Here is a 72,089-nt window from a genome sequence, read left to right on the forward strand (position 1 = left end):
AATATGCCAAAAATGAGGAAAACGTGTTAAACGTGCCAAAAACGTGGAATATGTGTCAAAACGTGTTAAACGTGCCAAAAACGTGAAAAACGTGTGGAATATGTTAAACATGTCACAAACGTGTTAATAATATGAAAACGTGAAAAACATGTTAAACATGTCAAAACGTGTTAAACGTGCCAAAAACGTGAAAAATGTGTCAAATTGTGTTAAATGTGCCGTAATCGTGAAAATATGTCAAACGTGTTAAAAACGTGTTAAACATGTCAAAACATGAAAATAGTGTCCAACGTGTCAAATGTGTTAAACGTGTTGAATGTGTGAAAAACGTATTAAACGTGTCGAAAACATATTAAACGTGTCGAAAACGTATTAAACGTGTCGAAAATGTGAAAAACGTGTTAAACGTCTCAAAACGTGGAAAACGTGTTAAACGTGTCAAAACGTGTTAAACGTGCCAAAAATGTAAAAAATGTGTGAAACGTGTCAATAATGTGAAAAACGTATTAAACGTGTTGAAAACGTGTTAAACGTGTCAAAACATGTCAAAAACGTGGAAAACGTGTTAAACGTGCCAAAAATGTGAACGTGTGAAACGTGTTAAAAATGTGAAAAATATGTTAAACGTGTCAAAACGTATTAAACGTGTTAAAACGTGTTAAACGTGCCAAAAATGTGTCAAAATGTGTTAAACGTGTCGAAAACGTGAAAAAACGTGTCAAACGTGTCAAAAATGTGTTAAACGTGTTAAACATGTCAAAAACATGAAAAACGTGTTCAGCGTGTCAAAATGTGTTAAACGTGCCAAAAACGTGTTAAACGTGTCAAAAACGTGTTAAACATGTGAAAAACGTATTAAAAATGTCAAAAACGTGTTAAACGAATAAAAATGTGTTCAATGAGTCAAATACATGTTAAATAAAAAAATAAAAATAAAATAGTTTGGGTTACCCAACCCATACTCAACCCAACTCATACCCAACCCATATTAATAAATAATATGGGTTGAATTATGGGTTGGATAAATTTAATTTGGGTTGAATATGGGTTGGGTAATATGGGTTGGGTTTACCCGTTTGCTCACCCCTAGACAGTATTAATAAAAAAAGATGCGTCATTTTTGCTTTTAAATAGGTTGTTAGGTGTTATTACGATTCAATAATGATTATTGATCATTCATTTATTTAATTATTTAATTATAGTAATTATATAGCCTATAAATAATATTGTTATCATCCATTTTTTTATAATTTAAAATTAACAATACAAAAATTTAATATCATATTTTGTTAATATAAAAATTGATTGAATAATAAAAATATATACAATTAATAATTTAATAAACAACAAAACTAAAATATAATAACATAATATTTTGTTGATACATAATCATGAATAATCATGGTACAAATCTTTAGATAATTTAAATATATTTTCTCTTTTACTATTCAGTTCCGAGTTTAGAATCCTATGAATGTATTTTATCCGTAGAGTACTTAGTGCTTCTGAGGCCTTCAAAATAACAATAAAAATATATAAGAACATTAATAAAGAAGTGACAATAAACAATATGTTTTACACTTACATTTTCGAGAGTGATGTCACATTCCCATTTTGTGGCATCACCTGTATATGTTTCCAGATGCCTCATACAATAAACTCCACAACATGTGTTGTTTGAAGCATCTTGCCACGGCATTTTCACGACCTTTATTTTGAATTTCTTGACTAGAACAGCTAAGGGAGAACCTATTTCAGTTAAAAATCTAACAAATAGATCTATATGTTGACTTATATTAGTATACTTATCAATGTACTTAATACCACGTGGAAGTGGCCTATTGTCAATTATTTCTATTTTCTGTTTAATCATATTAATACAAATAATATAAAAATGTTCGTTGCGGATTACCGGAAGGAATATCTGAAAAAAACAGAGTTATTGATTATCAGTGCATAAAACATAAACTAAGTTATAATGCCTTGTTTGATTTACAAATCATTTATATTAAAATAGAAAATTATATTCTAAAATTATTTATCCCGCTAATCTATTTGTATTAAAATAGAAAATATATTCAAAAATTATATATCCCGTTAATTTATTTGTATTAAAAAAGAAAAATATTTTTAAAACTTATTTATCCCGCTAAATTACTTTATATTAAAATAGAAAATTATATTCTAAATTTATTTATCTCCCTAATTTATTTGTATTAAAATAGAATAATATTTTCAAAACTTATTTATCCCGCTAATTTATTTATATTAAAATACAAAAATATTTAGAAATTATTTATCCCGCTAATTACTTTGTATTAAATTAAAAAATTATATTGAAATATTATATATCTGCTAATTTATTTGTATTAAAATTGAAAAATATATTCAAAATATATTTATTTTCGTTAATTTATTTATATTAAAATAAAAAATATATATTCAAAAATTATTTATACAGCTAATTTATTTATATTAAAATAGAAAATATATTCAAATATATTTATCAGCTAATTTAATTCTATTAAAATAGAAAAATATATTCAAAAAATTATTTATCCCGTTAATTTATTTGTATTAAAATAAAAAAATATATTCAAAATTATTTATCCCGCTATTTTTTTTGTATTAAAATAGAAATATATATTCAAAATTATTTATCCAGCTAGTTTATTTGTATTAAAATAGAAAAATATATTCAAAAATCATTTATCTAAAATAGAAAAAATGTATTCAAAAGATATTTATCTGCTAATTTATTTATATTAAAATAGAAATATATATTCAAAATTATTTATCCCGTTAATTTATTTATATTAAAATCGAAAAATATATTAAAAATTTATTTATCCCCAGCTAATTTATTTATAATAACATACAAAAATATTCAAAAAATTATTTTAAATTTTGTTTTTACGCTATTAAAAGATAAATATCTTATTAATATATTTGAATTAATTACTTTAACTTTTAATTTATTTTTTCATTCATGTTCATTAATTTTTTTAATGAACTAATTTTATATTATATCTCTTAATAATAATTTTATAATATTAATTTGATTAAATATATAAATAAATATAATTTAAAATAAATTATATATTCATATATATATTTATTATAGATTTGTTGAGAAGTTATGGATTGAAAAATTAATTTTGGATAAGTTTTTTAAAAATTTAAAGTGAACCAGGACTATTCCTATATGAATGAAGCTGAATGAATTTATTGTTGATATCTATAATTTAGTGCAAATCTTTAATCATTCTCAATAAATGATTTGAGAAACATGGTTGGATTGTAATGATTAAAAATAAAATGAAATATACAGAATTTGGGAGAAAATTTAGGAAAGAATGAAAAAGTAACAATATGGCGTAATCTATTTAATGATAAAATAAAATAATTTATTTCTTCCCTCTTTTCATATTTTTCTTTTTTTACATACTTAAGAAATGATTGAGAAGGAAAGTTGGGTGACTAATTTTTTTTTGCATCTTTTATTTTTTCCACTCTTTTCCGAAATTCCTCTATATCCTTCCTCATATTTTAAAAGAAATGTCTTTTTAATAATAGACAGTTAAAAAAAACACTTGTGAATAAAAAAATGTTATAATACTATCTTGGTTTAGTTTTAAAAAAAAATTATAATAATAGGCTTGGTTTAGTTATATTTTTAATCAAATCACAATTAAATATCATTTTATAAATTCATCCATTCAACATTTCATTAATTAAAATATATTTTATTTAAATACAATTAATTATTTTAAAAAATAAAATTCAAATCCTTAAAATCATTCGTCAACACTCTTTAAATAAAATTTATAAGAAAAAATAAAAGTGTCTGAATGATTATCTATTAGTGTTTAATTGCATAACTAAAATACATTTTAAAGCTGATCGACAACCATTCAAGGATGATGTTGATGTCGGTGTTGACATATTTTTGCAACTTTGAAAAAATAATCATTATCAAGTTGAGATGAAAAAATAATCATTATCAAGTTGAGATCATAACTAAAATATGCACCCAACTAAACATCATTATTATTTTCATATTTATAATTTAAACTCTAAAATTTCCACCTAGCCTTGTTTGAAAACTTTTATAATGGCATTTTAATCACCATTCTTTCATTCTCAAATTTCTCCCCTCATTCCATCTATAATTCAAATTCACATATTCCTTCATATTTTATCTTTTATGAATTTCCATCATAGAATTCGAATCACTATTTCTTAAATCCCCTCTAATTTGAATTCACGCATTCCATCATATATTATCTTTCAAAGATTCATTTAAGGAGTACATTATTAACGAAATTCAATCCATCAAAACTTTTATAATGGCATTTGAATCATCATTCTTTCATCCTCAAATTTCCCTATTAGTTCATCTATAATTCAAATTCACATATGTCTTCATATTTTATCCTTCAATAATTTCTATTATAAAATTAGAATCACAGTTCATTCAAATTTGAATTCACATATTTCACTATAATTTCAAAGATTCATTATTAACATCATTCTTCTTTTAGTGAAACTCGAAACTTGTATTGAGTTTGGTATGTTAAACATTGGTTTTGGTTGAGTTTCATTTAAAATTTAAAATTTTATATATATATATATATATATATATATATATATATATATATATATATATATATATATATATAATCATTTATTTGAATAATAAATAATTAATAAAAATAATTATATAATAATTGATAGATAGTGAATATATAATTAATTTTTAATAAATTATTTAAAAATTTAGAATAAATATTTTTAATATTTAATATATAATTATATATATAAATTATTATTGTACTATTAATGTCAAGTTTAAAATATATTACGACTTTTACTATGTAAATATATATATGATATTTGTTTTTTTAAATATTAATAATACGTATTATTTTAATATATTATAATTAAATTTTTATTTTTAAAATTTATTAATGCTGGAGGGTATTATATATATATATATATATAATGAATTAATTATTATTTTAATATTAATGCCGATATTTTAATATTATTTTAAATAAATTTTGAAATATTAATTAATTAAATAATTTATATTTATTATTAAAATAAAAATATATATATTTGTAATTTTATAATATATAATAAATATTTATTATTTTAATATAATTAAATTAAAATTTTATTTTTAAAATTTATTAACTCTTATCTTATATATTTCATTTATTAATTAAATGTGAGAAAATAATAAAATATTTTATTAATTTTATTAATTTTATTTATTAATATTTATAATAAAAATAAAAATAAGTTAATATAAAAAAAATGTTTAATTCTTTACCTAATTATTTAAACTCTCTTTTTATTAATATAAGTTATAGAAAAAAGTTCAATTTTTTATATTATTAATTATTTAAATATATAAATCTGTATTTTTAAAATATATAATAAACACTTATTATTTAATATAATTATTTTTTTTATTTTTAAAATTTATTAATTATTAAATTGTTACTATTGATTATGTATTTTATTTAAGTTTTAGATATTTAACTTTTTATATTATTAATTATTTATATATATATCTATATATTTGTATTTTTTTAATATATAATAAATTTTATTATTTTAGTATAATTAAATTTTTATTTATAAAATTTATTAATTCTTACATTGTTAAAATTATTATATATTTTATTTGTTGTTAGTTATAAAAATAAATTAGAGAAGAAAAAATATCTATATTATTCGTTTTTTTTTTCAAATCAAGAAACGATTTAACCCATACTGGTCATACCTATTTTAACTCACACCAAGATCCAAATTAATCCCCTATCACAAACTAGATTTAAGCATTATTATTATTATTATTATTATTATTATTATTATATATATATATATATATATTATATTTGTTTTATTTAAATAATCATTTGTTTCATTTTTGAAATAAGTGTGTTTTCATTACCAATAATGATACACAAATGTTGTATTTTCATTAACAATTGTAATACAATTTTTTTTTTTGGAATATTTAATAAAAATAGAATTAAAATCAATAAAATTAAATCATAACTAACTTGAGTTACCATAAATTAGTTTCTCAACATAAAAAAAATTATAAACTTGTGATGGCCAAAAGTCTAATGGTTTTAAGTGAAAGTTAACAAATTAAAGTGTGATATCCAAAAATTTAAATTGTTTTACATGTAAGTTAACAAAAGTGTGATATCGAAAAATCGAATTATATGTGAAAGTTGATAAAAGTGTGATATCCAAAAATTTAATTGCTCCACGTAAAAGTTAACATATGTATAATGTCCAAAAATCTCGCTATTCCACGTTAAAGTTAACGTGGAAGTATGATGTCCAAAAATCTATCTAATTGTTCAACGTGAAAGTTATCGAAAGTGTGACGTCTAAAAATTTAATTATTCCGCATGAAAGTTAATGAAAGTGTGATATCTCCACGTAATTAACAAAAGTGTTATATCCAAAGAATTAATTATTCCACTTGAAAATTAATGAAAGTGCGATGTCTAAAATTCTAAGTGTTCCACGTAAAAGTTAACAAAAGTGCATCATATGCACTTAAACGAATTTCCTTTTATTTTCTTCGATTTCTCTAGAATAAATTATTATATTTCATTTTTTTAATCATAACTTTGTTAGTTGTGGAGATTTCTCTAATATTTTGATTCAATTATTTTCAATTATTTTCAATTATTGTTCGGTAGCCTCATTTTGCCTGTTTTAGCTGTATCATCATCATTTTTTGTAAAAATTTTTATATAAGTTCTCTTATCAGTGAAATTTTATTTCTTTATACACAAACGTCATGTCTACTATTTTGTGATTTTTTTCAGAGTATTTCTCCCAAATCCCAATTCATGGATTTCTCATTTTTGGTTAGAGTGTTAACAACCCTAAATGTGTTTCACCCTCATGAGAACATATAAGTTTTAGAGACCGGAACATTTCTCGATTAAATGTTCTCCATTCTTTATGAAAATGATTGTTGAATGACTGATGACGAAAGAGAATTCAATGTTTAGAATTCATCAACATACATGAGTGTTCTCAATTATTAATGACAAAGGCAAAGTGTCAAAATATTTAAGTAAAATGTGAACAATTGAATCTGCCGCCCAAAACAAGATCTTATTCCATATAAATTTTCTCAATTTCTTATACATTTAAATTAAATTAAAATATTGAAAAATGTGTAATAGATTAACGGTAAAATATCAGAATAGGAAGAAAATAAGAAGAAGAAAGGAAAAGGAAATAGTTTTATGATAATGTATTAGGGTTTAATATCTGTCTATTAATCTGGGGTTATAAATAAGCTGTCATCTGTGAGAGTAAAAAATATTGAGATATGGCTGCGAAAGTATCGATGAAGAATCCGGTCGAAGAAGAAGAAGAAGTTAATAATAGTCCTCCCATAAGTGAATATTGTTGTTTTAACCTTAATATCAACAAATGCGAATCTCCCAACGGATCTCTCCAATTCCGCACACCTGAGCCCGACATCTTCACCTGCGCCGCCTGCGACCAGACAACCAACCCTAGCACCACCACCACCACGAGCCGCCGCCCACTCCTAGACTGTTTACTGCCTCCCAAGAAAAGAAAATCCATGAGAGAGTCAACAAATTAAGTCAACCTAGGAAGAGATATATAGAAAGACCTTTCTATGTTCTATTTTACCGTTGTGGAATCTATCTTAATGTTCTAATGTCTCTTTTTATTTTTATCGATCAAATTTGTATGAGTTGACGACTTTACTTGATTTTCACCCGATAAAATTTGTTTAAGTTGTGTTTGCGGTAAAATAGATGAATTTATATAATAAGTAAACATCTAATCAATCTAAAACATTAAAAAAATAAGCTATGAATATGTTTGATTAGTGAGAAATCATTCATTCTAATACTAATCTTTATTTTAATTCAAATTAGATTTAGTTTATTTGTATAATCTCATGCGCCAAATTTTATAGTATCAATAAACGGTAAATGCCGCGTATAATTTTTGTTTCGGATATTTATAGCTCTTAAAGTTATATATAGTTTATAAAAAAATGTATTTGCGCTGGTGAACATTTTTTTTTATGTTTTCATTATTATTCCCAAATGGTTAATCTCGTTATATTTTGTGACATTGTAGACCATCGTATTTTTTAATGCTTTATGATTATTTATAAATTATCATTTATTATATCATATTACACTAATCTTTTTTAACAATTTATATATATATATATATAAATTATGAGTAATGATAGGGGAGCCAAAGATTTGCAGCGAACCTATGTGGAAGATTTTGTGACATGGTAGACAATTGTGTTTTTTTAATGCTTTATGATTATTTATAAATTACCATTTATTATATCATATTACACTAATCTTTTTTAACAATTTTTATATATATATAGAGAGATTATGAGTAATGATAGGGGAGTCAAAAATTTGCAGCGAACCTATGTGGAAGACTAACTAGGCATGATAACTCAACATTTCAAATTTTATTTACTTCTCTTTGAGTCATTAATAATTTCTCTCTCTTTTCTTTATTAATCATTTATTTTTTATCTCTTCTTCAATATTTATTAATAATTTATTTTTATAATTAATTTGTAAATATATATTCATATATTTTATTATTTAATTTATTTATTTATAAGAAATTTAAAATAATAATAATAGAGAGTAATAAATTAAATATACTATTTATAATGAAAAATAAAAATTTGTCAAGATTAACTAACTCAAATATACTAATATTCAAAATAAATATAACTCAAACTATGATATATTAATATTCAATTATAAATAAAAAAAAATGTTTGATAAAAATTAACCCATAGGATAAGAAAAGAGAATATCTAACATTTTGAGTTAATTAATTATGGCCTTGTTCTGTTGTGGGTTTTTTAAAAAACCAAGAGAGAAAAAGATTGGATGATGGATGATGATTTTGAGAAATTAATGATTAGTTTTGGTAAAAAGACTTAAAGGGTATTGATATATATAAATAAAATAAAAAATAATAATTTAAAATATAGGGTATTTTTGTATTTTGGTTAATGATATGAGTGATGTGATTGGTGAGAAGTGATTGATTTAAAAATGGATTTTTTATGGATTTTTTAAATAACCCAAAGAGAACAAGGCCTATGTTTATAATAGAATTTACAAGAAAATAATATATAAAAAAAATTAAAGAGAGAAAAAAGAAAAAACATCTACTAAAGAGTTTAAGTAAAAAAATATATATAATTTTAAAAATTATATATTTAATTTATTTATTTTCCATATTATAAATCGTTTTAAAAATAAATAAATATATAAATTATATATAGGGAGAGGAGAGATAATTAATTTAAAAAAATTAAGAATTTTTATATTTAATTTTTTATTATCTTAATTTATCAAATATAATATATATATTTATTTAATTTGTTATTGTCCCTATTATTATTATTCTAAATTTCTTATAAATAAATAAGTTAAATAATAAAATATATAAATATATATTTACAAATTAACTATAAAAATAAATTATTAATAAAGATTGAAGAAGAGATAAAAAATAAATAATTAATAAAAAAAAAAGAGAAATTATTAATGACCAGAAGAGAGGTAAATAAAATTTGAAATGTTGAGTCATCATGACTAGTCAGCCTTGCACATAGGTTCGCTGCACATTCGCTGCAAATCTTTAGCTCCCCTATCATTACTCTTTTTTAAATGAGAATTCCTACAAATTTACAATATTAATGTAATCTAGAAAAAAAAGGTAAGTTTTTACTCTCCACCTCTTGTTTTAACAAAATATTAAATGTTGTTTTATCAATTTACTTCCAAAAATATTAAGGCCATTAATATTTAATGGTTTGTTCAAACTATTAAATTATTTTTCTTCTTAAGTAAATACTAATTTTTATGGGTATTTTAATTGGTAAACTAACTTTGATTTTTATAATCTTATCTTAAATATGTTTTTTTTTATAAAAACAAATTATTTCTCTAAATTAGAAGATTTGCAAAGAAGGTGATAACATGAAGAATGTACCCCAGGAAAAAAAATAAAGATGTATAAAAGAAGTTCCATGCCAAAAGACACAAAATATATATATATATATATATAAATAAATAAATAAATAAATAAAATCATGGCTAGCAAGAAATTCAAAGAAAAATTATAAATCTTGATTTGTTCAAGTACCCTTATAATTATTATATATATATATATATAACGATGCTCAAAATGTCTGAATTGTCGGTTCCAAATTGTGGTTAATTTAAATATGTACGTGAGAGTAAATTGTGGGTTGACTCGTTCATAAACTTAAAATGGTTAAAAATAAAATTTTAAATGTTATGGGTATGTTTCGAACTTACACCAAGTAAAACCTTTTAACCAACTAGGCTAATAAGACTTTATATTTTAAATTCAACACAAAATACAAAATTTAATGAACGCGAGACGTTTTAATCATTGCTTAATTTTCAAAATGTCAAGATTATCGGGTCAAGAGCGGTGATTAATTTGAATATATATATTAAATTAAAAAATTTATCAAATTTTCACTGTAATGTAATTTTTTTTATTGGTTTTTATATCATTACGGAATACATACTCCTTTATTTAAGGAATCTATTAGGTAAAATAAAAGTCCAATTAATTATTAGGTTTTATCCTATTTCAATTTATTTGAATAATTCATTATCTTTTCATATATATTCTTATCGATCACTTAATAACATATAAATACTCAAATTAAACCATTTTAATTTACAGTTTTCATTTTTTATTTATTTTCAATTACAGGTTTGGCCCTTAAGTGAGCACACATCTTTCCTTTAGAAAGAGTGTAGCTTTTATGATATTTTGTTTGTTTTTATTTTGTAATAGGTTTTTTTTTCATCCTCTCAAATCTGGTTATCATTCACAAAGTTGCAATCTTCACAATGTTAGAGTGAATAATGACATACTAGCAGGTGGAAATCTGAAGCCATCCCAATCTTGATTGGGAAAGCAATAAAGATAGATTTCAACACAGAATCAGGGAAGAGATCCCAATCTTGATTGGGAAAGCAATAAAGATAGATTTCAACACAAAATCAGGGAAGAGAGGTAGGTTTGCTAGAATTGCAGTGGAGTTGGATATTTCCATGCCTCTTATAGCTAATGTCAACACTCAACATCATCGATGGAAAGCGGAAAGCGGTTAAGTATAAAGGCTTAAGACTTGGAGTTCGAAGTGGCATGGATCTAATGAGCTATTCCTCTCCTCCTTTATAAAAAATAAGGCAATTGCCCATTAATCCTTATGTCCTGAGCCTGATTTTAAACTCAGCAAGCACCTTTCAACGTAAGGTTACTTCTTTCCACCCATTGAAGATTCTATCTACAAAAGAAGGTGGGGATAGACAAATTGCTCTCACTGACACCAACCAGAGAATGTGAGGTCGTCTTTCTTTCCAGCCGCCATAATGTTTGCCGCCTTAAAAACGGAGAAGGGGAGGAGCCATTTTCTATGTAATTACGGTCTTTGTTGGTCGTTGTGGAGGTCGAGCACTCTCTTTTCTTTGTCCAATTCCGTCTTACCAAACAAGACTGACTTCTTACCAACCGGATGGAGCTCGCGGAAAGCCTAAAGCCGCATACCAGAGATTGCTGGGAAAGAGGCTGGACCAGATACGAAGAATGAATCTATATCTGTGCACGGAAGGACCGGCGACCACTCAACTCTTCAAGCGCAAAGTAGTGGTGGTTGGTTCTGATTTGACAAAAGTCGAATGCCTTGCTGAAGGCGATTCACGAGAGAATCACGCTCGCTTATGAATTCTCTGTCGCGATGCTTTGAGATGAAGGTCACCACACCAAGGTCCTTCATTATATCCTGGGTATGGAGGTCTCGCGTTCGCCTGATCGCTTAGTTCTGACTCAAACCAAGTAAATACTTTAGATCTACTCCAGCGTGCCAACATGCTTACGGCCAAGCCCATTTCTACTCCAGTTTGATATGGCTCCAAGCTCTCTACTTTGAAGGGTTATTTTCTTGTTGATGTCTCCTTATATCGCAGCCTGGTGGGAGCTCTACAGTACTTAACTATTACTCGCCTTGCTATTACCTATACTGTGAATTAGGTCTGCCAATTTATGTATGCTCCTATCACAACTCATATGGTTGCTGTCAAACGCATTCTTTAGTATCTCAAAGGTACCCTTGGGTTCGGTCTCACTTTTGCTTGACTCATCTAACTGCATTTTCAAATGCCGACTAGGCTGGTAACCCTGAATACCTGTCCGATTTTGCCTTTTATTCACCGATCGGTGGGGTAGCCTGCCTTTCCTTTCACGCTAGTGCTCCTTCATTGACTGTGTAGGCTTAAGCTTTAACTTTTACTGCTTTACTGCACCTTAATAGAATGTCAATGAGGCAGGATGCATAAGACATTTAATTGTAAGTCGAAGAAGAGAAAGCCCTACTTATTTGCAAAAAGTGCCCTATCCGCTTTGTTATGATAGGGTTTATTTGTTTTCAAGTCAAGCTCTGTATCCCTATTTTATTTTAGGTTGGCATAATAAAGAAAGAGAATGTCAAGAAAGAACACCCTGCTTCTTACTAAAATATTTTTCTCTGGAACTAGTATAAAAAAAGATAAATTGAGAATCCTACGCCTCTGAACTAAAAGACGAGTGAACGGCTACCTCCCCACACTAAATGCCTATTGAGTTGCCTACCCACTGCCCCCGTTTGAGCTAACCTATTACTTAAAAAAAATATTTAAAAAATATACAAGTCTATGCTAAGATTAAGAATCTTATCATGCATAAAGTAGAAAATTACGATAATGTTGAGTTTTCTAGCATTTTTATTCGAATCTATCTGAATCAAATTCAGTCTAATGAAGTGACATTAACCCCCGATGACGAGATTGCTAGCATGCTTTGGGAATACATCACCAGCGAAGAGGTGGTGCTCTCACATAAGGGCGGTAAGCTTCATAGCTCCAATCTAGGTTAGGGGTCCTTAGACCTTAGCTTACTAAGCGTCGGTTCTATCCCGACCAAGCAACCAAAGTCGGGGACCTAGGATCGAATAGTTCAAGAAAGATCAGGGGAAGAAGCGGGCTTTCCTTACTCCTCAATATAGTCTAGGATAACGTTTTTCTGACCAAGCTTTAGGAATGGGCCCCTAAGCCCATAACTTGTTCTTGAGATGGTATGAAGTCTGGGATAGCAAAAGAGTCGTTGTTTTCTGGCATGCGTAGGGAACCACTAGCATCGAAGCCATCAAAGAGGATTCCTCTGACTAGAAGGTGTCTTGGGACATTTCTAGATCTTCTGAAGTTATATATTTTATCTCTTAAAAAAATAATGTACACCACTCTTATAATTGCTGAATAATGTACACCACTCTTATAATTGCTGAATAATGTACACCACTCTTAAAAAAATATTGTACATCAAATAATTATATATATCATTGGTCATCTTATCAAAAAATCATTTCATAATAACCACATTGTCGACATTTTGACAAGGCAATTTTTATGGCCAAATTGCAAGTTTGCATTGAGTTGACGGGTGATTAAGGATTTGAATATTTCTAGTTAACACGCAATATAAATGAAAGAGTAAGAAAATAAAGACTAATGGAAGACACTTATAAATTTAGGTGGAGACATCATGAGAGAAACTCTCAAACGAACCAAGAAGAAATGATTGCATTATCTTTCAATGTGAGAAAATGAATAAGACTTTGAGTGAGTTACTAGTAATGAAAAAGGGGCTAGATGGGAGGCTCGATCAATTCAAAGGTGATGATTTGGGTATTTATTTTGTTCTATCTTAATTTTCCATACATTGTGGATCATAGTTAAGATTAATGAGACGATTGAGTTGTCATTTTATTGAGAATATAATTGACACATTGAATGAGATTTTTAGTCATGAAAAAGGAGCTAAATGGCGAATGAGATCATTGAATTGTCATATAATGTGAGAAGATGAATGGGAACTTGAATGTGATTCCTAATAATGAAAAATGGGCTAGATGAGATACTCGGTCAATTTAAAAGGAATGACATTCACGATTTCGAAGAAACTATTAAACATGGTGAAAAGAATTGAAGATAATTAAAAAAATTAATTTGTTCAAGGAGAAGTATGCGGTTCAAAAGAATTGAAGAATTGAATGAGATTTCTTGAAAATATATTCTTGAATTTCCAGTTGTTGGACATTATTTAAAAACTAGTATATTAAAAGTTAATTTGTTCAAGGAGAAGTATGCGGTTCAAGTGGGCTGAGTGTGCAAAGTTTAAGGCAGGATGAGTGTCAAATGTTTTTCTAGATCTTGAGCTTGAGTAAAGAGATATCACTAGTTATCTAATTACTTTATAGGATATCTGATTTTGAAATAGTATTAAGTAACTAGTTACCTGCTTTTGAAACATCGGTTCAACTTGAACGAATAAACATTTGTTTGTTCGTCTTGGGTGTCCTCGGTTTCGATAGATATCTGATTTTGAAAAAGTATATGATGAAAGTTCGTCTTGGGTCTTTCAAATTTCGATTAATATCTTATTTTGAGTAAATAGGCAATGAAAGTTTATTTTGGGTGTCCTCAGTTTTCGATAAATATCTAATTTTGAAAAGAATGAAGACAGAGAGAGGGAGGCGAATCAAGACGAAGGTATGTGTTAAAAAGAAAATCTATGTTTCTTAAACTACTTTCTCTTCACTCCTTAGATACATAGGTTTATGTATTTCCACAATATGTAAAGATGCATTATATATGTATTTGCCATCTTTCCTGATGTTGTTCTTCAGGATTTATATAATCTCTAAGATTATAAATTCCAAGAGACAAGAACAAGACAAAGACAAGGAGACGAATAAAAAAAAAGGCAGTTGTTTAGAAGAAAAAATCATTTATTCAACTACTTTCTCTTATCTCCATAGATATCTAGGTTTAGGTATTTCCACCATTGCTAAATTGTATATGTATGTACCATCTTTGATTATGATGATGTTTTTGAAAGTTTATGTGATCCGTTAGATTGTAATCTTAATTTGTAAAAACATTATGTAACTCATTATATGTGATATAGTTGATGATTTAAGCGGTCTAAGGGATCCGTGATTTAAGAGAACGTGTGAATTGTTTCACACAATAGCATTAGCATTGTACATCAATTATCTTGTAAAGCACGCTTTACACGATATTTGTTGTACAATGCTCTCTTGTAAAACGTGATTTACACTAGACCTAACGTACAAAAAAAACTTGGTCTTTTGACAAAAACTAACTACAAACTAACGCTTCACACGAATGTGTGAATCGATTCACATGCGAGCGTTGTATAGTAGGTCTTCTATAAAACGTGTTTTACATGATATTTGTTGTACAACGCTCTCCTGTAAATCAAACTTTACACGATAATTGATGTACATTGCCCTCTTGTAAAGCTATACAAAAACTTGTAAATAATTTTATACAAAATAACTTAATGTTATAAATTAATAAAAAAAAAAGAATTCTTTTTATTTTTATGATATTGATATTGATTTAAATAAAAGAAAATTAATTAAAATAACTTAATTTATATATATATATATATATATATATATATAAATTTATTTATATTTTACCCTCACTAAAACCAAATAATAACAATCAATCTTTAAAATTATTTATTTTTAAATGAGTCCAAATTAATTTTGTTCACATATTAGTACCTAGCTTATATTCCACTTAATATCATCAAAATAAAGTGCGTTTTATACTATATTTGTTGTACAACGCTCTCTTGTGAACCGCGCTTCACACGAGATCTGATGTACAAAAAGACTTGGTCTTTTGACAAAAACTAATTTCGAACTAACACTCCACACGAAGGTGTGATTCGATTCAAATGAAATTGATGTACAATAGCACTGGTAAAGCGCGTTTTTACACTAGATATTTGATGAAGATATATTGGTCTGGGTGGAAATAATAATTATCTAGAAAACTAAACTTAATTCATTATTCTTGTTTTGAACTTTTCAAATTGAAAAGCGTGTTTTAAAATTCAACTAGAAGAAGGTAAAATGATTGAATTAAAGATTAATTTTAGCTATTGAGTTGGGTAAACATCAATGACAATTGAAAATTCAAATAGAATCCAAAGTCCAAGTAGCTAGTCTTAGTCAAACTCATGATATATGCAATAACTCATTCTATACAAATATTTTATTTAAAAAAAGTCCATCTGGATCCCTGACCTGGTCACACATGCTCTAGCTATATATATCACATGATCATGATCATCATATTCATATCTTCTTGAATTAATACACCCAAATTAATTACAATATATATTTACAAGTACTAAGGAGACATGATCATGAATATTAATAAGTTGTCTGATGATCATCACATGATGAAGATGAAGATGGTCATGAAATATGTTTCAGCCACGGCCTTGGCTTTGGTTGTGCTGTTGGCGATGGTGTCTCTTCTTGATCACGAACCAACAAAGCCCCAATTACTAATTCAGTACAGTAATATAATTGGTAAGCTCATCAAATAACTATATATATAAATATATGTATATTTTTTTTTTTGGAAAAGGGATTAATATTTGAATATTGTAAGTGCAGGTCGCAAGACCCTGCAGAGTGTGAGCAGCAATGGAGATTACGACCTACCACCAGCATATCCCTCAGGCTTCGATACTATCCCTAGCCCACCATACTAATTATTATTATTGTTTTTATATTAAGCTCCATTACATTTATAAAATTCAACTACTTATTCCATGTGTACAATAATAATTTGGAGAACTATATATATATATATATATATATATATATATATATATATATTATGTTTTGTGTTAATTTGTATAATAATAATTGGGTTGATATCACCAATATTCTAGTTTTTCATTGTTTTCCTTTATAAAGTCAGACTTAAGTACTTTAATTAAGGTTGATCAAGGACTTGGGTTACTAATTAATTAATTAATTAATTAATTAATATGCTAACAATTCGCCTTAATTAATCATAACTATATTTAAAGTTGTGATTGTAATGGTAAATTTCAATATTTTCAAAGGATGAAACACGCAAAGTGATAATCCAACCATCTAACAGTTTTTCTATTGTTAAAAACAATCTCATTACATATATATTTCTAAATTCATTTGAATGGATCAAAGTGACTTGTCGAAATAAGGATTATTATTGTTTTTATACCTAGGATTGATTCTCCATTTTCTATGCAATAAAGACACCTCAATACACATCCATCTTATTGTGCATCACCAAGCAAGGTCGATTGTTTAGGTATATTAGAATTAATTCGTATATTGATTATTATCATAATAAAAATTAAATTAATTAAAGTGATCTATTGAATATTAAAAATTTATAACTTATATTTAGATATCTATAAGTATATTAAATATTTGTGTAAGAATAGAGTATAGAGACAATATATTTATTAATTTGATGATGAATATATGAATATATATATATATATATATATCACCTTATACAACATTTTCGTATAGTATCTACCTCATTTTGAAAGAAAGAGAAAATATTTTTCTCTCTCTTGTATTTTTTTTTAAGATATATTTTTTCTTTCTTTTTAAATGAAGTAAATGATGTGTGAAGGTGCGTGCTGTATGTATCATTACTCTATATATATATATATATATATTTTTTGATAATTCATAAAGATCATTTGTCCAAAACTAAAAGATTAAAAAATATTTTTATATATATATATATATATATATTCTCGCAATTATGATTATCTCAATTTATCTACCTATAATAAAAAATTTAACTTGTCAAAATTGTTATGGCTGATGGTAAATTTAAGAGTTGTTTGATACTAGAATATCTTTTAAAATCTAAACTTTTACTTTCATTTTTTTTTACCATCTCAAACACTATCAGGGATGATAAATTGATTCCCTTATAACATAAAATTAACACGTAACAATATTTTATTTATGAAAAAGTATTCATGAAATCTCGAATTCATGGCCTTTTAATCATTAACTTTGTAATATATCATTGAGTTAAATGACACATATATATAGAAAATGATTGAAGATAGTATATTTTATTATAATGTAAATAGTCTAATTAATAAAACTATTAACATGGTAGAAGAATTATGTACTCTATTTTAATGTACAAATTAAACCTGAATATGACAATTAAATGAAGATATTTTAATTCAATTTGTTTTAAAAGTTCATAGTATTTTTTTTAATAGAAGTCAACTACGATTAAGAGGGTTAAACATATACTAATTATAATTGAATCACATGAGGTCACACTAAGTTCAGATATTGGATTAAAAGAGGTTAGTTATTAATATATATTAGATATTATTAATAATAAATAATATTATTTATTTATGAAATAAAATAAAAAATAACATATAATTAAAGAGGTTTAATTAAAGAATTAAGATTTAAAAAATATTATCTATCTATGAAATAAGTAATATATGATTAAATCTATTAATCATGCAGTTTATATTAAAAAAATATATATATTATTTATAAAATAAAATAATTTATAATCAAAAGTTATTTAAGGAATGTTTCACGCAATTTTAAATTCTTGTCTTAAAAATTTTAGAGCCTATTTATATGATAGATAGTTCAAATATGTAGAGGGAGACGACACATAAAGATGTACAAAGAAATAAAAAAAAATTAAACCTGTAATTGATCAATTATTTTCTTATAGTAAAAGACGGACAGTTCCACAATTATTTTTGAAGTAATTATGATATACTCAAACAATTATTTATTTGAAAGTATTTTTAGATACATGAGACCATATATTCCAACTAATCAATATTTGACTGTTGTATCTTGTTTTTTCGTTTAGCAGCCAAAGACACATGAGGACAGTGTTGGACCTGAGATTTCGAGTCTTGAGGCGAGCACAAAATTTGGTGCCTTCAAAACTTAATATTCATACATATATTTTTTTTATCGATTTAAATATAATAGTATTTGTAAAAATATCATCAAGTAAATACTAAAAAAACCAATATGTCAACAAAAAAAATAATCAAGTAAATCGAACCAAAATCTCACCGAAATCGGAAGAAGAACTCTAGTGGGCAGTGGCACAGTGCCGAGAAACAAGGTTGGAACGAGCGAAAAAAGCCCAAGTGCTCGGGGAAGGAGACGGCCGAATTTTCTGCTCTGATTCCGGCAAGCTGGAGGATCGACGACGGGCTTGGGGTTTTGGGGAAGTGTTTCCTTTTCTTTTTCCAAAATTCTTGTTCTTATTTTTTTTTCTTTTCCTGAATTTTGTTGATAAGTGAGAATCGTGCGATTTTTTTCTCCCAGTAAGATAGTGTTTTTTATTTTTATTTTTTTGATACAAATTAAGTTAGGGTTTATCATTGATAGGTTATCATTTATTATTTATGGATTTTTTAAAAATAAACCCATGAACATATCATTATAATTTATTTTTTTTAAGATTTTGGTGTCTCAAAAATATTTGAGCCTGAAACAATTGTCTCACTTATTACACAGCAGGTTCGGGCCTGCATAAGGCTCATATCTCCTTCTAACTCGATTCACGCATCAATAGGTATTATTCTATACGCTTTTTTATCCTATCAATTATGCATAGAGATCTTAAGATTAAGTGCGCAGATTCCTTTAGGGTATAGGGGATTTTTGGTTATTATTTTCTCTATAAATATATAGGTGTAGAAAGACCTTTTTAATCATACAGCGCAACTTCCTATTCTTGCGTTTAATATTTTGACTGAATTTGTAGCCATATTGGCAATTAAAAGATCTCATGATGATCATAAAATTCATTCTCATAATCCTACACAAACTGGTATTTGTAACGTTTCAATTACAAATATTAATATGAAAGTCACATCCCTGTTAAAGTTGAAGTGAGAAGTCAAAATTTATGAAAGTAGAGATCATGTTATTTTTTTTTATTATAAAATATTATGAACATTATTATTATTATTATTATCCCAAAAGTAATATCAATTATAATTAAAAAAATTTCAAATTAAAGTTAACCATCCCACGTGCTTATAGGATTTGAGTTATAGATGTTAGTTAGTATTGAAAATATAAATAGAAAATAATAGTCCATATATTACTAATCAAAGTCATCATTCACATGTTAGCATTATTCAAGATTTTAGCTAACAGTAAACATCAATTACAATTGAAAATTCAAATAAATGATTTTAGCTAGCAGTAAACATCAGTTACAATTGAAAATTCAATACATACAATAGTCTATTAATACAAATAAAAAAAATATTTTAGTTAACAATCAACATTGATGGGAATTGAAATTTAAATAAAATGAAAGGTTATAATTCATTCTATTTGATTTATAAACATCATTTACAATTGATAATTAATTCAAATTCAAAATAGTTGATTTTAAGTAAACATCAATTACAAATGAAAATTCAAATACATGCAATAGTCTATTACATATCAAATGAAGATTTTTGTTCACAATCAACATTGTTGATGCAATTGAAATTCAAATAGAATGATAGATTATAATTCATTCCAGTTAAATTATAAACATTAATTATAATTGAAAATTCAAATTCAAATAGATGATTTTAGCTAGCAGTAAACATCAATTACGATTGAAAATTCAAATACATGCAATGATCTTTTACAAATCAAATGAAAATTTTAGTTAGAGTCGTAAACATCAATTACATTTGAAAAAAAATCTAATAGTTGATTTTAGCTAGTAGTAAATATTAATTAAAATTGAAAATCAAATACATGCAATAGTCTATTACAAATCAAATGAAAATTTTAGTTAACAATCAATATTGATGGCAATTGAATGGTTGTAAGATTTATAACATGACTTTCAATGGATAAAAAATAATTAGATAACACTACAAATTAACCACATTTGAATTATCCGTTAATAAATGAAATAGTAATGTAAAAAGGAAAATAGTGATATGTTATATATTTTATTTTATTCTCATTTCTCACTAAATATGTTCATATAAACCCACCCACTAGGATATTTTAAATGGTAAAAATTGGAAATTAATTAGAAATTTCTCAGGAACATAATTAGAAATTAATAACTTAAACTGTATTTATAAGAATGGTACTTCTTCCACAAACAAAATAAATTTTGTGTTTTCTTCACTATCCGACGCAATTCTATGTATATTAACATAAAAACACTGCTCCAAATCATCATCAATCGTGGCAAGACAAAATGACCAAAATGCTTCATCTTCATCGTTCTGATTTAGATCCTACTCCAGAAAAGTAAAAAATAATATAAAAAGTACTGTCATGCCTATAACAATTAAATTAATGCAACTTCTATCAATGTTGGAATCTCAGAAACAATACTAAAGGAACAACTTACTTCTCTTGCGTCTAATATTTCGACAATACTTGCTGCCGCATTCGCACTTAAAGGCCTTGATTGTTGGATCTTCGTGATCATCAAAATCAATCCCATAATCCTGCACAAAATGGCACTTGCATGTAAGGTTTCAAAGTCAATCTCAGTAAGAAAGTAGCGAGATCCGACTACACATATCACACATTATGAACATTAATGTTATCCCGAGAATTAACATCCATAATAATACTAATGAGATTAGATAATATTCAAAAATTAAAGTCAACTAATCTCACAAGGAATGTGTCTAATCGGAAATTCATTGAAAATCAAGATATATGGATTTAAAATACATATCGGGTCAAAGATTAAAAATCTTCCAAAATATCTACAAATTAAGAGATATGTTACTAATTTAGAAGATATGTTACTTATTTGACTTTATTTTAATTGCCCATAACAGTACAATGGTAGTGACAATTATCAATAACAACTTACCCAGGTCAATTCCTCGAATGCTTTCACTTCTCTTGTCGTGAAGAAAGCAAGCTGCGGATAAAGGGGAACCGGGCATTAACAAATTAAGGAAATCAGATAAGTGATATGTATATATTTTATTTTATTTTTATTTCTGTAAATGGTCCGAGTTTGAAGACTCAAACTCATGACCATGAGAACATGAATTCTTGTGCTCTATGACTGAACTACGAGTCTCCACATATAAGTGATATATATTGATGTGAAAAAAGGAAGAAGAAGATACCATACATGATAATAAGTATGATTCGGTGTCTCCACTTCCACTGGTATCCCAACCAGACTGGGATCGAAACATCTAACACAATATAACAGCGTACATAATTTTAAATGGAAACAAAATAAGGCAGTCACAGTTCATATGGAACTTACCTATGATTGATAAACCTTGAAATGTTCCCATAACGACTAGAATCCAAGCATAGAGCTTTTTCATCTTTTAAGATACGTTTTGCTGCACATGACCAATCTGCATCAAGCAAAACATGGTATGCATGTGCTTCTTCACTATTTGCTCTGGCTGACACTCGCTTATAAAACTCTTCATTTGTCAATATTTCGCCCACATATTCACATACAAAAGCCCCCTTTGGAAGGTCCTGCAATGTTCGAAGGCCCCATCCTCTGCTTTCCGGGGTCATAAAAACCTAAAAGTAAGAATGCAAACAAATAATGAGAGGGAAATCAAAATCATATTATGTATTATGTATTGATGCCCTTAATGTATATTGTTCTAACCTGCAAATTGATTGTTATGCCACGCTGCACAACCTGATTTCCACATTTTTTGCTACAACCGCATTTCCTCCAGCATTCTTTTATGAATTCCCTTATCGAGTGACCCTTACAAGGTTCCAAGATTTTCTCATTTTTAAATCTTTCTAGTGGGCACTCCTTACAGTAGCATTGTGGGCAGTTCTTTTGTGGATCGCGATTCATAGAGATACACTCATTTAAAAAGTCTTCTTTAACAAGACCCTCTATGGTGTATGCACAATGGCCACCGGGGCCACATGCACAAGGTACCGACGCTGATAGACAATTTCCTGAACAAGCTGTCTTATCATCACCATGTCGGGGCAGTGAGAAGCTCACATTCGCACGTTTAAAGACAATGTTCTGGGGAATATAACTAAACGATGGTGGACATTCATTATTCACCTCATTCACCAGTGTAATTACTGCTCTTTCATGCCCCTTGGCAATGTCATAGTCGTGAGGGGAGCTCATATTATCTTTTTGATGGTTCGATTTGTAGTTTTCAGAGCCATTTTCTTTATTCTCACCTACTGTATCAGAATGCTTTGATAAACCAAAAGCTTCTACAACATAATTATCAGATTCTGTTCCTTGTTCAAGAAAGCAGTCGCACATATCACTCATAATATTTTTCAAAGAGAAACTTGGGTCCACGATATTGTAGGATCTGAGGAGTTTATCCTCCACCATTTTCAGAACAGCATCAAAACTAGGCATATGAAAATCAGATCTTCCCATAGCAGAATTACAACTCAAATAAATTTTCACCTCTCCAGAGGATGAGGCAGCTATCTCTAAATCAGTACAAGGATCATCCACAAGATTTGCAGCCTTCTCATTTAGCACTTTATCTTCATGATTTTTAACGTCTCCAACATTGACAGGTTCTGGACACACAGCCCCTCCTCTAACTGTATTTTCCTCACGTGAAGGAGCTTCTCTGTCTGAAAGATCTGAGATTAGAAAATAAACTGAAAAATCAATAAATTATAACTGCATCCCCAAAAGGGCAAATAAGTGTGAGCATTCTAAACAATGAGATCTCATTAAATGCACCTGGATAAATCACAGAAACTGGAAGAATCATTTGGACCATGTCATCAGTGATTTCTTCATATTCTGCCAGCCCAGTTTCAACTGTAAGAGTTGTCTTGCCCTTTCTCTTGCCCTTGACATTGCTCCTGTAGCCTGCTGTAGTACAAACTTAATCAGATCATGTTACCCTTATGAAAACTAGCTTACTTCTGTTAGACGCACCTTTTTGACATTCCTTGGACGGTTCCTGTATTTGTAAAGCTTGTTTTCCTTTGCTTCTTGTCCAATGAGTATGGTTTTCACCCGGTGAGAGGCTATAGTTATCTTTATACTCTATACATAATCTTTTCAAGGGACTTTCAGGCTCATCAGCTTCATATTCCTTCACCTTCAAAATAATAACATGTTAACCATAAAAAAAAATAGAAGAGAAAAAGGCACAAGCTTTCAGTAACTTATGCAGATAAAGATCTTAACGAAAGATAAGAAACATAAACATATATCATTATTTTCAGGAGTGACCTGTGCTTCATCTTCGTCAAATATAAGATCAACGAGGGCTCTGTAATTTTCTCCCTCAATAAATTCCCATTTTCTTTTATACAGTTTTAAGAGTCTCTGTAAAACTGGTTTTGTTTTTTCCTCAGGGATACCCAGATCCCTCATTGCCCCAAGTGCTTTTGCAGTCCTTGTATTTGGTGCCATTACTTTTTTAAGACCTCATTTTTTCTGCAGAAAAATAATGTGGGTCATTATTGATATATGTGAGGGTGCAATAAAAATCCTGTCTTAAATCACTTCAGATGATGACATGCAAGAGCATAAACAATTAATAGGTGGCAAAATGTAATATTCATTGTGTTATTAGAGATGGAATTATTTCATGATGTTCAAAATACTTGGGTGATATTTGAACTGCACTACTAAATTGACTCCTAATATTAAGGACCCATCAAAGCATATCATGTAAGATCTAAATGCACAGATAACCGACATTAGAAAACAGTGGCAATATCTTCCACAAAATCAAGATAATAACCGAGATTAATGTTAAGGTCTAATCGGAAGAAAATGAGTATATATCTATCTATCTATCTATCTGCAAATCAACAAGATCCAAAACAGCCTAAAAAAATATATCTGCAATTCCCTTAATCCTTGAGAAAAGAAACCTGTATTGTAAATTTACTTCCCTAAATCCATTGAGACTAAAATGATACAAAATCATTATATCCAACACAAAATTCAAGGAAATTAATTATTTTCATCAACTCTCTAACAATGTTACAACAGAAGAGACCAACAAAAAACGTATATACACAAGGATCAAAAGACAAGGTGATCTGAAGTAAAAGCAAAAGCAAAAGAAAAAGGAAAACTATAAACCCTAAACATGGTGAAAAATCAAATAACAACAAAATAAACACAAAATCCAACAAACCCAGATGCTGGACACACCTGAGTAAAATCTGAAAGTTAGTGATAGCTCAAGTGAGTACTAGAGATTCATTAGTTCCTACAAACTATTTCATTTTCGTATGAACTTTTTTGAGACAACATGCAGTTAATCAACTCAACGTGACTAGTCTAACATGCAAATTGAAACTGATCAGTAAACAGATGAAAAAAACAAGGTGATTTAGAGAATACAATATAAGATTATGATTAAAAAAAAATATTGAAGAACGGAGCGTACCCGTTGGGGGAGAAAGACAGAAATTTTCGTAAAAGACGCATAGAGGATAGAGAGGGAAGATTCAGGTGCCTTATTTTTTTTTTCTGATTTCGTACTAGTTGTTTTAGGAAATATAATTCCTTATTTGATTTTTTATTATATATTTCAAATAAATATATAATAATAAATACACAATTTATGCAATTAAATCATAATTCATTCAAACTTACTTACATTTTAGTTATAAAATTATTTTCAAATATATTTGTATCTTTCTATCCCGCTAATTTATTTATATTAAAATAAAAAAAAATTAATTCAACCCCCGCTAATTTATTTGTATTAAAAAAATTTCCCATTAATTTATTTATATTAAAATAGAAAGATATATTTAATAATAGGAATGCATGATATGATAAACTTGGGAAAGAAATGTGAGAGACTGAAAAGAACAAATATAAGAATAGAGAAATTGTTTTATTATGCATATATTATAATTTTTTATTGATTTATATTATAAAAAAAATAATTATTTTTCTATTATAAATATTCTTTCTCTAATTAAAATATTTACTAAATGATTTATTTATATAATTTTTTATTAAGAAAAATAGAATTATTGATTAAACTATTTTTATTAAATTAGAAATACTTTGGTGATAGTGACATGGGTTGCCCCATGCTAGTACACTTGTGTCAAAATGTGTCGATTTTGTAATGTAACTACTAGAGATAAAGAATGTCATGTTTTATTATCACTTGTCTTATCGAATATAGATGCCATGAGTTTGATTACATTTAAAAAACTTTAACATAGATGTCATGAGTTTGATTACATTTAAAACGCTTTGTATTAAAGCTGAAAATCATAGCGATAAGGATTATTCTAGTTCTTCTTAATTAAAAAAATTAATTTTTATCTTGATAATTTGAAAAATAATTAAGATATAGTTTAACATTTGGTAGAATTTTTTTTTTTAAATTTTACAAAATAAACTTTTATTGAGATATATGATAAACTTTATGAATGAATTTATTGTTGATATGCATTTTTTAGTGCAAATTTTTAATCATTCTGAAACAAATTTGGTCAGATTTGAGAAAGATTTCCTTATGTCTAATTTGTATTGGTTAAAAATGTTCATTTATAATAATATATATAATTTGATTGACTCACGGTATCTGACATTCTTATGTAAATATTTTAAAAGATGTTTTTGATTATGTCAAAATCGAGAGTTTACGTAAAATCATTGTCCAGTTGTAAACTCGTAAAATCTAGAGTTATTTGAAATCGTAAGAGTTTAATTTTAAAAAATAATAGATATATATTATTATTATTTATATATATTTAAGTATTTTGTACCTAACTAATTTTAAAATTTTATATATTTAAATATAAAATTAATTAAAAAATAATAATGAGTAAATAATACTATTAAAAAATTACTTATATTAATTAATTTATTTGAATAAAAAATAATTTTATTTTTTAATTTTTAAATATAAATTTATTTTTTTAAACGTAAAATCGTATAAAATTGTAAAATCGAAATTATTTATAAACTCGTAAAATCGTAAAATCTTATTATCGTAAATTTAAAATCGTAAGAGTTTATTTAAAATTAAACTCGTTAACCTAATGTGAAATCGTAAAATTGTAAAATTTTAAGAATTCACTCGAAATTTTAACAACTTTGAATATCACATCCAAAAAAACATTTCTTTCTTTGTGAATAAAAAGTTATTATAATGCTAGGCTTGGTTTAGTTTTTTTATTATTAATAACATGACAACTAAAATTCATTTAATTCATTATATATATCAATATCAATATCAATATCAATATCAATATCAATATCCGTTCATAATAATTTAAATATTAAAATACATTTTATTAAAAAATATTTTTAACATTATATATTAATACGAATAAATTTCTTTAACAAAAAAAATTTAACTCCTTAAAATCATTAGTCAAGATTATTTAAATAAAATAAAGTTTATTTAGTTTATTTAAATATACAAAGAAAACTCTCAAGAAAAAATAGAAATGTCTTGATAATTATCTATTAGGGCTTAATTGCATTACTAAAATACATATTAAAGCTTACAAGAAAAAATGTATATTAGAAGCTTTGGAAAAAGAATAATAATCAAGCTGAGATGAAATGAGAGAGTTTCAATTTCTTTTAGAACTAATATATGTATTTTGTAATAACAATGCAAATAATCAATTTCTCCTTTTTCCTAATTGTATTCTTTTTTTTATTTGGATCATAGTAAGTTTTTTTTATTCAATTTCATAAATCAATTATCTCTTCTGATTTGTAAGAATCCAATGAACACATGCACATTCTTTTCTATGAAATCGGATTTTGATTTAATATTTGAACATTTGTAATGTAACACAAACATCCAACCAAATGTTTTAGTATGAGAATAAATTATTAATGAAGATTGAGTATGAAAAAATTGTGTTCTTCCATTATGGACTTAGAATGGATTCTATAATAAGATGTTAAGTTCAAAAACAAATTTATGTTGGAGCAGTACATAAAAAATTCGAAACATATAATATGCTAGCTATTTTTATTTTGAATTTTTTTCTTACAAGTTCAAATTCCTATATTTTTTTACATTATGTCCTAGCTCAGTAACTCTAATTTACGCCCCCTATGGTAAATGATATGAAAATTTTTTGATTAAAAATTGTGGAGTATAAGGCATATATCTATATATATATCTAATTGATTTTTTTGGAAATTTTACAACCCAATCCAAAATGAGTAATGATAATCTTGGTTAATTGATATCTGGCCTTCAAAATATTAACTTCTCATTAAATCTCACAATTAAAGTACAAAAAAAACATTTGTATTATTCTAACTACTCCAATGATCTACTAAAAAATATTGTGGATAGAAAATCGAGTAACCAAAACATATAATTTGATCCAATTAATACAACGTCTTCTTGTGATCATACACTTTCATTATTAATTTGAAGAAGAAAGATTCTCAGTAGTATTTTGAATGGGTTATGAATGATAGATATATTATATGACCATTTTCTTATTTCTTATGTAATGTTTTATGTCTTCAATTTAAGAGATGGAATGAAATTGTCACAAATTAATTCTCTCTAACCCTTCCTTATAATTGGAATGCTAGAGCTTATCATTGAATTTGGTTAGGGACTTGGAAACTTCCTTAGTTATATTCTTTAAAGGATTCTTAATGAGATATTTGGTGAGTTAATTTATTCATTATCAAGTTAAGTTTTCAATATGGAATTGTATCATCTCTAACAATTCTTAACATCATTATTTAAATTATATTTCTTTTTCTTTAAATGATCATTTGTTTCATTTTAAAAATAAATGTGTTTTCATGATGGATAATGATACACAAGTATGGTATATTTTCATTAACAATTGTAATACACCAATGTTGCTTTCATTAACACCAGTTATGCAATAATGTTTTATATATAATAAAGAAGAAGTTAAAATAAATATAATTAAATAATAACTTGAGTTAGTACCATAATTTAGTTTCACAACATAAAAAATAAGAAAATCGGTGATTCAAAAAATCTAATTGTCTCAGGTGAAAGTTAACAAAACTGTGATGTTCAAAAATCTAATTATTTTATGTAAATATTAACAAAAGTGTGATATCTAAAAAATTTCAAGTGAAAATTAACAAAATTATGATTTTTGGATGAAATAAAAAAATGTGATGTCCAACCATTTAATTGTTTCACGTGAAAGTTAACAAAAATATAATGTCTAAAAATCTAAATGTTTCACCTAAAAATTAACAAAAGTATGATGTCAAAAATTCTAATTATTTCACGTGAAACTTAACAAAGATGTGATTTTCAAATATCTAATTATTCTACAGGAAAATTAATAAAAGTGCACCAAATTCACTTAAGTAAGAAGGATTTTCTTTTATTTTCTTCGATTCTTCTAAAATAAATCATTATATTTCACTTTTTCTATATATCATAATTTTGAAATCTTTAATTATTTTTTTCTCGGCTTCAGTAGCCTCATTTGACCTCTTTTGTAAAAGTTTTTATACAACTACTCTTATAAGTGAATTTTTCTTTCTTTATACACAAATTTTCTTTCTTTATACCAGCTCAGCTCAGAATACTACCATTTTGTGATTTTTTTCAGTGTTTCTCCCCAATTCATTGGAGGGTTTCTCATTTTTTGTGAGAGTGTTAACGAGCCTAAATGTGTATCACCCTCACGACAACATCCAAGTCTTGGATGCGGGAACATTTCTCGATTAAATGTTCTTCATTCTTTATGCGAATGATTGTTGAATTACGGATGATAAAGGAGAATTCGATGTTTAGAATTTATCAACATACATTTGAGTTCTCAATTATTAGTGGCATTGGTAAACTCTCAAAGTTGTTAGGTAAAATGTGAAAATTGAATTTGTCCCAAAAACAAGATCTTATTACATATATATTTTCTCAAATTTCTTATACATTTAATTAAAATTAAAAAAATGATTGAACATGTTAATATATTTTAATATATATATATATATATATATATATATATATATATATATTAAAAAATGTGTAATAGATTTAACGGTAAAATAACAGAAATAGGAAGAAAATAAAAAGGAAAAAGAAAAAGGAAATAGTTTTATGATAATGTATTAGGGTTTAATATCTGTCGGGGTTATAAATAAGCTGTCATCTGTGAGAGTAAAAAATATTGAGATATGGCTGCGAAAGTATCGATGAAGAATCCGGTCGAAGAAGAAGAAGAAGACGAAGAAGTTAATAATAGTCCTCCCAACGGATCCCTCCAATTCCGTACACCTGAGCCGGACGTCTTCACCTGCGCCGCCTGCGACCACCACCAGCCGGAGACAACCAACAGCAGCACCAGCCGCCGCCCACTCCTAGACTGTTTACTGCCGCCCAAGAAAAGGAAATCCATGAGAGAGCTGCCAACAAATTAAGTCAATTACCTAGCTAGGATCTAGGAGACATAGAAAGACCTTTCTATGTTCTATTTTACCGTTGTGGAGTCTATCTTAATGTTCTACTGTCTCCTTTTATTTGTATCGAATCAATTTTATATTACTTGACGGCTTTAACGTGATATTCATACGATAAAATTGGTTAAAGTTGTGTTTGTGGTAAAATAGATGAATTTATTTAATAAGTAAACATCTAATCAATCTAAAACATTAAAAAATAAGCTATGAATATGTTTGATTAGTAAGAAATTGTTCATTCTAATACTTATCTTATTTGAATTCAAATTAGATTTAGTTTATTTGTATTATCTCATCAATGTGATATATATATATATATATATATATATATATATATATATATATATATATATATATAAAAGATGAAATTATGCGCCAAAATTTTATAGGTTCAATAAACGTAAATGGATATATATATATATATATAGTTTTTTTTTATAGTTTTATACTATACCAAACAGATAAGTATTACATATTTTTTTAAATAATGATTCTTACAAATTTACAATATTACTGTAATCTTGAAATAAAAGAGTAAGTTTTTACTCTCCACAGTTTGTTTTAACAAAATATTAAATGTTGTTCTATCAATTTACTTCCAAAAATATTAAGGCCATTAATATTTAATAGTTTGTTCAAACTTTTAAATTATTTTTCTTATAAATTATTTTGGGTATTTTAATTGGTAGACTAACTTTAATTTTTATAATCTTATCTTAAATATGTTTTTTTTATTAAAACAAATTATTTCTCTAAAGTACAAGATTTGCAAAAAACGTGATAATATGAAGAATGTACCCAAGGGAAAAAAAATAAAAATGTATAAAAGAAGTTACATGTCGAAAGACACACAAAAAAAAAACTAAATAAATAAAACCATGGCAAGAAATTCCAAGAAAAATTATAAATCTTGATTTGTTCAAATGTCCATATAATTGTTATAGTTAACTTTTTATTAGCTATAAGCATCCTAATTTGTTTAAGGAATCTATTAATAAATTAGGTAGAATAAAAGTCCAATTATTAGGTTTTATCCTACTTAAATTTATTTGAATAATTTTTAAATAATTCATTATCTTTTCAAATATTCTTATCAATCACTTGATAAAATTATTAACCAAAATATTTATACATTCTGATATATTAGTTTTATTATATAATAATATTTATTACGTGTTTTCATTAAATAATTTAACCTTTTATATTATGATCATAATCAAAACAATATTATTTAAATATTCAACTAAGCCAATCCCAATAAGTAAGGCCTTAATTATATATAAATCTTGGTTTGTTCAAGTACCCTTATAATTGTTATAGTTAACTTTTTCTTTTTCTTTTTATTTATTTATAGCTATAGGCATCCTAATTTATTTAAGGACTATTAATACCTATTGATTAAATTAGGGTTTTCTACCTATTGAGAGATAAAGATTTTTCTACATATCGAAAGATATGGTTTTGATGGATCATGTACGAATGATCGTTTAATACATATTAACAAAATATGGTACTTTTCTATCTATTGAGAGATAGAGTTTTGATGGATCATGTAGAAATGATCGTGGTACTTATCAACAAATAAGGTTTTTGGACCTATCGACATGTAGAGTTTCAGCGGATCATTTACGAATGATCGCGATACTTATCGACATATAGTGTTTTGCCGGATCATGTACGAATGATCAAAGTACTTATCGATATATAAAGTTTTTGTACATATTGACAGATATGGTTTTGGCGAATCATGTACGAATGATCGCGGTACTTATCGACATATAAGGTTTTGGACCTATCGACATATAGTGTTTTGACTGATTATGTACGAATGATCGCGATACTTACCGATAGATAAAGTTTTTGGACCTATCGACAGATAAAGTTTGGACCCATCGACTGATAGAGTTTTGGTAGATAATATACTTATTAACATACAATGTTTTAGGACCTATTGGTAGATAGAGTTTTGACGAATAATGTACGAATGATCGCGGTACTTATTGACATATAAAGTTTTTAGACTTATCAACATATAAGGTTTTGGAGGATCATGTACGAATGATCGTAGTACTTATCAACATTTAAGGATTTTGGACCTATCGACAAATAAAGTTTTGATGGATTATGTACGAATGAGCGCGATAATTATCGACAGACAAGGTTTATGGACCTATCGACAAATAGGGTTTTGGAAGATCATGTACAAATGATCGAAGTACTTATCGACATATAAGGTTTTTGGACCTATCGAGAGATACAGTTTTGGCAGATCATGTACGAATGATCATGTTACTTATCGATAGGTAAGGTTATTGAACCCATCGAGAGATAAGTTTTGGAGAATCATGTATGAATGATCGTGTTATTTATCGATTGACAAGGTTTTTGGACCTATCCAGAGATAGGGTTTTTGCGAATCATGTACGAATGATCGCGGTACTTATCGACATATAAGGTTTTGAACCTATCGATATATATGGTTTTGGCGGATCATGTATGAATGATTGTGATACTTATCAACATATAAGGTTTTTGAACCTATCGATGTATAGGGTTTTCAAGGATCATGTACAAATAAGCGCGATATTTTTCGATAGATAAGGTTCTTGGACCTATCGACAAATAGAGTTTTGTACTTATTGAGAGATATGGATTTGTACATATTGAGAGATAGGTTTTGTGGACTCGATTTTCTTATTTAGCTTTTTGTAGTATTAGGCTTCTTTTTCCTTTAAAGGAATATTCAAAATTATCTTTTTCATTTGTTTTAAAATGGATTTCACAACTAGTTGAAACCCGTTAAACGATAATTTCAAACTTTATTTATGAACATGTGACTCATGTTTTTTTGATAAATGAACATTTTTCTATTTCTTAGATCCTATCTTTTTTCTTTTTTTTAGACCGGTATGAACCTTGATTCTTTTAAAAAATCATGATGTTTTAGATTGGAAACGTGTTATGGGCTAGACTCTAAACATCATTTCCTGTACTTTTGTGCTTTTTTTGTAAGGAAATTAGATTTTTTTTCCGGTTTTCGAGATATCGGCTATAAATTTGATCACGTGTATAAACAATTATCCATAATCACAACTCTCGAAGAAAATGGTCAAAACTCCAATGTTTTGATGGTGGAAACTATTTTGTGATTGTTTGGCTTTGAACCACATATTTTTGAAAGTTTACTCATCCTGAAACATCTTTTAAAGAGGTTTATCAACTTTCTACTTTGAGTTTTTATTTTCCATATCTGTTTTTTTTTATTTTGTTGACTTTGGGTATATCTAGTAGAATTGATACATTCTTGCTCTTGTCGTAGCAATAAAAACTAGAGTTTGAATAAGCAACCAATGGTGATTTTAATACATCAACCTCTTTGAGTCGTTTTATGGTTTCTGGAGTATATCTGGTAGAATTGATGCATTCTGCTTTTATCGTAGCAATCAATACTAGAGTCTGAGTGAACAATGAATGAAGATTTCAATACCTCAACCAACATAGAAATATTTTTCTTCTTTTTGCTGAGATTTTTAGGGTTTATTCTGTTTTCTCTTTTTGGCATTTATATTTGTTTTTTTTCTTTGAGTTCCAAACATTTCTTTTCTCTTTGCGTGAGAGTGATGAAATGTTTTTTCTCGATTTGTGGCCCTCATCCCTACTTTTATGTGGGTTTATTCCTGTTTTTTTCTTTTCAAAAACCTTCTTTAGAGGGTCACTCTTTGGATAATCGTTCACGACGAAAATGAGTTTATGACTGATATCCTTTAAATTGGAGTCATTATGAAATCCTTATGTTTTCTTTTTAAGAATATAACATTTTGGCAGTGTTAGAATATAAGATAAAATATATGTAAGATATTATCACAATATTATATAAATTGTGATAATATTATTATTATATTATATTATATATACACTAACAGGTAGGAAGCGACGCTATTTGTTTTGCCCTTACTTATTTCCTAAAATCCGCTGTATTTGCTCATAACATGGATATATTTTCCTCATTTCTTAAAGACATTCTTTTTCTTTTTTGTGTGGAAAGGACTGAGAATCTTTATTTATTTAAAACTGGGCCTACCAAAATGTAGGTTTCATGTATATCTTCTCTCTTAATTTTTTTATACTAAGAAAAATCAAGTCTATCGTAGTTTGGACATGAGACCTTTGGTCCAGGATGGAAGTTTTACAGAACTCGGGGTTGGATTATGTTAAATAAATGTTTTTCAAAGTTGAGCTCAAAACTGTTCTACACGTAGCTTGATATTTTATAAAATATATTTTAAGCGCGTCGAGATTGTTCGAGACAATGAATTATTCGCCTTCTATGGTAGATAAGCGAACGACTCTTGACATTTGTTATGGTAGATTTGAGTTTTGTATAGAGCGTTTAACCTCATAAACTTTCTAAGAGTATTCTTAAAGTTGGGATCTCGATTTCAATTGGTTCTTACTCTGGTTATCATCCACAAAGTTGTCATCTTCAATTTGTACCTCTTCTTCACTATTCAGAAGGATGACTCTCCTTCTGGAGTTGAAGAGTCTCATAATGCTTTGGGAGAATTGAACTAAGAATTTTATATGCCCAATGAAAGAAGGGAATCAAATCCAATGGCCCTCGCTGCATATTTTTGTTTTTCGAATAATTGTTTAACGAGATTGTGAATGGCCATTGAAGAGGTTCGAGTCTTAAATATTGGAGTTTTCTCTATTGAAAACTTTCTTTATTAAGAGGATGCACAATAAACTCTTCATGAGCTGTTGTTGCTAGTATTTCAAAGGGCGTGTAATGCTTATTTGATGTAGAGGGTTTGCTTAATTACTCCTACTTATGTATATTTTACTTGAACACTACAAATGAAATCAAATAAATAGAAGTTTAAAAAGATTTACATAAATAAAGGTGTGAAACATAAATACAATTTTAAATTACAATACAATTTTATGAATTCCAGTTTTATTTATCGATGGTACATAAATACAGTTTGAAAATTACCTCCCATTTTTATCTTTTGATTTCTTCATCGAACACAATGATTTGTTTATGTGATTAGTAATTATCAAATGAGAGATAACCGTAAAGCTTCAAAAGAAATAAGAAATAAAACCTAAAACTTCAAAAGAACATTGAAATGAGAAAAAAAACTGAAACGATTGTGATTAAACGTTAATTTTCTATTTAAAAGAGCTTCAATCGGGTATCATAGGATCCCTCCAATTCCGTACACCTGAGCCGGACGTCTTCACCTGCGCCGCCTGCGACCACCACCAGCCGGAGACAACCAACACCCACTAGTAAAAAATGACTCAATACCGACGTCATATGCCGACGGACTCAAAAACAGTCGGCATTTGGTATATATATGCCGACCAGACTCATTCCCATCGGTATAAGAAGTATCAATAACGACCACTTAAAAATTAGTCGGTGTTAAACCCTTTATTCCGACCATTTTTGTTGCCCTCGTCATATATCCTTAAGTTTTATTTATTTATAATATATATTTTTTATTATAAAAAAATCAATTATGAAATCTTCAATTTGATTCATTAATAAAATTGAGTGGTTAAACAAAAAAAAATTATAAACACTTTCAAATAATTTTATTTTAGTACTGATAATTAAATTTTAAATAAATAATTTAGATTATTTATTTTCTAATTCATTAAATTAGTTATTATATATAAAAATATGAAATATATTTAATTTTGTATTTATATAATTAAATTTAAAAATAGTATTTTTCAAATAATTTTATATATAAAAGGGTTATCTAAATATATACTATATAAACTAATTTTAAAAAATTATAAATTATAAAAAAATAAATATGAAATTAATAATATTTATTTAATAAGAATTTGATAAATGATGCATTTATTAAACAGTGCAAGGATGGGAAACATTATACAAAATCCTTTCAACCGATTATCTCCCTCTGTCTCTATACTGCTTATTATGCCTTGCTGCATCTATCCGTTGTATAGTTGATAAATTCAGGGGTTTCCTTTTACTAGTTCTGAATGAACAATGCCTCAATAATGGATCAGCATAGGCAACAAGGTGTGATAGATTAGCCACATGGAATCACGACTTACAATAGGGCAACGACGCCTAAGGAGCTGAAAAATCCCGGTTGGAGCCGTCATTGTAGTTATTTATTTAATTTTTACCGTGTTTATCATAGCTTATGTCCATCTTTCTTCTAGGGATAAGGTTATGATTTGATCACTCATGCACCGTTCTCCAAGGTACAATCAAAATATATCTTCTTCTTGCATTGTATGTGTGCACGATCTTATCAATTTGATATCATCTCTCACTCTTGATCGATTAAAGCTCTAGGTTCAATTTTCAGCTTAACGTTTTCTGGATCTTGTCTAAGTTCTGTAATCCTTAATCGAATTTCTGCTTCCAATAAATGAAGGATTATGCATCAGTTGCTTTTTCCGTAGTATTTGTGTTCGTAGTTAAGATTTCTAATGTTTGATTTAGCTGATCTATTGGTTTCTTGATGTTGATCTAATTAAGCATGGTACAGAGTGAATATTACAAAGATTTTAAATCTTATCAATTCGTAGAACGACTGATCCGTTTACTGAATTTGATTAGCTGTTATAGCGGTAGATCGGATTAAGTTTTGGATATGACTGTTCTTCCTGTTTTTCAATCTTTTATTAATCTTTCTTTTGGCAGAGACAATCCTTCAATGTTTACCCTAATCACAAATGAAATCTGAATTTATAGTTGTCTTGAATCTCATGCTCATTAAGAGATGGTATTATATGATAAGATCTTTAGGTGTTATCCTTATTATATTATATTCGTTGTTGTGCAGTTGACTATTTAAAAACAACGGGAAAATGATAGATTAGGCTCCCAAATTCCCCTCATAGGTGTGCTTAAGATAAATTGGATGCAAATAATGAACCGTTGCAATAGATTCTTTTATAGCTGTGATGGATGTTCTTGAGTTCTTAGTTTTCAGGTGATCAAATCATGAGAAAATAACTTAGTTGATTCTGTTTGAAACAACCCTTCATGTCCCGTTCCTATTCCTTGAGATTATTTTTTCTATTTTTAACATTCTAACATTCGACAATGGTTAACATTTATAGGCGCTGGTGTTGCTAGGATTGTAATGCCGGAGAAAGAAGAGAAATTGGTAATGATCAAGAAGGGTAATGCCCCAGTTATTCCTTTTGAATGTGTTACCTGGTGGTACAATAAGGAAGACGCAAAGTTGTACTTCTTTCCTTGGGTGAAATCTCAAAATCCCACAAAGCGGGTTCTTTCACAGATTTCTTCTAGCAGGCACAAATGGCATCTTCACTAGCTTCTCAATAGAGTTTGTGAGCAGATCTTGGGACTTGCTAGAGGATGTTGTCAAGAACTTTATTGAAAAACAACAGGTTTGTGGCATAATCAAGGTTGATGCAAATTCCAAGATGCCCAAGCCTAAGACTAGCCATCGCGAAGGAATGTCACTCAACTGTGAGTAAGCTCCTTTAGACATTGACATAAAAAATTGAAGAAGGGTGGTTGTTTTGACACCTAAGAACCTTCCGTTGGTTGGGAAGGTTGGACTTGGGGCTGATCTGGTGAGGTTAGCCGACTGTGTTATGTGTTCTCCGGGGTTCAAGTGACCTATATTGTCAGGGGAAGTGGGCGAGCTTATGTTGTGGGAGTAGACATGAAAAAAGGTTATTGGAAATAATTGTCAATACTAGAAACTTGTTTATTGTGCCTAGGTTCTTCGTGGTGCCAAAAATTGCAGATGTAGATAGGTTGGAGTAGTTCTCCATCATCTCAACACCAAGGTAATAGATAATTAAATTGGCTTTTTAAAAATGTTATGAAAGTTGTTTTTACTTATATAAAATTGGTGTGTTGTTGTAGTCATATATTTACTCATTTGGCAGGAAGTATTAGGACATTGAAGGCACTTAGTTCAGAGGTGATTCAGTTGAATGTGGATTCAGCTCTTGAGCAAGAGTTCGTAAAAGAGAGTTGCTAAAGCTAATTGACGAGCTTCTCTATCTAAATTTTTCACGTGAGTTTAGACTTGCGTCTGAATTAATGATTTTGACTTATGGATGAGCTTTTCAACAGAGTGTTTATGAGAAATTTCGCATAGTACGTGAAGGTCAACTTTAGATAGCTTTTAAGCATGACTTCAAGGTGAGTTATTCCTTGTGAAGCTGCAAATGCTTAATTTCTGATTATCTTGAATATTAATAGAACTTGATCTTACAATGTGAAAGACTAATACTATATGACCTTGCTTAATTTCTTTAACATTCTGGATTTTCAATTAAGGATGCTCTAGAGGACTTCTTGTTCGAGAATTTGTTATAAATAATTACATTTTTGTTGTTGCTGAAGAGAAAGAAAGATGTGGTTATCGATGTGAATGGATCTAAAGGTAATTTGTCTTTTATTGTTTTTAGAATTCTTTATTTACTTAGATGTGGCTATGGATGTGGATGGATCCAAAGTATAGGGTTTGTATTGTTTTTAGAATTCTTTATTCATTTATATGTTTTTCTACTAATCATGTCTAATCTTACATTTACATTCAGATAAAGAAACAACCCTTGAGTGTGAGACTAATTCAAAGAGTCAAGATTGACTTCAATGGAACTTGACCAATGTATGATGAAGAAATGTCATATACATGAAACGCCAAATCGATGTTCAGATTCAGATGCCCAAGTAAAGAGAGCGAAGGTATCTCATCAAATAAATATAGAAGTTGGAGATCAATTGCAATCAACAAGCAAATATGCTGCTGCAAAGTCCTGGACCCGTTTCTGGAGCTAAAAAGACAAGCATATGAGACAGACAGTTGCGCCATCTTCAAATCCCAAATTTGGAATTTTCATTATGTAAATTTTGATGCCTTCTTAGATTTTAAACATTTAAACTTTGGGAACATTGAAATAAAATATTTTATACTAGTAGATATATTTATGAATATAATTTATTTTTTAATATTTTATAAATTTATTAGTATATCATGTTTTAAAGAAAATTGGAATGATTCTCTAGTCTATAGCGACGGTAAAATTTGTCGGTACATAAATATGATGACGGTAATTGTGGTCGCCATTTACTTCTTTATGGCGACGGTAAGAGTGGTCGTCATTTACTTCTCTATGGCGACGGTAAGGGTGGTCGTCATTTACTTCTCTATGGCGACGGTAATAGTGGTTGCCATTTACTTCTCTATGGCGACAGTAAGGGTGGTCGCCATTTACTTCTCTATAGCGACTGTTTGAGCTGTCAGCATAGAACATTCTATGGCGACGGCACTAAAGTAGTTGGTATTTGTGTTTTTGAGCAATAACGACAAGGGCAATGACGACGACTGACGACAGCTCTTTTCACTGTCGTTATTACCAATTACCGACAGTTTACAACCCAATACCGACAACTCCAACTGTCGGCATTGACCTTTTTTTTACTAGTGACCACCACCCGCCGCCGCCCACTCCTAGACTGTTTACTGCCGCCCAAGAAAAGGAAATCCATGAGAGAACTGCCAACAAATTAAGTCAATTACCTAGCTAGGATTCTATTGTGGAATCTATCTTAATGTTCTAATGTCTCTTTTATTTTTATTGAATCAAATTTGTATTACTTGACGACTTTACTTGATTTTCACCCAATAAAATTGGTTAAAGTTGTGTTTGTGGAAAAATAGATGAATTCATATAATATAATAAGTAAGCATCTAATCAATCTAAAACATTAAAAATAAGCTATGAATATGTTTGATTAGTTAGAAATTGTTCATTATAATACTAATCTTCAAATGTTTATTTTATTTGTATAATCTCTTTAATGATATATATGTATATAAGATGAACTTATGCGCCAAATTTTATAGTATCAATAAACGGTAAATGGCGCGTATAAATTTTTGTTTCGGTTATTTATACCTCTTAAAATTTTATATAGAGTGAACATTTTTTATGTTTTAATTGTTGTTCCCCAAATTGTTAAACTCGTTATGTTTTGTGACATTGTAGACATGTTTTATGATTATTTTTAAATGACCCTTGTTTATATCATATTACATTGATATTTTTTTTTAAAATATATATAGTTTTATACTAAACCAAACAGATCCTAACAGTATTACATATTTTTTTAAATGAAGATTCTTACAAATTTACAATATTACTGTAATCTAAGAAAAAAAAGTAAGTGTTTACTCTCACCGCTTGTTTTAACAAAATATTAAATGTTGTTCTATCAATTTACTTCCAAAAATACTAACGCCAACCAAATTAAAGATGTATAAAAGAAGTAACATGCCAAAAGACACACAAGAATAAAACTAAATAAATAAAATAATGGCTAACAAGCAATTCCAAGAAAAAAAATATAAATCTTGGGTTGTTCAAGTGCCCATATAATTGTTATAGTTAACTTTCTTTTTAGTTATAGGCATCCTAATTTATTTAAGGAATCTATTAATAAATTAAGTAGAATAAAAGTCCAATTATTAGGAATTTATTTGAATAATTTTTAAATAATTCATAATCTTTTCAAATATATTCTTAGCAATAACTTAATAAAATTATTAACCAAAATATTTATACATTCTGATATATTAGTTTTATTATATATTAATATTTGTTAAGTGTTTTCATTAAATAATTTAACCTTTTATATTAATATATATAAAATTTATTTTAATTATATTTATATATTTGAATCAAATTAATATTGTAAAATAATTATTAAGAGATATAATATAAAATTAATGGACATTAATGAATAACAAATTAAAAGTTAAAGTAATTAAATCAAAGATATTTTAATTAGAGGAAAAAATATTTATAATAGAGATAAAATATTATATTTGTAATAACTAAATTATTTATAATTATTAAAACCAATATTTTTTAAATATATGTATTGATATTTTTAAATTATAAATTAAAATATAAATATAATAATCATTAAAATATATAAAACTTATTTTAAATTATAAAAAATTATATATTTGAATCAAATTAATATTGTAAAATAATTATTAGGAGCTATAATATAAAATTAATTAATTAAAAAAATTAATGGTCATTAATGAATAGAATGAAAAAATAAATTAAAAGTTAAGTAATTAAATTAAAGATATTAATAAGATATTTATCTTTAAGATCGTAAAAAAAAATTAAAATAATTTTAGAATATTTTGTATTTTAATAATTTAGCGGAATAAATAACTTTTTATTATAATTTTCTATTTTAATATAAATAAATTAGAGGGATAAATAATATTTGAATATATTTTTCTATTTTAATATAAATAAATTAGCCGGTGATAAATAAGTTTTTAATATATTTTTTTATTTTAATATAAATAAATTAGCGGATAAATAATTTTTAATTGATATTTCTATTTTAATATAAATAAATTAGTTGGGTAAGTATCTTTTAAATATATTTTTCTGCTTTAAAATAAATAAATTATCTGGATAAATAATTTATATATATATATATATATATATATATATATATATATATTTCTATTTTAATACAAATAATTTGCTGGATAAATAAATTTTGAATATATTTTTTTATTTTAATAAAATAAATTATCTGGATAAATAATTTTTAAATATATTATTCTATTTTAATACAAATAATTAGCTGTATAAATAATTTTTGAATATATTTTTCTATTTTAATACAAATAAATTAGCTGGATAAATAAATTTTGAATATATTATTCTATTTTAATACAAATAAATTAGAGGGATAAATACTTTTAAATATATTTTTCTATTTTAATACAAATAAATTAACGAAATAAATAATTTTTGAATACATTTTCTATTTTAATACAATTAAATTAGCTGGATAAATATTTTTGAATATATTTTTCTATTTTAATATAAATAAATTAGTGAATAAATAATTTTTGAATGTAATTTTATATTTTAATATAAATAAATTAGCGGGGGAAAATAAATTTTGAATATATTTTTCTATTTTAATAGAAAAAGATTTGAATATAATTTTCTATTTTAATACAAATAAATTAGCGGGATAAATAATTTTTAAATATTTTTGTATTTTAATATAAATAAATTAGCGGATAAATAAGTTTTGAATATTTCTTTCTATTTTAATGCAAATAAATTAGCGGGATAATTAATATTTTGAATATATTTTTCTATTTTAATACAAATAAATTCGTGAGATAAATAAATTTTGATAAAATTTTCTATTTTAATAAAATTAAATTAGCGTGATAAATAATTATTGAATATATTTTTCTATTTTAATATATATAATTTAGCGGGATAAATAATTTTTAAATCAAATAAAACATTATAACTCCTACAACAACTAGTATTTAACAAAAACTGTTGCACTTGAATCTTCCCTCTCTATCCTATCTGTGTCTTTTTACGAAAGTTTCTCGTCTTTCTCCCCCGACTGGTACGCTCTGCTCCTTCAATTTTTTTCTTCTAATCATAATCTTATATCCCATTCTTTAAATCGTCTTGTCTTTTTCATCTATTTACTCATCAGCTTCAATTGGCATTTTAGACTAGTCACGTTGTTTTGATTAACTGTATGTTGTCTCAAAAAAGTTCATACGAAATGAAATAGTTTGTAGAAGAAGAGGGAACTAATGAATCTCTAGTCACTTGAACTTTTTTCAGATTTTACTCCGCTTCTGGGTTTGTTGGTTTTAGTATTTATTTTGTTGTTATTTCATTTTTCGCCCTCACATACATGATTTTTCTGCAGAAAAAAGAGGCCTTATAAAAGTAATGGCACCAAATGCAAGGACTGCAAAAGCACTTGGGGCAATGAAGGATCTGGGTATCCCTGAGGAAAAAACAATGCTAGTATTAAAGAGACTCCTAAAAATCTATAAAAGAAAATGGGAGTTTATTGAGGAAGAAAATTATAGAACCCTCGCTGATGTTATATTTAACGAAGAAGACGAAGAACAGGTAAAAAATAATGATGTATGTTTATGTTTCTTATATTTTGTTAAGACTTTTATCTCCATAATTAGTTATTGAAAGCTTGTGCCTTTATTTTATTTATGGTTAATTACATGTTATTATTTTGAATGTGAAGGAATTTGAAGCTGATGAAAGACAAGTGAAAAAGTTATGTATACATCAATCAAATAGTTCAAACCTCTCAAGAAGTGAAAAACATATATATTGGACAAGAAGCAGAGGAAAACAAGTGTCCAATACATTTCAAGAAGGTGCGTCCAACAAAAGTAAGCTAGTTTTCATAAGGATAACATGATCTGATTAATTTATTGATTTTTTTTTTTATCAAGATGGGGTCATCTCAAACCAATGTCCCCCAATGCCTGAGAGTATTGAAGATGCCAATGGTGTACATGAAGACCATTTAATGGCAGAGAGTGATGAAGAAATAGGCCGTGTAAATATTAAAGTCTATCCAAAAAGGAAGATTCCGGTGGTCCTTCGAAGCCTTTATTTGAGAGAAGTTATCGAAAAGCTTGATAATTTTTCAATCAACGAAAAACGAATGGCGGATCTTGTATTTTTTGAAGAACTGGATCCAATGTAAAGTTTCCTCAAAACATCTATTCATTAAAATTTTGTAATATAAAGTAATATACGTTCTTAATATGTCTTTGTAGGGAGAAGCTTTACGTCGGCACAAATTCTAGTTTATCACGTCAAGCTCTTACAACACTGCAAGAAAATATCGAAGTTGACAGTCAAGTAGTTGATGTTTGGGCCAATATTTTAAACATCAATTTTACAAGACAGCCAAGACATGAAACAAGAAAATTTTGTTTCACAACAATGTCCTATGTAAGTAATTATAATGGCTCTATTTTATGGTTTATGCTCGATGTTCATTTGATTGATATTTATAATTTATTTGTAGGTGATGCAACAATATGATCTTAGTTTGTTTAATACCATACTCGATGCCGAAATGACTCAGTTTAACATATCAAGAGAATTCCTCGATACTACTGACCTTGTAAGTAAAAATTTCAAATAACGAATTTAGTTTAGGTTTTATGCACTGATAATCAATAACTCTGTTTTTTCAGATATTCCTTCCGGTAATCCGCAACGAACATTTTTATATTATTTGTATTAATATGATTAAACAGAAAATAGAAATAATTGACAACAGACCACTTCCACGTGGTATTAAGTACATGGATAAGTATACTAATATAAGTCAACATATAGATCTATTTGTTAGATTTTTAGCTGAAATAGGTTCTCCCTTAGCTGTTCTAGTCAAAAAATTCAAGATAAAGATCGTGAAAATGCCGTGGCAAGATGCTTCAAACAACACATGTTGTGGAGTTTATTGTATGAGGCATCTGGAAACATATACAGGTGATGCCACAAAATGGGAATGTGACATCACTCTCGAAAATGTAAGTGTTAAACATATATTGTTCATTGTCACTTCTTTATTGATATTCTTATATATTCTTATTATTGTTTTGAAGGCATCAGAAGCACTAAGAACTCTACGAATAAAATACATTCATAGGATTTTAAACTCGGAGCTGAACAATGAAAGGAAAAATATGTTTAAATTATCCAAAAATTTGTACAATGATTATTCATGATTTCTGTATGAACAAAATATGATGTTATTATATTTTTGTCTTGTTATTTTTAAATTATTAATTATAATAATTATATATATTTTTATTATTTAATCAATTCTATATTAACAAAATATGATGTTATTAAATTTCTGTCTTGTTATTTTTAAATTATTAAAAGAAAGGGTGATAATAATATTATTTATAGGGCTGTACAATTACTATAATTAAATAAATGGATGATGAATATTCATTATAAATGAATGATGAATATTCATTATTGAGTCGTAATTAATCCCTAACAACTTATTTAAAAGCAAAAATGGCACCGTCTTTTTTTATTAATACTATCTTCAAACTAATGATTTACATGAATGTGTAAATCGTTGTAAACACGATAGTTGTTGTACAATGATCTCGTGTAAAATGTGCATTACATGAGATATATTTTACATCGATCTCGTGTAAAACACACATTATACGAGAGTTATTGTACAAAGCTCTTGTGTAAAGCGCGCATTACACGATAGCTGATGTAAAACGCTCTCGTATAAAACGTGCATTACAGTATACTTGTTGTACAAAAGAGTTTCCCGCTCGCACAATTCCCGTTTCATCTTGCATCCTCTCTCTCTACGCCCGGTTGCGTCTCTTAAATTTTTCTTCTCCTCTTCCATTTGATAACGAGTTCTTTTTCTTCTGTCAATCTATGATCCTCGACTGAAGCTCTTTTAGCGAAAATGATATGTTTTAATCACAATCGTTTCAGTTTTTTTCTCATTTCAATGTTCTTTTGAAGCTTTATATTTATTTCTCATTTGATAATTAGTAATCACAAAAACAAATCATTGTATTTACTGAATCGATGAAGAAATCGGAAGATAAAAATGGAAGGTAATTTTCAAACTGTATTTATGTACTATCGATAAATAAAACTGGGATTCATAAAATTGTATTGTAGTTTAAAACTGTATTTATGTAAAGCGTCTCACACCTTTGTTTATATAAATCTTTTAACACTTTCTTTTATTTATTTGATTTCATTTTTAGTGTTCAAGTAAAAAATACATGAGGAGAAGTAATTAAGCAAACCCTCCACATCAAATAAGCATTTCACACCATTGGAAATAGTTGCAACAACATCTCATGAAGAGTCTATTGTGCATCTTCTTAATAAAGAAAGTTTTCTATAGAGAAAACTCTAATATTTATGATCTGAACCTCTCCCATGGGCATTCACAATCTCGTTCAACGATTATTCGAAAAACAAAAAAAAATACAGTAAGGGCCATTGGATTTAGTTCCCTTCTTTCATTTGGCATATCTAAATTCTTAGTTCAATTCTCCCAAAGCATTATGAGACTCTTCATTTCCAAAAGGAGAAGATTGTAACTTTGTGGATGATAACCAGATTTGGGAGGATAAAAAAAATATATTACAAAATAAAAACAAACAAAATATCATAAAATCTACACTCTTCATAAACGAATGAGGTGTGCTCACTAAAGGGCCAAAGAAGCTTTAGCCTATGTACGGATCCAAAAAGTACAATTCTAAGACTTAAAATTAGCTTAAGGTAAAATTGTGGGGTTTGAAATTTAGGAAAGAAAATGGTAAGAATCACCCGAAATATATATAGTTTAACAATTTAATTACTATACATGTTAATACATCAATATTACAAATTGGGACAAAAGTTTTTTAAATAATAAATATTAATTTTTTGACTGGACTTAAGCTCAACCCAACTCTTATATAAATTTGTGTCAACACGCTAGCGGTCTTGAAACAAAGTTCATTACTTTATTCAGGCCATCCATATAAACAAATTTCTCTTTTCAATCTCGCATCATCTTCCTCCAAAATCCTCCTAAGAAAGCCATAGGAGGGATGTTGTTCACATCAACACAATCATTTTTCCTTCTTCTATTTGAATTTTAAAACACGCTTTTCAATTTGAAAAGTTCAAAATAAGAATAATGAATTAAGTTTAGTTTTCTAGACAATTATTATTTCCAACAGCCAATATATAACTTCATCAAATATCGTGTAAACGCGCGTTTTACAAGAGAACTATTGTACATCAATTTCATTTGAATCGAATCACACTTTTGCGTGGAGTGTTAGTTCGAAATTAGTTTTTGTCAAAAGACCAAGTCTTTTTGTACATCTTATCTCGTGTGAAGAGCTTTACAAGAGAGAATTAGACAACAAATATAATGTAAAATGCGTTTTACAGGAGAGCAATGTATAACAAATATCATGTAAAGCGTGCTTTACAGGAGAACATTGTACATCAAATATGTTGTAAAGCGATTTACACGATAACTATACGTTGTACAATGCTATCGTAACGATTCACACCTTCGTGTGAAACAATTCCCACGTTTGTGTGAAACTATTGAAACCTTCACGTGAATGGTTAGTTTGAAGTTAGTTTTTGTAAAAATACAAAGTCTTTTTTACACCATCTCTTGTGTGTAGCACGTTTTCCACAAGAGAGTTGTATAACTATCGTGTAAAGCGCGTTTTATTTTGATGATATTAAGTGGAATTTAAAGCTATGTATATTTGAACAAAATCAATTTGGACTCATTTAAAAATAAATAATTTTGAAGATTGATCGTTATTATTTGGTTTAGTGAGTGTAATATATAAACAAATTTATTAATATTTTAATCGAAAGTCGAGAAGACCCAAGACGAACTTTCATTATATACTTCTTCAAAATCAGATATCTGTCGAAACCGAGGACACTCAAGACAAACAAACATCGTCTACTTCCTAAAAATAAGATATTGATCGAAAACGAGAAGATCCAAGACGAAATTCCATCGTCTACTTTTTCAAAATCAAATTTCTGTCGAAAATTGAGGACACCCCAATCGAACATCCAATATCTACTTCCTCAAAGTAAGATACTGATCGAAAGCCGAGAAGACCCAAGACAAACTTATATCGTCTAAATAATTAGGCAACTAGTGATATCACTTTACACAAGCTCAATATCTAGAAAAACATTTGAGACCCATTCTGCCTTAAACTTTGCACACTCAACCAACTTGAACCGCATACTTCTCCTTGAACAAATTAACTTTCAATCTACCAGTTTTTGAATAATGTCCAACAACTAGAAATTCAATAATATCTTTTCAAGATTTTTTTAACTATATTCAATTCTTTTCACCATGTTTCATAGTTTCTTCGATAAAATCGCGAATGTCATTCCATTTGAATTGATCGAGTCTCTCATCTAGCCCTTTTTCATTATTAGGAATCACATTCAAGTTCACATTCATCTTCTCACATTAGATGACAATTCAATGATCTCATTCACCTTTGAATTGACTAAGCCTCTCATTTAACCCCTTTTTCATGACTAAAAATCTCATTCAATGTGTCAATTCTCTTCTTAATAAAATGACAAACCAATCATCTCATTAATCTTAACTATGATCCACAATGTATGGAAAATTAAGATAGAACAAAAGAAGTACCAAAATCATCACCTTTGAATTGACCGAGCCTCCCATCTAGCCCGTTTTTCATGACTAGTAACTCACTCAAGGTCTTATTCCTCTTCTCACATTGAAAGATAATGCAATCATTTCTTGTCCATAAGAATTGTCCATAAGTGATATCACTAGTTGCCTAATTATTTAGACGATATAAGTTTGTCTTGGGTCTTCTCGGCTTTCGATCAGTATCTTACTTTGAGGAAGTAAATATTGGATGTTCGATTGGGGTGTCCTCAATTTTCGACAGAAATTTGATTTTGAAAAAGTAGACGATGGAATTTCGTCTTGGATCTTCTCGTTTTCGATCAATATCTTATTTTTAGGAAGTAGACGATGTTTGTTTGTCTTGAGTGTCCTCGGTTTCGACAGATATCTGATTTTGAAGAAGTATATAATGAAAGTTCGTCTTGGGTCTTCTCGACTTTCGATTAAAATATTAATAAATTTGTTTATATATTACACTCACTAAACCAAATAATAACGATCAATCTTCAAAATTATTTATTTTTAAATGAGTCCAAATTGATTTTGTTCAAATATACATAGCTTTAAATTCCACTTAATATCATCAAAATAAAACGCGCTTTACACGATAGTTATACAACTCTCTTGTGGAAAACGTGCTACACACAAGAGATGGTGTAAAAAAGACTTTGTATTTTTACAAAAACTAACTTCAAACTAACCATTCACGTGAAGGTTTCAATAGTTTCACACAAACGTGGGAATTGTTTCACACGAAGGTGTGAATCGTTACGATAGCATTGTACAACGTATAGTTATCGTGTAAATCGCTTTACAACATATTTGATGTACAATGTTCTCCTGTAAAGCACGCTTTACATGATATTTGTTATACATTGCTCTCCTGTAAAACGCATTTTACATTATATTTGTTGTCTAATTCTCTCTTGTAAAGCTCTTCACACGAGATAAGATGTACAAAAAGACTTGGTCTTTTGACAAAAACTAATTTCGAACTAACACTCCACGCAAAAGTGTGATTCGATTCAAATGAAATTGATGTACAATAGTTCTCTTGTAAAACGCGCGTTTACACGATATTTGATGAAGTTATATATTGGCTGTTGGAAATAATAATTGTCTAGAAAACTAAACTTAATTCATTATTCTTATTTTGAACTTTTCAAATTGAAAAGCGTGTTTTAAAATTCAAATAGAAGAAGGAAAAATGATTGTGTTGATGTGAACAACATCCCTCCTATGGCTTTCTTAGGAGGATTTTGGAGGAAGATGATGCGAGATTGAAAAGAGAAATTTGTTTATATGGATGGCCTGAATAAAGTAATGAACTTTGTTTCAAGACCGCTAGCGTGTTGACACAAATTTATATAAGAGTTGGGTTGAGCTTAAGTCCAGTCAAAAAATTAATATTTATTATTTAAAAAACTTTTGTCCCAATTTGTAATATTGATGTATTAACATGTATAGTAATTAAATTGTTAAACTATATATATTTCGGGTGATTCTTACCATTTTCTTTCCTAAATTTCAAACCCCACAATTTTACCTTAAGCTAATTTTAAGTCTTAGAATTGTACTTTTTGGATCCGTACATAGGCTAAAGCTTCTTTGGCCCTTTAGTGAGCACACCTCATTCGTTTATGAAGAGTGTAGATTTTATGATATTTTGTTTGTTTTTATTTTGTAATATATTTTTTTTATCCTCCCAAATCTGGTTATCATCCACAAAGTTACAATCTTCTCCTTTTGGAAATGAAGAGTCTCATAATGCTTTGGGAGAATTGAACTAAGAATTTAGATATGCCAAATGAAAGAAGGGAACTAAATCCAATGGCCCTTACTGTATTTTTTTTGTTTTTCGAATAATCGTTGAACGAGATTGTGAATGCCCATGGGAGAGGTTCAGATCATAAATATTAGAGTTTTCTCTATAGAAAACTTTCTTTATTAAGAAGATGCACAATAGACTCTTCATGAGATGTTGTTGCAACTATTTCCAATGGTGTGAAATGCTTATTTGATGTGGAGGGTTTGCTTAATTACTTCTCCTCATGTATTTTTTACTTGAACACTAAAAATGAAATCAAATAAATAAAAGAAAGTGTTAAAAGATTTATATAAACAAAGGTGTGAGACGCTTTACATAAATACAGTTTTAAACTACAATACAATTTTATGAATCCCAGTTTTATTTATCGATAGTACATAAATACAGTTTGAAAATTACCTTCCATTTTTATCTTCCGATTTCTTCATCGATTCAGTAAATACAACGATTTGTTTTTGTGATTACTAATTATCAAATGAGAAATAAATATAAAGCTTCAAAAGAACATTGAAATGAGAAAAAAACTGAAACGATTGTGATTAAAACATATCATTTTCGCTAAAAGAGCTTCAGTCGAGGATCATAGATTGACAGAAGAAAAAGAACTCGTTATCAAATGGAAGAGGAGAAGAAAAATTTAAGAGACGCAACCGGGCGTAGAGAGAGAGGATGCAAGATGAAACGGGAATTGTGCGAGCGGGAAACTCTTTTGTACAACAAGTATACTGTAATGCACGTTTTATACGAGAGCGTTTTACATCAGCTATCGTGTAATGCGCGCTTTACACAAGAGCTTTGTACAATAACTCTCGTATAATGTGTGTTTTACACGAGATCGATGTAAAATATATCTCATGTAATGCACATTTTACACGAGATCATTGTACAACAACTATCGTGTTTACAACGATTTACACATTCATGTAAATCATTAGTTTGAAGATAGTATTAATAAAAAAAGACGGTGCCATTTTTGCTTTTAAATAAGTTGTTAGGGATTAATTACGACTCAATAATGAATATTCATCATTCATTTATAATGAATATTCATCATCCATTTATTTAATTATAGTAATTGTATAGCCCTATAAATAATATTATTATCACCCTTTCTTTTAATAATTTAAAAATAACAAGACAGAAATTTAATAACATCATATTTTGTTAATATAGAATTGATTAAATAATAAAAATATATATAATTATTATAATTAATAATTTAAAAATAACAAGACAAAAATATAATAACATCATATTTTGTTCATACAGAAATCATGAATAATCATTGTACAAATTTTTGGATAATTTAAACATATTTTTCCTTTCATTGTTCAGCTCCGAGTTTAAAATCCTATGAATGTATTTTATTCGTAGAGTTCTTAGTGCTTCTGATGCCTTCAAAACAATAATAAGAATATATAAGAATATCAATAAAGAAGTGACAATGAACAATATATGTTTAACACTTACATTTTCGAGAGTGATGTCACATTCCCATTTTGTGGCATCACCTGTATATGTTTCCAGATGCCTCATACAATAAACTCCACAACATGTGTTGTTTGAAGCATCTTGCCACGGCATTTTCACGATCTTTATCTTGAATTTTTTGACTAGAACAGCTAAGGGAGAACCTATTTCAGCTAAAAATCTAACAAATAGATCTATATGTTGACTTATATTAGTATACTTATCCATGTACTTAATACCACGTGGAAGTGGTCTGTTGTCAATTATTTCTATTTTCTGTTTAATCATATTAATACAAATAATATAAAAATGTTCGTTGCGGATTACCAGAAGGAATATCTGAAAAAACAGAGTTATTGATTATCAGTGCATAAAACCTAAACTAAATTCGTTATTTGAAATTTTTACTTACAAGGTCAGTAGTATCGAGGAATTCTCTTGATATGTTAAACTGAGTCATTTCGGCATCGAGTATGGTATTAAACAAACTAAGATCATATTGTTGCATCACCTACAAATAAATTATAAATATCAATCAAATGAACATCGAGCATAAACCATAAAATAGAGCCATTATAATTACTTACATAGGACATTGTTGTGAAACAAAATTTTCTTGTTTCATGTCTTGGCTGTCTTGTAAAATTGATGTTTAAAATATTGGCCCAAACATCAACTACTTGACTGTCAACTTCGATATTTTCTTGCAGTGTTGTAAGAGCTTGACGTGATAAACTAGAATTTGTGCCGACGTAAAGCTTCTCCCTACAAAGACATATTAAGAACGTATATTACTTTATATTACAAAATTTTAATGAATAGATGTTTTGAGGAAACTTTACATTGGATCCAGTTCTTCAAAAAATACAAGATCCGCCATTCGTTTTTCGTTGATTGAAAAATTATCAAGCTTTTCGATAACTTCTCTCAAATAAAGGCTTCGAAGGACCACCGGAATCTTCCTTTTTGGATAGACTTTAATATTTACACGGCCTATTTCTTCATCACTCTCTGCCATTAAATGGTCTTCATGTACACCATTGGCATCTTCAATACTCTCAGGCATTGGGGGACATTGGTTTGAGATGACCCCATCTTGATAAAAAAAAAAATCAATAAATTAATCAGATCATGTTATCCTTATGAAAACTAGCTTACTTTTGTTGGACGCACCTTCTTGAAATGTATTGGACACTTGTTTTCCTCTGCTTCTTGTCCAATATATATGTTTTTCACTTCTTGAGAGGTTTGAACTATTTGATTGATGTATACATAACTTTTTCACTTGTCTTTCATCAGCTTCAAATTCCTTCACATTCAAAATAATAACATGTAATTAACCATAAATAAAATAAAGGCACAAGCTTTCAATAACTAATTATGGAGATAAAAGTCTTAACAAAATATAAGAAACATAAACATACATCATTATTTTTTACCTGTTCTTCGTCTTCTTCGTTAAATATAACATCAGCGAGGGTTCTATAATTTTCTTCCTCAATAAACTCCCATTTTCTTTTATAGATTTTTAGGAGTCTCTTTAATACTAGCATTGTTTTTTCCTCAGGGATACCCAGATCCTTCATTGCCCCAAGTGCTTTTGCAGTCCTTGCATTTGGTGCCATTACTTTTATAAGGCCTCTTTTTTCTGCAGAAAAATCATGTATGTGAGGGCGAAAAATGAAATAACAACAAAATAAATACTAAAACCAACAAACCCAGAAGCGGAGTAAAATCTGAAAAAAGTTCAAGTGACTAGAGATTCATTAGTTCCCTCTTCTTCTACAAACTATTTCATTTCGTATGAACTTTTTTGAGACAACATACAGTTAATCAAAACAACGTGACTAGTCTAAAATGCCAATTGAAGCTGATGAGTAAATAGATGAAAAAGACAAGACGATTTAAAGAATGGGATATAAGATTATGATTAGAAGAAAAAAATTGAAGGAGCAGAGCGTACCAGTCGGGGGAGAAAGACGAGAAACTTTCGTAAAAAGACACAGATAGGATAGAGAGGGAAGATTCAAGTGCAACAGTTTTTGTTAAATACTAGTTGTTGTAGGAGTTATAATGTTTTATTTGATTTAAAAATTATTTATCCCGCTAAATTATATATATTAAAATAGAAAAATATATTCAATAATTATTTATCACGCTAATTTAATTTTATTAAAATAGAAAATTTTATCAAAATTTATTTATCTCACGAATTTATTTGTATTAAAATAGAAAAATATATTCAAAATATTAATTATCCCGCTAATTTATTTGCATTAAAATAGAAAGAAATATTCAAAACTTATTTATCCGCTAATTTATTTATATTAAAATACAAAAATATTTAAAAATTATTTATCCCGCTAATTTATTTGTATTAAAATAGAAAATTATATTCAAATCTTTTTCTATTAAAATAGAAAAATATATTCAAAATTTATTTTCCCCCGCTAATTTATTTATATTAAAATATAAAATTACATTCAAAAATTATTTATTCACTAATTTATTTATATTAAAATAGAAAAATATATTCAAAAATATTTATCCAGCTAATTTAATTGTATTAAAATAGAAAATGTATTCAAAAATTATTTATTTCGTTAATTTATTTGTATTAAAATAGAAAAATATATTTAAAAGTATTTATCCCTCTAATTTATTTGTATTAAAATAGAATAATATATTCAAAATTTATTTATCCAGCTAATTTATTTGTATTAAAATAGAAAAATATATTCAAAAATTATTTATCCAGCTAATTATTTGTATTAAAATAGAATAATATATTTAAAAATTATTTATCCAGATAATTTATTTTATTAAAATAAAAAAATATATTCAAAATTTATTTATCCAGCAAATTATTTGTATTAAAATAGAAATATATATATATATATATATATATAAATTATTTATCCAGATAATTTATTTATTTTAAAGCAGAAAAATATATTTAAAAGATACTTACCCAACTAATTTATTTATATTAAAATAGAAATATCAATTAAAAATTATTTTTCCGCTAATTTATTTATATTAAAATAGAAAAATATATTAAAAACTTATTTATCACCGGCTAATTTATTTATATTAAAATAGAAAAATATATTCAAATATTATTTATCCCTCTAATTTATTTATATTAAAATAGAAAATTATATTCAAAAGTTATTTATCCCGTTAAATTATTAAAATACAAAATATTCTAAAATTATTTTAAATTTTATTTTGACGCTCTTAAAGATAAATATCTTATTAATATCTTTAATTTAATTACTTAACTTTTAATTTATTTTTTCATTCTATTCATTAATGTCCATTAATTTTTTTAATTAATTAATTTTATATTATAGCTCTTAATAATTATTTTACAATATTAATTTGATTCAAATATATAAATATATATATAATTTAAAATAAATTTTTTATATTTTCATGATTATTATATTTATATATTAATTTATAATTTAAAAAATATTAATACATATATTTAAAAAATATTGTTTTTAATAATTATAAATAATTTAGTTATTACAAATATAATATTTTATCTCTATTATAAATATGTTTTCCTCTAATTAAAATATCTTTGATTTAATTACTTTAACTTTTAATTTGTTATTCATTAATGTCCATTAATTTTATATTATATCTCTTAATAATTATTTTACAATATTAATTTGATTCAAATATATAAATATAATTAAAATAAATTATATATATATTAATATAAAAGGTTAAATTATTTAATGAAAACACTTAACAAATATTAATATATAATAAAACTAATATATCAGAATGTATAAATATTTTGGTTAATAATTTTATTAAGTTATTGCTAAGAATATATTTGAAAAGATTATGAATTATTTAAAAATTATTCAAAATAAATTAAAGTAGGATAAAACCTAATAATTGGACTTTTATTCTACCTAATTTATTAATAAATTCCTTAAATAAATTAGGATGTCTATAGCTAAAAAGAAAGTTAACTATAACAATTATATGGGCACTTGAACAAACCAAGATTTATAATTTTTCTTGGAATTGCTTGTTAGCCATTATTTTATTTATTTAGTTTTATTTTTGTGTGTCTTTTGGCATGTTACTTCTTTTATACATCTTTAATTTTTTTGGCGTTAGTATTTTTGGAAGTAAATTGATAGAACAACATTTAATATTTTGTTAAAACAAGCGGTGGAGAGTAAAAACTTACTTTTTTTTCTTAGATTACAGTGATATTGTAAATTTGTAAGAATCCTCATTTAAAAAAATATGTAATACTGTTAGGATCTGTTTGGTTTAGTATAAAACTATATATATTTAAAAAAATATCAATGTAATATGATATAAACAAGGGTAGTTTAAAAATAATCATAAAACATGTTTATAATGTTACAAAACATAACGAGTATAACAATTTGGGGAACAACAATTAAAACATAAAAAAATGTTCACCAAAGCAATTACATATTTTTTATTTTTTATGAACTATATAAAATTTTAAGAGGTATAAATAACCGAAACAAAAATTTATACGTGCCATTAACCGAAACATTTGAAGATTAGTATTAGAATGAACATTTTCTAACTAATCAAACATATTCATAGCATATTTTTAATGTTTTAGATTGATTAGATGCTTACTTATTATATTATATGAATTCATCTATTTTTCCACAAACACAACTTTAACAAATTTATCGGGTGAAAATCAAGTAAAGTCGTCAAGTAATACAAATTTGATTCAATAAAAATAAAATAGACATTAGAACATTAAGATAGATTCCACAATAGAAAGGTCTTTCTATGTCTCCTAGCTAGCTCCTAGGTTGACTTAATTTGTTGTCTCTCTCATGGATTTCCTTTTCTTGGGCGGCAGTAAACGGTCTAGGAGTGGGCGGCGGCGGCTGGTGGTGGTGGTGGTGGTGCTAGGGTTGGTTGTCTGGTCGCAGGCGGCGCAGGTGAAGACGTCGGGCTCAGGTGTACGGAATTGGAGGGATCCGTTGGGAGATTCACTTTTGTTGATATTAAGGTTAAAACAACAATATTCACTTATGGGAGGACTATTAACTTCGTCTTCTTCTTCTTCGACCGGATTCTTCATCGATACTTTCGCAGCCATATCTCTATATTTTTTACTCTCACAGATGACAGCTTATTTATAACCCCATATCAATAGACAGATATTAAACCCTAATACATTATCATAAAACTATTTCCTTTTCCTTTCTTCTCTTTATTTTCTTCCTATTATGTTATTTTACCGTTAATCTATATATTACACATTTTTTAATATTTTAATTTAATTTAAATGTATAAGAAATTGAGAATATATATATATATATATATATATAATAAGATATTGTTTTAGGTGACAAATTCAATTTTCACATTTTACTTGAAAACTTTGATGGTTTGCCTGTGTCACTAATAATTGAGAACTCTCATGATGTATGTTGCTGAATTCTAAACATTGAATTCTCCTTCATCATCAATCATTTTCAACAATCATTCTTATAAAGAATGGAGAACATTTAATCAAGATGGTGATACACATTTAGGCTAGTTAACACTCTCACCAAAAATGAGAAACCCTCCAATTAATTGGGGAGAAATACTCTGAAAAAATCACAAAATGGTAGTGTTCTGATCTAACATGAAATTTGTGTATAAAGAAAGAAAAATTCACTTATAAGAGATCTTGTATAAAAACTTTTAAGAAAAATGATGATGATACAACTAAAAGAGGTGAAATGAGGCTACCATTGAGAAACATGAAGATAACTAAATCAAAATATTTGAGAAAATGAAGAGAAATCTCCACAACTAACAAAGTTATGATAGAAAAAATGAAATATAATAATTTATTCTAGAAGAATCGAAGAAAATAAAAGAAAATCTAGTCTTAAGTGCATATTGTGCACTTGTGTTAAGTTTTACGTGGCCACGATCACACTTTGTTAAATTTTACGTGGAACAATTAAATTTTGGATATCACGCTTTCGTTAACTTTCACGTGGAACAATTAAATTTTTGGACATCACACTTTCGATAATTTTCACGTTGAACAATTAGATTTTTGGACATCACACTTTTGTTAACTTTAATGTGGAGCAGTTAGATTTTTGGATATAATACTTTTGTTAACTTTGACGTGGAACAATTAGATTTTTGGAAATCACTTTTATTAACTTTCAATAATTTGATTTTTGGACATCACACTTTTGTTAGCTTGGATGTGAAACAATTAAAATTTTTGGATATCACACAAATAGATTTTTGGCTATCACGAGTTTTTAATATTTTTTATGTTGAGAAACCATAAATTTATGGTAACTCAAGATTTAATTATATTGATTTTAATTCCATCTTTACTATAAATGCAATTTTTTTTAATACAATTGTTAATGAAAATACAATATTTGTATATCATTATCGTTAATGAAAACACACTTATTTTTAAAATGAGACAAAAGTAAATATGCCGTCTTAAGTGCAAATGTTGCACTTTTGTTAACTTCCACGTGGAATAATTAGACTTTTGAAAATTACACTTTCGTTAACTTTCACGTAGAATAATTTGATTTTTAGATATCACACTTTAATTTCCTGTAAAACAATTGCCTTCTTGAATATCATACTTTTGTTAACTTTCACCTAATTTTTGGCCATCACGAGTTTTTTATTTTTATGTTAATAAACTAATTTATGGTAACTCAAGTTATGATTTAATTATATTGATTTTAACTTCATCTTTATTATATACGCAATATTTTTATATAACTGATGTTAATGAAACACGCAACAATGTATTATAATTGTTAATGAAATACACAACATTTGTGTATTATCATCGTTAATGAAAACACACTTATTTAAAAAAAACAAATACAATTTACATAATGACTTTCTCATAATTGAATCACAATGTTTAGAATTGTTAGAGATTATACAATTCCATATTGAAAACTTAACTTGATTGAATAAATTAACTAATCAAATATCTCATTAAGAATCCTTTAAAGAATTATATAATTAAGTTGCTAAGTCCCTAACCAAATTTAATGATAATATGCTTCTAGCATTCCAATTATAAGGAAGGGTTAGAGATAATTAATTTGTGACTAATTTCATTCCATCTCTTAAATTGAAGACATAAAACATTATGTAAGAAGAGGAAAATGGTCATATAATATATTTGTTAATGATCTACATACATTTTGTATTGCTCATTAGCTATTCATAATACTACTGAGAATATTTTTTCTTCAAATTAATAATGAAAGTGTTTATGATCACAATAATACGTATTAATTAATTGGATCAAATTATATGTTTTGGTTACTCGATTTTCTATCACATTTTTATTTAGTAACTAGTCGGAGTAGTTCAAGAATAATACAAATGTTTTTTTTTGTATTGTTAGAGATTTAATGAAAAGTTATTGTTTTGAAAGTAAAATAAAAATCATTCACTAAGATTATCTTTACACATTTTGGATTGGGGTGTAAAATTTCAAAATTTTCAACTAGATATATATGCGCTTGTACTCCAAAATTTTCTTTCAAAATTTCTTATAACATTTACTATGGACGGGGCATATATTAGAATTACGGAACTTGAACATAATGTAAAAAATAAATAGGGATTTGAACTTAATGTAAGAAAAAAAAATTCAAAATATAAATAAGGTTAGAGATAATTGAATTCAGAACAAAAAATATATTAAAACTGCTACTAGGATATTATATATTTTTATCTTAAAAACTACTACTAGGATATTATACATTTTGAATTTTTTTTGACTAGGCTTAAACCCAACATAGTTCCTATATAAATTCAATTTTAAACCATAATGGAATCCACTCTCAAGTCCATAATGGAAGAACACATTTTTCCATACTTAATCTTCATGAACTAAATTATTCTCATACTAGACCATTTGGTTGGATATTTGTGTTACATTCCAAATGTTCAACAATATTAAATCAAAATCCAATTTCATTGGAAAGAATGTGTATGTGCTCATTGGATTCCTACAAATCAAAAGGGATAATTGATTTATGAAATTGAAATTTTCTTTTGTAAAATTTATATTATTTTTTTGTCCTTTTTTTCCTACTAAGTGTTAACAAGCTCCATCCTTAATTATTCACTAAATTGTCTTATTTTTTCCATATGTTTAAAACATATCTTATAATTTAAGAACAATTAACACGTTAAACTAGGTATAAGTCATGTCACAAGTAGGGATGACAAGGATACCCCGTAAGGTATCCTACTCGTAAGGTATCCTACCCGTCAGGTAGTGAAATACCTATTCCGAACTCATATTTTTATTTTAATATCCGATCCTGACCTCGAATCTGACGGGTATCTTTATTTATATCTCATTCTCGATTTGTCGGGCACCCGATCCACAACGGGTACCCTATTACCAATTAAAATTTTGAATTTATATTTATTATTTTATAAATATACTAAATATTAAAAACATAAATAAAAATATTACTTATTTGCATAGTTATGTGGTAGAAATTGAAAAGTATAACAATTTTATTAAAATTCAAAAAGTTAAAAGTAAGGGATATTTAAACAACTTTGTGAACTAAACATCTTTGTTGAGAGAGGAAATTTGATGAAATGGCCCTACTAAAGGGCCTAAATACATAAATGGACTCTACTTCACATTGTTTGCAAAAAGGGTCTTTTTGCCCCGCGTAAAGTCCGTAATGTCCCTCGCGCGCCTGATTTACCGCTTAATTATGGGAAATGCCACTTACGCATTTCATCAAAAACGCGTGAGTTCATAAACACGTTTTAGATGAAACGCGTGAGTGATATTTCCCGTAGATGGAAAATCGAAAAATGTCACTCACGCATCTCATCTAAAACGCATTTATGAACTTACACGTTTTAGATGAAAATGCATGAATGGCATTTCTCGTCTTTCATCGTATATATAATTTTTTTGCCCTAATTAAAAAAAAATCTAATTCACGAATATTGACTCTCTCACTTTCCCCACTCCGACTGTATTCTCAAACCCTACTCCCCCGAAGACCACGACCACGAGCAGTAGCTGATGACAACGACGACGATGACTACGACCACTACCTCTCCGTTTGAAGTCATGACCCACTACTCTTAGTTCTCAAAATGGGTAGGTTTATTTTATGTTCTTTAGTGATTATAAACACTAGGTTGATTATATTATAGTATAGCTAGGTTGTTACGCGTATTGTAGTATAGCTCCTAAATGAATGTGAATCAAAGACAGATGTTACGCGTATTTCACTCACGCATATTGTTTCCCACTCACGCGTAATACTCACTGGGGAGGAGTTTGCTGGTGTGTTTCGTGGAAATACAATGTGCCAAGAATTATCCACAAGTTTGCTTCAATGGACCTATTGGATCAGGGGCTCCTATCCCATTAGATTCATTGAATCAAACTTATGGAAAAGTTGTTGCATTGGATTTCTTGAAACTACCAGCAAACTCCTCCTTGGTTATGATTCATGCCATCTTCAAAAAGCAACAACCGAAGTAATTCTTGTAATGTTGTTGAACTGTTTTCAAGTGCCGCTCAAGTACTACTTTACTTTGATGGAGAGTGGAAAACTACAGACGATGTTACTCATTTTTCTGCAAAGTCAAACAACGGTATGATTGTTACTCAAAATTCTACTTATGCCCAATTAGTTGATCTAATCTATTCTTCTACTGATGTTGACAAATCTAAATATGATTTATTGCTTCAAGCCAAGTATAATGCTCCTGGCATGAATGTCAAATTTTCTTATATAACTAATATAAAAAATATGTGGATGCGTAGTTCTTTTTACATGAAGCAGTTTCAGTTCGCAACCGCACTCCATTGTGTGTATATTTAGTAGAGAAGTTACTACCTAGAAATCCAACAAACTCAACTCAAGAAAGTGTAGTGGTTCCAGAAATTGATGATCCTGACGTATTCCCGAAGTAGCGAGAGGTTTTCTTTGAAACTGAAAATTACATTGTAGATGAACCATGTTTGCGTCTGAATGAGGGGATGATGATTGAGTTCCTATTACCCAACCTAGTAGTGCTTCTTGGGTTTCTAGTACCAATCCAAGTAGTGCTTGGGTTCCTAGGATTGGGTTCCAACCAAGCTGTAGTGATTGAGTTGCTAGTAACATACATGACATTGAAAATCTGATACCTGAGTCATTAACTTTTGAAATTGAAGTCAGTTCGTTGTTTGAGAATAAAAGAGAACTTCAACTGATGTTACATAAATATGCGATGGATAATCATTTTGAATTTAAAGTGGCGAAATAAAAAAAAATATTTGGGTGGTGAAATGTTTGGATCAGAATTGCAAGTGGAGATTGCGTGCTGTGAAAGAAAAATCTTCGGAAATGTTTGAGATTCGGAAATTTGTAAAAGATCAAACATGTTCAATTGTGACAAGGCGAGAGAATGAAAGGCAAGCACCATCATTGGTTATTGGGAATGCATGAAGAGAAAGTACATGGATCATCACCATGACCACATGCCTAAGAAAAATAATGGAAGACATGCAGACAACTTATGGAATAAAGATGAGTTATAATAAGGCTTGGAGGTCCAGGGAACATGCCCTAATGGCGGTGCGTGAACTGTAGAGGATTCCTATGGTAAATTACCATCATACCTCTACATGTTGGAGATGAATAATCCGGGTACCATAACAGACATCCAGACGGATGAGCACGACCATTTCAGGTATATGTTCATATCCCTAGGCCTCTCAATTAGGGGTTTCAAAACCAGTTGTCGTCAAGTATCGTGCGTCAATGCCAGTTTTCTTAAGCATAAGGTTGGAAGTCAACTATTGGTGACTATAGCATTGGATGCAAATGAGCAACTATATCATGTTGTTTTTGGCGTCATTGATTCAGAGAATAATAACTTCTGGACATACTTCATGCAACAACTAAGAGTGACAATTGGATCAGTCCAGGATCTTGTCTTCGTATTCGATAGACACCCAAGTATTACCAATGCATTGTGTTCAGTTTTTTCAAAATCATATCACAATGCATGCACATATCATATCAAGATGAATATAATGACCAAATTTAAAATGATCACTGCCACGCAGAATTTGATTTGGCTTCTCGTGCATACACCGTCCCAATGTTTAATCAATTTTTTGACAAGATCAGGATTAAGGACCCTCGTATAGTTGTCTATTTGACAGATATTGGGATGGAGAGATGGAGTCGTGCCTTTTCCCCCGGTAAACGATACAATCAAATGACAAGCAATTACGCGAAAACTTTAATAGTTAGAGCATGGAAGCTAGAAAGTATCACATATCAACCTTAGCTGAATATTTAAATTCACAATACATGATTGGTTTCAAATTAGAAGAGAAAAAATGGATAATCACAGAACGTTTATCTCAATATTATGAAAAGTTCTTACGTGAGAAAGCTGAGAAAGTCAGACTGTATACTGTCTAGGTTGGCCATGCTAATGACTCAACTTGTTGAACAAATAGTGACTCACGCATATTACAATATGCGTGAGTGAGTCATGTTGTAATATGTGTGATTCATAACTCACGCATATTCAATATGTGTGATTCATAACTCACGCAAATTCAATATGCGTGAGTCATAACTCACGCATATTACCATTCATTATTACACAACATGTTAGGATACCTGACTGCCCACTTTTTAATGATGATGATAAACAACAGTATTCAGTATTACACAACATGTATCACATAACTAATGATGATAAACAATATTCAATATTACACAACATGTTACAACAATAATATTCAGTATTACACAACATGTTAAACAATATTAAACATATTACAACTTCATGGCTCTAAAATTTGGTGGAACAACCAGACTGTCCACTTTTCTCTATAAAATTTCATCTTATATGATATGCAATTTTTTAGACCAAGTTTAGCAGTCAGGTACTCTATTACATTAATACAAAAATGTCACTATCTCCACTTGTTGATGCTTTTGGTACTTCTGGATGTGGGATTCTAAAAAATGTTAAAGTCTTCAATGTCATGTTAGGATACCTGAACATTTGAACTTCAGACATTGCTTTATGAAGGAATGGTGGAAACATTTGACACATGGGTATCATGAATTCTACGAAATCTTCGTCATTGAAAATTGACTGATCGTAATCATAAACATCAATTCTTCATTCTTTCATTCGTAGAACACACAGTGCCCAGTACTTGAGGTCGAGGTTGGGGGGAAGTAAATGTCATCAATAATGCTCCAATCGAGCATATGTCTATCTTCTCTACCCTAGTAGTACAAGTAAAATGATTCATCAAAAGAATGGTCTTCTAGTTTATCAGCATCCGCCGAATCAACAACAAATTTATCACAGTGTGCTTTAAACAAATGGGCAAAATGACAATCTAAGATGGTGAAATCCGTCTCGTACGTGTTAAGGCAGGTGAATGCTCTTTTTCTTAACATAGCACATCCGACATTCATCTCCACATCAGTTAGTCACATATGTCCTCAGAATTAGCCACATGTGTCCTCAGAATTATATTGAAGAATGTAAAGTCTACAGTGTACTTCATAATTAGTGTAACTCTCCTTCTATTAATTCAAAAAGTAATTGTTCTGTTACACTATTTATTTCTCTGTAAATTTTTGTGTCCTTTTGACTCAAAATGTTTTTGACATATCTATCGTATAAATAAGCTTTAATAATATATTGAAGGAAGGAAACAGCTCGAAGATACACAAATAATAACTTTTTCCTTAATTATCCTTTTAACTATATATTATTTTATTTCATAAATAATATAATATATTTTTTAAAATCTTAATTCGATAATTAACAAATTTAATTATATATTATTTATTTCATAAATAAATAATAAATTTTAAAATCTTAATTCAATAATTAAACCTCTTTAATTATATATTATTTTATTTTATAAATAAATAATATTATTTATTATTAATAATATGTAATATATATTGATTACACCTCTTAACGTGTAATGACTTAATTATAATAATTATAGGTTTAACATTATTAATCGTATTTAGTTTCTAACAAAAACACTACGATTCTAAAAACAATTGGATTAAATTATCTCCATTTAATTATTATATCAAATTTAGTCATTGCACATCAAATTAAATAATATATTTTCTTGTCCTCGAATATGGATTAGGGTAATACTTTTATTAGACAGTTTAGATTATAATAAAATATACTATCTTCACTAATTTTCTATATATATATTACAAAATTGATGATTATAAAGTTGTGAATTCAAGCTGAGTACTTTTTCATAAATATTTATTTATCTTCAATTTTATGTTATAAGGTAGTCCGCACAAGAATTTATCATCATTGATAGTGGTTGAGATGATATAAAGCAAATACTAAATATAAGTTTATATTTTATATGATATTGCAGTATCAAATAATTCATGATTTACCATTGACCTACCAATTTTTACAACTCTATATATAATAATACTAACTGTACCATGTTAGATTCTTTAAGTTCATTAATCGAGATAATCATAATTGCGAAAACATACATAGATCTATAGTGAATAACGGTTCGAAAACATACATAGATCTATAGTGAATAACGGTTAAGGAAAACACTTTTCAGATCTTCGTTTTATCTTGAATCTCACAATTCTGAATTGGTAATAAACGATTTTATGAATTGTCTGATATGGAAATTAAATCCTACCCCTCTATCGATAGCTCTTAAGTATTTTTTTTAAAATGAACAAGTATTTACCTTTAGTCGATGAGATTAATGTAATAAGTAGATTATTTATATAAGTTGTGGGCATAATCCTATATGTCATTTATTATTTGGTCATCAACAAAATAATAAATATTATATCTATTCTAACACAAATATATGATGTATTTTTTTATTGATATCTAAATAAGTCATAAATTTTATATTTTAATAAATCAATTTAATTGAATTTAATATTTATTATGCTAATAACCATAATACAATTAGTAAATAATAAATATACCCATAAATATACCAAAGTATTAGAATACCTAGACAAATAACCTTGCTTGGCGATGCACAATAAAGATGGATGTGTCTAAGGTGTTTTTGTTGAATACAAAAATGGAGAATCAATTATTTTGAAAAAAGTCTATATATATTAAAAATGATAAATAAATTATAGGTACAAAAATAATAATAATCCTTATTTCGACCTATTATAATAAGATTGTTTTTAACAATAGAGAAGTCGTTCAATATGATTGGATCTCCATTTGGCGCGGTTTCATCCTTTCAAATTATTGAAATTACACTAATATATACAGTCACAACTTTAAATATAGTTATAATTAAGGCCAATTATTAGCAGATTAATTAATTAGTAACACAAGTCATTGATCAACCTCAAGTACTTAAGTCTGACTTTAGAAAGGAAAACAATGAAAAGCTAGAAGATAGGTGATATCAAACCAATTGTTATTATTATTATTATTATTATCAGACAAACAATATAGCTATCCAAATTATTGTACATGGAATAAATAGTTTGAATTTTATAAATGTAGATGGAGCTTAATTTAAAAACAATGATAATAATAATAATTAGTATGGTGGGCTAGGGATAGTTGAGATCCCTGTGGGATATGCTTCTGGTATGCTTTAATCTTCATTGCTGCTCACACTCTGCAGGGTCTTGCGACCTGCACTTACAATATTCAAATATTAATCCCTTTTCAAAAAAAAAAAAAATACATATATATATATAGTTATTTGATGAGCTTACCAATTATATTACTGTACTGAATTAGTAATTGGGGCTTTGTTGGTTCGTGATGAAGAAGAGACACGATCGCCAACAGCACAACCAAAGCAAAGGCCGTGGCTGAAACATATCTCATGATCATCTTCATCTTCATCTTCATCTTCATCTTCATCTTCATCTTCATCTTCATCTTCATCTTCATCATGTGATCATCATCAGACAACTTATTAATATTCATGATCATGTCTCCTTATTACTTGTAAATATATATTGTAATTAGTTTGGGGATCTCAACTATCCCTAGCCCACCATACTAATTATTATTATTATTATTATTATTATTATTATTATTATTATTATTATTTGTAAATTAAGCTCCATCTACATTTATTAAATTAAACTATTTATTCCATGTACAATTATTTGGAGAGCTATATTGTTTGTCTAATAATAATAATAATAATAATTGGTTTGATATCACCTATCTTCTAGCTTTTCATTGTTTTCCTTTCTAAAGTCAGACTTAAGTACTTGAGGTTGATCAATGACTTGTGTTACTTATTAATTAATCTGTTAATAATTAACCTTAATTATAACTATATTTAAAGTTGTGGCTGTATGTATTAGTGTAATTTCAATATTTTGGAAGGATGAAACTGTTAAGGAACCAGACAATCTTACTACACAAAATCTACAAGTCAAAGATGCAATCAAGTCACAATATATATTCCTCCATAATATTAGTGATTGCACAGCTAATTGTTACCCATATTTAGACTCCACAAAATCTGCAAGTCAAAGATGCAATCAAGTCACAATATATTCCTCCATAATCTTAGTGATTGCACATCTAATTCTTCCCCCATATTTAGACTTTACATATAACAAATTGTAATATAAATAACATGTACATTTCTCATTCATATATACAATTATTCCTTTTCAATCATACATCTTCTCTATATGGTATCAGAAGTCTAGATCCTACAATGTCATCAAATGCCTTCTCCGTCCCAAACCCTACCGACCCCGGCTATCCCATCTTCTTTGTCAACCTATCGCAATGCAAACCCTTACAATTTACAAACAACACCACCAACAATCACCAAAGACGGCAACACTGTCACCCCTAATCCCAGTTACGCCTCATGGTCTCGACAAGACCAACTATTGTTAGGCTCCCTCATCGGCACTCTTGACGCCAAGATCGCACCTCTTGTAGCCTCTGCTGCTACATCTCATGAAGCATGGACTGCTCTCAAATCTCTCTACGCAAATCCTACTCGCAGCCATATCTTCCAAGTCAAGAAACGACTTGACTCAATCAAAAAGACACCCGATCAAACCATCACTGACTATATGCATCAAATAATACAATGCTCTACGGAAACACAATACATGGACTCTCGCACCACCTAGTGAAGCTCGAAATGTCATTGGTTGTAAATGGGTCTTCAGAATCAAATATAATCCTGATAACACGATTCACAAATACAAAGCTCGGCTTGTCGCAAAAGGTTTTCATCAACAAGCTGGTCTTGACTACTCTGCCACCTTCAGTCCGGTTATCAAACCAGTCACGATTCGACTCACCCTCTCAATTGCTCTCCAACACAACTGGATATTACGCCAACTCGACATCAACAACGCCTTTCTCCAAGGTGATCTCCAAGAGACAGTCTTCATGCAGCAACCATCCGGCTTCATCGACGCTAACAACCCTTCTTATGTGTGTCGTTTAAACAAAGCCATATACGGGTTAAAACAGGCTCCACGCGCATGGTTTACAGCCCTCACCTCCTATCTACTACAATTCGGTTTTACAGCATCTCTCGTCGACCCTCTCTCTTCATTTACAAAAAAAATGGCGATCTCCTATATGCACTTGTTTATATCGATGACATTATCGTAACTGGTCCTTCACCTGATTTTGTCTCGGTTTTTATTTCCAACTTTGCCAAACGCTTTTCTCTCAAGAACTTGGGGCAACTTTCCTTCTTCTTAGGGGTGGAAGTACAACACAACACTTCTGGTCTCCTTCTCTCCCAAAGAAAGTACATACATGACCTCCTTCAACGTCATGACATACTTGACTGCAAACCATCAACTATCCCTATGCTTGCTCACCCTCAACTGCTACAAAATACCTCCACACCTCCATGTGATCCTACTACTTATCGTTCTGCTGTTGGAAACCTCCAATACTTATATCTCACACGTTCTGACATTGCTTAATTACTCTGTCAACAAGTTAGCCCAGTTCATGCAACACCCGCAAGAAGCTCACTGGACAGCTCTCAAGAAGCTCCTCCGCTACCTTCACGGGACTTCTCACCTTGGTTTGCAATTACATCGCAATACTTCGTCATCACTACATGCCTTTAGTGACGCGGATTGGGCAAGCGATGTTGATAACTTCATCTCCACTACAGGTTATATCATATATCTCGGCAAAAATGCTATCTCCTGGACATCTCGCAAACAAAAAACGATAGCCCGATCCTCAACCGAAGCTGAATTTCGTGCCATTGCTGACACCACTTCCGAACTCAATTGGATAAAATCCCTTCTACAAGAACTCGACATCCACTTACCTTCTACACCTGTTATATATTGTGATAACTTAAGTGCTACAAATTACTCCGCCAATCCGATTTTTCACTCTCGAATGAAGCATGTTGCTCCCGCTTTTCATTTTGTTCCTGAACAAGTCCAAGCTGGAACACTTCGGGTACAACACATCAGTGGACATGATCAGCTCGCCGACGGCCTCACCAAACCTCTCCCTCGCTCGCGTTTTGAGTTCCTATTATCCAAGATTGGTCTCTTCAATGGAAGGTCCATCTTGAGGGGGAATGTTAAGGAACCAGACAATCTTACTCCACAAAATCTGCAAGTCAAAGATGCAATCAAGTCACAATATATTCCTTCATAATCTTAGTGATTGCACAGCTAATTGTTACCCATATTTAGACTCCACAAAATCTGCAAGTCAAAGATGCAATCAAGTCACAATACATTCCTCCATAATCTTAGTGATTGCACAGTTAATTCTTACCCATATTTAGACTTCACATATAACAAATTGTAATATAAATAACCTGTACATTTCTCATTCATATATACAATTATTCATTTTCAATCATACATCTTCTCTACAGAAACTACACCAAATGGCGATCGATCCAATCATATTGAACGACTTCTCTATTGTTAATAACAATCTTATTATAATAGGTCGAAATAAGGATTATTATTATTTTTGTACCTATATATAATTGATTTATCATTTTTAATATATATAGACTTTTTTCAAAAGAATTAATTCTCCATTTTTGTATGGAACAAAAACACCTTAGACACATCCATCTTTATTGTGCATCACCAAGCAAGGTTATTTGTCTAGGTATTCTAACATTTTGGTATATTTATGGGTATATTTATTATTTAGTAATTGTATTATGATTATTAGCATAATAAATATTAAATTCAATTAAAGTGATTAATTTATTAAAATATAAAATTTATGACTTATTTAGATATCAATAAAAAGTACCTCATATACTTGTAATAGAATAGATATAATATTTATTATTTTGTTGATGATCAAATAATAAATGACATATAGGATTATGCCCACAAGTTATATAAATAACTTATCACATTAATCTCATCAGACTAAAGGTAAATACTTTTCATTTTAAAAAATAATTAAGAGCTATCGATAGAGATAGAGGGTGGTAAGATTTAATCTCCATATCAGACAATTCAAAAAATCGTTTATTACCGATTCAGAATTGTGAGGTCCAAGATAAAGCGAAGATCTAAAAAACGTTTTCATTAACCGTTATTCACTATAGATCTATGTATGTTTTCGCAATTATGATTATCTCGATTTATGAAATTAAAAAATCTAACATGGTATAGTTAGTATGTATTATATATGGAGTTGTCAAAATTGGTAAGTGGATGGTAAATAATGAATTATTTGATACTGCAATATCATATAAAATATAAACTTATATTTAGTATTTGCTTTTTATCATCTCAACCACTATCAATGATGATAAATTCTTGTGCAGATTACTTTATAACATAAAATGGAAGAGAAATAAATATTTATGAAAAAATAGTCAGCTTGAATTCACAACCTTATATTCATCAATTTTGTAATATATCATAAAGTTTAATGAAAACATATAAAGGAAATTAGTGAAGATAGTATATTTTATTATAATCTAAACATTTTATTTATTAGCCTAGTGCCTATTTGATACGGACAAGAAATTATATTATTTAATTTGATGTGCAATGACTAAATTTAATATAATAATTAAATGGAGATAATTTAATCCAATTATTTTTAGAATCGTAGTGTTTTTGTTAGAAACTAAATACGATTAATAATGTTAAACCTATAATTATTATAATTAAGTGTTAAGAGTTGTAGGATTATATCAAATAAAATCATTATTGATTATTAATATATATTAGATATTATTAATAATAAATAATATTATTTATTTATAAAATAAAATAATATATAATTAAAGCGGTTTAATTATGGAATTAAGATTTTAAAATTTATTATTTGTTTATGAAATAAATAATATATAATTAAATTTGTTAATTATCGAATTAAGGTTTAAAAAAATATATTATATTATATATGAAATAAAATAATATATAATTAAAAGGATAATTAAGGAAAAATTTACTATTTGTTTGTGTATCTTCGAGCTCTTTCCTTCCTTCAATATATTAGAGCTTATTTATATGATAGATATGTCAAAAACATTTTGAGTTAAAATTTACAGAGAAATAAATAATGTAACAGAACAATTACTTTTTGAATTAATAGAAGGAGAGTTACACTAATTATGAAGTACACAGAAGTTATCCATCTTCTAACCAAGTAGGGCAGCCCAATTATTAAATTAGTAAGATATTTTTTTAAATTTATTTTAATTTTAAACAAAAAAGTGTTGTAGCTTAGTAGTGGAAAATAAGTATCTAAATATTTTAGTTGATCATGGGTTCAAAATCTTATCGAAAGCTATTTTTTTAATCCATTTTTTAAATTAGACTTACGGAACAACAAAAATATCGATACTTTTCTACCCGAGACTGGGGCAGCCCAAATCTCAGGGCCGACACTGTAACCAAACAATATTGATTGTGAACCCCTTGTTTTTACATATAGTAGTTCGATACAAGAGAATCTAACGGGCTCGTGGACCAATTATGGGAGTAACACATACCATCAGGTAATCTGATTTTTTCATGAATAATACACTAATTCACGCATCAACACATGTATTTTTTCATGAATAATACACTAATTTTTTTTTATCCATTATGCCTAGAGATTCTGGAATTATGAAATTCGGCTTAAACACTTAATATTCCAACACGTGGTT

The 72,089-nt window shown here is 28.0% G+C and overlaps 2 protein-coding genes and 1 pseudogene across 2 annotated transcripts; 2 read left to right on the plus strand and 1 right to left on the minus strand.

The window, feature by feature from the left end:
• Positions 1-21,432: 21,432 nt before the first annotated feature.
• Positions 21,433-24,464, minus strand: LOC124924926 (probable inactive histone-lysine N-methyltransferase SUVR1). Its single transcript, XM_047464909.1, has 8 exons — positions 24,282-24,464; positions 23,982-24,147; positions 23,781-23,912; positions 22,704-23,677; positions 22,338-22,612; positions 22,197-22,263; positions 21,927-21,977; positions 21,433-21,549 (listed from the first exon to the last, which is right to left on the minus strand). Exons 1-8 carry the CDS (start codon positions 24,462-24,464, stop codon positions 21,433-21,435), a joined length of 1,965 nt encoding a protein of 654 aa, XP_047320865.1.
• A 5,727-nt stretch (positions 24,465-30,191) lies between these two features.
• On the plus strand, positions 30,192-39,755 carry LOC124924927 (annotated as a pseudogene).
• Positions 39,756-43,271: 3,516 nt separating this feature from the next.
• Positions 43,272-45,042, plus strand: LOC124924928. The gene is made up of 7 exons (XM_047464910.1): positions 43,272-43,457; positions 43,588-43,723; positions 43,802-44,054; positions 44,132-44,309; positions 44,386-44,484; positions 44,558-44,896; positions 45,016-45,042. The coding sequence occupies exons 1-7, from the start codon at positions 43,272-43,274 to the stop codon at positions 45,040-45,042; spliced, it is 1,218 nt and encodes a 405-aa protein (XP_047320866.1).
• Positions 45,043-72,089: the final 27,047 nt, after the last annotated feature.

Source organism: Impatiens glandulifera, chromosome 2 (assembly GCF_907164915.1).
Source record: "Impatiens glandulifera chromosome 2, dImpGla2.1, whole genome shotgun sequence".
NCBI lineage: Eukaryota > Viridiplantae > Streptophyta > Magnoliopsida > Ericales > Balsaminaceae > Impatiens > Impatiens glandulifera.

Coding starts and splice junctions, on each gene's coding strand:
- LOC124924926 (XM_047464909.1), bottom strand. CDS start 24,464: ATGGCACCAAATACAAGGACTGCAAAAGCACTTGGGGCAATGAGGGAT. Junction 23,678..23,780: donor AGTTTCTGTGATTTATCCAG/GTGCATTTAATG, acceptor TTCTAATCTCAG/ATCTTTCAGACAGAGAAGCT. Junction 22,613..22,703: donor GCATAACAATCAATTTGCAG/GTTAGAACAATA, acceptor TCTTACTTTTAG/GTTTTTATGACCCCGGAAAG.
- LOC124924928 (XM_047464910.1), top strand. CDS start 43,272: ATGGCACCAAATGCAAGGACTGCAAAAGCACTTGGGGCAATGAAGGAT. Junction 43,458..43,587: donor ACGAAGAAGACGAAGAACAG/GTAAAAAATAAT, acceptor TTGAATGTGAAG/GAATTTGAAGCTGATGAAAG. Junction 44,055..44,131: donor TTTGAAGAACTGGATCCAAT/GTAAAGTTTCCT, acceptor ATGTCTTTGTAG/GGAGAAGCTTTACGTCGGCA.